The sequence below is a fragment of the Lepidochelys kempii genome, chromosome 1 (genome assembly GCF_965140265.1).
Source record: "Lepidochelys kempii isolate rLepKem1 chromosome 1, rLepKem1.hap2, whole genome shotgun sequence".
NCBI lineage: Eukaryota > Metazoa > Chordata > Testudines > Cheloniidae > Lepidochelys > Lepidochelys kempii.
This window is the reverse complement of record NC_133256.1, coordinates 323,323,896-323,381,346: the sequence shown is the minus strand read 5'-3', so window position 1 is coordinate 323,381,346 and position 57,451 is coordinate 323,323,896. Positions and strand designations below refer to the sequence as shown.

The 57,451-nt window shown below is 42.1% G+C and overlaps 2 protein-coding genes across 5 annotated transcripts; one reads left to right on the top strand and one right to left on the bottom strand.

The window, feature by feature from the left end:
* The first annotated feature begins 2,587 nt into the window (after nt 1-2,587).
* On the top strand, nt 2,588-21,772 carry CBLL1 (Cbl proto-oncogene like 1). 4 transcript variants are annotated; one of them, XM_073328448.1, is made up of 6 exons: nt 2,588-2,799; nt 8,842-9,009; nt 9,388-9,485; nt 9,768-9,851; nt 12,481-12,554; nt 15,235-21,772. In XM_073328448.1, the coding sequence occupies exons 1-6, from the start codon at nt 2,787-2,789 to the stop codon at nt 16,274-16,276; spliced, it is 1,479 nt and encodes a 492-aa protein (XP_073184549.1). In that variant the 5' UTR covers nt 2,588-2,786; the 3' UTR covers nt 16,277-21,772. The 4 variants fall into 4 exon arrangements, with proteins under 4 accessions (XP_073184549.1, XP_073184548.1, XP_073184547.1 ...); XM_073328447.1 differs by having other exon boundaries at nt 2,589-2,799; nt 9,385-9,485; XM_073328446.1 differs by lacking the exon at nt 2,588-2,799 and adding an exon at nt 2,813-3,402.
* Nucleotides 21,773-28,688: 6,916 nt separating this feature from the next.
* SLC26A3 (solute carrier family 26 member 3) lies at nt 28,689-48,741 on the bottom strand. The gene is made up of 20 exons (XM_073328444.1): nt 48,611-48,741; nt 47,738-47,877; nt 47,490-47,600; nt 47,118-47,266; nt 45,737-45,901; nt 44,316-44,468; nt 42,154-42,236; nt 40,251-40,398; nt 40,004-40,117; nt 39,823-39,900; nt 38,103-38,198; nt 36,871-36,977; nt 36,180-36,249; nt 35,998-36,090; nt 35,280-35,375; nt 34,247-34,480; nt 33,170-33,224; nt 31,791-31,936; nt 30,702-30,767; nt 28,689-29,507 (listed from the first exon to the last, which is right to left on the bottom strand). Exons 1-20 carry the CDS (start codon nt 48,739-48,741, stop codon nt 29,484-29,486), a joined length of 2,259 nt encoding a protein of 752 aa, XP_073184545.1. The 3' UTR covers nt 28,689-29,483.
* Between the last annotated feature and the right edge of the window lie 8,710 nt (nt 48,742-57,451).

Sequence of the window (57,451 nt, the reverse complement as noted above, 5' to 3'; positions counted from 1 at the left end):
CATTGGCCACCTGTGTAACAGAGGGCAAAATTTGCCCCCTAGATAGATCAAAACACAGGCAGCTCGTGAGCAGGTGACTGGAAACAGCATCAGCCATGAGCCCCCTAAAAGCTGCAAAACAGCTGCTGTGGATTTGTGGCTCTGCAGTTGTGGCAACTCTCTTTAGTACCATCTGTAGACCTTATGGTGATTTCTCAACGATCTTGTGCAGGAAATGTCTCCACACACTGAAACTCCTCCAAGGCCTGGCTGCGGGCCAGGATTCCCATCATGGACGGTGGGTATCAAAGGCCAGGGAAGTCTGAGTCTCCCCAAACAGCATGACCTCACCCACCCCCAGACCTTCTCCTGCTTTCTGCTAGCCCCTGCGGCTTTTACCCCATGGCTAGGGCTAGCAGGGGACTGGCCTGCAGCTAGGGACTCCGGGTGGCCAAAGCCGGTGCTTGTGCCGCCTGTCTGCCTGTCACTGGGGACTGTGCCACCCACCCAGAGCTGGGAGTGCTTGGGGAGGGGGCCCTCTGGGCTCTGTTGGGAGAATGGGGGGCAGGGCCCCAGGCAGAAGGATTGGGCCAGGGCTAGCCTCCCTGAGCCCAGTTCACCCGCTTCCCATGGCTCTTGGGAGAGATTTAAGCACTCCCTTCTTTCTCTTCCCCTGCACTTGCAAGAACTCATTCCTCCTGTTATGGCTGCAGAGGGTTTTTGAAAGCTCCACATCCTGCCTACTACCCATAACGGCAAAGCGTGGACAAATGACTGTATCCTACTGAATTTCTATACAAAATTAGACACTGCAAATATAAGTTAGGGTCAGAGAAATAATACAAGAGGGCCCAGAGGGACAAGAAATGTGGGAAGAAAAATAACAAAGTGAGACATTTGGAAAAAAAAGCCAGGCCAATGCAATACAAGGAAAAATAGTCCAACACACATATACGGGTGGGATAAAAATGGGAAGTATAAATGCTGAAAGACACCAAGTTGTGAGGACCAGACAGCAAGTTCAGACATGAGTGCAATGTGGCAGAACAAAAAAAAAGCCATTAATTCTAAGTAGGGCTGTCAAACAATTAAAAAAAATAATTGTGGTTAATCACAAGCTTAAAAAATAGTTGCAATTAATTACAGTTTTAATTGCACGGTTAATAGAATTTAAATGTATTATAAATATTTTTGGATGTTTTTCTATATTTTCATAAATATTGATTTCAATTACAACAAAAAATACAAAGCATAGCACACTCAGTTTATATTATTTTTAATTACAAATATTTGCACTGTAAAAAAGAAACAAAAGGTAGTGCAATCTACAAGTCGAAGCATGAATGGACATACAAATGCTTAGCATATCTGGCACATATATACCTTGGAACATATATACCTACAACAGTGCCATGCTAGCGCCTGTCCTCACCTTCAGGTGACATAAATAAACGAGCAGCATTATCTCCTGTACATGTAAACAAACTTACTTGTCTCAGTGATTGGATGAACAAGAAATAGGACTGAGTGGACCTGTAGGCTCTGTATAGTTTTACATTGTTTTATTTTTGAGTACAGTTAGTTATATGGAAAAAATAATTCTACATTTGTAAGTTGCACTTTCACAAAAACCAGATTGCACTACAGTACTTGTAGGAGGTAAACTGAAAAATACTATTTATTTTGTTTCTCTTTTTTACAGTGAAAATATTTGTAATAAAAATATAGAGTGTACAGTGCTCACTTTGTATTTGATGTTGTAACTGAAAACATTTGAAAAGAAAGAAAACATACAAAATATTATAATAAATTTTAATTAGTATTCCCTTATTGTTGAATAGCGCAATTATTTTTGAGTTAATTTCTTTGGCGTTATCGCCTGAGTTAACTGTGATTAATTGACAGCCCTAATTCTAGGCTGCAGATGCGCCACATAGCTAGGCTTGCTGGTGACATTCCCTTAGGTGACTCCTGCAAAGGAAATATCTGTGTGTGTACACCAGAAAGATGCTGACAAGCCACAGTGAGGTCAGAGAAGAGCTACAGGCCCCCTCAGGCCGGGGCTTGGTTCGGAAAGCAGATGTGGAGCCTGGGGAAGCGCTGCCTGTGAGCCTCGGGGGGCATGTTGCTCACTCATCGCCAGGCCTGCAACCTTTGGTGTTTTCCACAGTGCGCCAGGTGCCGGAGCCGCGCGACGCGGGGAGACGCTCCTCGCTCAGTCAGAACCCAGAGCCCGCGTCTAGAGCGCGTAGCTGCGGACAAACGCTCGAAAGAGCCACTGGAGGGACCCCGAAAGGCTCGCGCCGCCCAAGGCCACTGCAAAGCACCCAGCCTGGCGGCACCGCCGCCTCCGCCCGCCCGCCCGGGGCTGGGGTTTGATGAGCTCCCAGGCGGCCGAGTCTCGCAGGGCGGGGCCCTTCTCAGACGCTCCGCGGGCTCTGGGAACAGAGCACCTCCGGCACCGCGGGCCGCAGCGGAGACAATTCTTGAGGGGACTCCAGCTCCCGGCATGCCCTGGGCCACGACAGGGCCATGAAGAGCCAATGTCCCGACTTTGTGGGGCCCGCAAAGCATGCTGGTAGCGACAGTCCCCGGCCCTGCGCAGTGCACCCTGGGAGCTGTAGCTTGCATAGGGCCTATTCGTTTTGCCCACCGAAGCGCGGCCCTCCGGCCCCTGGGCACGCGCGGCTCACTGCGGTTCTCCCTTGACCAGACCCCCCGCGGCATTGACAGCACCGCTTCCGCTTCCGTTGTCCAGGCGCTTCCGGCGTGGTGACTTCCGCTCCCACAGTGCCCCGCGCCGAATCATGGACCACAATGGTGAGGAGGGGAGAGGGAGGGAGCCGCATTTATACCCGGGCGGGCCTGCCCCGAGTCACTGCGCGGAGCGGCCCGGGCAGCCGGCCGCGGGGAGACCCCCCCCGGGAGCGGGCCTGGGGAGCGGCCTGGCGGCCGGGGCCTAGCGCGGCCTGGACCCCAGCGCCGCCGGCCCACAGTGTGGCGGGGAGGGGACTCGGCCGGGCCTCGCAGCCCCCGCGCCCCCGCCAGCCCGCACCCTGACAGCGGGCCCTGGTCCCTTCCGGTCCCTGCCGAGGAGCAGGCCCCGATCCCCATTGGCTTCCTTCGGCGGGGCCCCGAGCGGACGGGGAAGGCCGCTGTGACTGTCCGCCCGGGGGAGCAGGGAAGTGGGAGCAGCCGTAGGCTGTGTGCGGTCCCCTCCGCCATGCGCTGGGGTCGGGGGTACTACAGCAGCGTTCGCCCAGACGTCACTGCCCGAGCAATGGCTGAGGCTCGTCATTTCGAGCTGAAGGATGGGTCCACCTTGTACTGACTTAGCAAGGGACTCTGGTTCCTGGTGTGTAGTTGGCAGATTCGCAGGTGGCCGAGGACGGGAAACACCTGGCTGTATCTGCTACGCTAGAAGTATGTACTGGTTGTATAACGCGCTGCACTTTTTGTAGCTGGTTCTCGTCCATTGGCCTAAGAAGCAGGCAAACCAGTAGGGATTGCAGGCTAACATAAAGGTTGCAGGTTCAAATCTGCAGTATATTAATGCTGCTCCTTTGGCAGCATATTCCATGCCTTTTATTGGTTGTGTGGGCCTGAGAGGAGCATTTAAAAATCAAGGTTTTGTCTAGGTAGAAAAATCCTGAGATTTTTACAAAACTTGAGATTTATCATAGTGGCATTGCTTAAAACTTTATTTTCTTATTCTGCTTGCAGTATGCTATGTTGATGTTCTCAAAGTTTCTGGCATAGAAATACCAGAATTGAACACTGTTCTTTACCTGGTTGCTGCAAATCGTCCCTGGATGCACACCTTTTGTTACTGCTATGTATATATAGCATGGGTTTGGGGATTACTTTGAATGTAGTCTAGAGTTCATCACTAAGGCTACGATTTAGTCACAGGTATTTTTAGTAAAAGTCATGGACAAGTCACAGGCAATAATGAAAAAGTCATCACCAGTGACCTATCAGTAACTTTTACTAAAAATATTGTTAACTAAATCTTACCTGCTGGGGTGGAGGGGAGGTGCTCCAACAGATGCTGCTGCTTCTGGGGATGGGGGGCAGCCCAGGGCCCTGCTGATGTTGCTGCTCCCCGGGAAGGTGTGGGGGGGGCCCCACCCCTCCAGGCCATAGGGTAGCCCTACTGCTGCCCCTCTGGGATTGCTGCTCTGGCACAGCACCCGGGATCAGTTGCCTGGGGTTGCTGGATTAGAGGCCACTGCGGGTCAGCTGCTGCAGCTGCGGAAGTCGTGGAGGTCCTGGAAAGTCACAGAATCTGTGACCTCCATGAAAGATTCACAGACTTATTCATCACGTACAGAAACAAGTGACTAAATAAGAAGCTACAATTCTATTAATTAACTGACAATTAATTAAAATGTGTTAGAATACAACTGAAAATTTAAATTTATAAAAACTCAAAAGCATAAGATTTCTCTTACATGAATTTGAGTGAGCTTTAGTAGTTTTTATTTGGGTCAGAACTGTGACAAGCGACTCAGACATTCATAGAGATGTGTTAATTTGTGGTGTGACTCCATTGACTTCTGAAGTCAATGTGGATTTACATCAGATGAATGTGACCCATAGAATTTAAGAGATAGAAAAGACTTATTAGATCAGTCAGTCTACTTCCTGGAAGTCACTACAGGTTTTTTCCTTACTGTAATTTTTTCAGTGTTTTATCCAGTCTAGTTTTAAATCCTCCAAGTGTTGGGGCTGTCACCTTTTCCCTAGTAATCTCTCTTAGGAAGTTGTTTTTCTAATATTTGGTCTATAGTTATTTTTGCTGTGCAATATTATTTGTGTAGTTAGCACAGTTAGTGCACATGGGGTAAATTGCCCAATAAATAACCAGAAGAGTTCTGTTGCCCAGAAGAGTTTCCTGTGTAAAAGCACGTGCAGGTACAGAGTAGGGGTACGTTTGCTCTTTTTATCCAGAATACTGTATTTCTCACACCAGATGGGTTTTCAGATGGAGGGAACTTAACTTACAGTGTCATCCCATTACTCTTGATTATAAATACATTCTCTACCATTCTAAGAGTTCTTACTTTTTCTCCTGATTTAGCCATACTGATACCTACTTGATTCTTTTATCCTTCTCTCAGAAAAATACCTCATTCAATCACTCAAGCCCTATAATCGTCTTTGTTAATCTTCTCAGAAGGTTCTGATCTTGAAGTACCAGAACGGAACTTTCTGTTGTAGGTATCTGCGCTGGCAATGAGATGGACTGGATTGCCTAAAACAGTGGTTCTCAAACTTTTGTACTGGTGACCCCTTTCACATAGCAAGCCTCTGAGTGTGACCCCCCCCCCATAAATTAAAAACATGTATTTATATATTTAACACCATTATAAATGCTGGAGGCAAAGCGGGGCTTGGGGTGGAGGCTGACAGCTTGCAGCCTCCCACATAATAACCTCATGACTCCCCTGAGGGGTCCCGACCCCCAGTTTGAGAACCCCTGGCCTAAAACGTATATCTGATCTCTATATTCCATGTGTGCAGACACATCAGTGTTCTGCAGACAGGGGCTATCCGCTTTTTTGCAGTGCCTCAGTATGCAATTCAGAATTGTTCCCCCTGTTGACCTCTGCTCTGAAATTGCAGTGTTCCTTTAAGTTGGCTGCCCAGGAATGCATGTGAGCATCATCATACATTTTATTATAAACGGAGTCATAATTTCCCAATATGAGGAACATCCACAAGCTTGATATATTGTCTGTGTGATGCACCAGTCCCGACTGCCTCTGTGTGTGTGTCGTTACTGCTTTGTACTCCTCCATATATTTTCTCAGATTGTAAACTGCTTGGGCAGGGACTGTCTTTTTCTTTGTTTGTACAGCACCTAGCACAGTGGGGTTCAGATCCATCACTAGGGTTCATAGGTGCTACAGTAATACCATTGCATAATATTTTCATGTAATGAGGGCCCTGTTTATTGCCTAGACATTGTCCTTGCCCATTGTCTTGGGAATTGACATGTGTCAGGGTGTCTCTTGCCTCCCTTGCACTGGAGTTTTAAGATTAAAACTGCTCTTAAGAGGGGTTTGTGTGTGTGTGTGTGTGTGTGTGAAGGCCAAGACTATAACAGGGTTCACAAAAGAACTAGATAAGTTCATGGAGGATAGGTCCATCAATGGCTATTAGCCAGGATGGGTAGGGATGATGTCCCTAGCCTCTGTTTGCCAGAAGGTGGGAATGGGCGATGGGATGGAAAACTTCATGATTACCTGTTCTGTTCATTCCCTCTGGGGCACCTGGCAATGGCCACTGTCGGAAGACAGGATACTGGGCTAGATGGACCTTTGGTCTGACCCAGTAAAGCCATTCTTATGTGTGTAGGGGGATTAGCCTTTGATTTTACATAAATATGTTATCAGATGTGCTGGTAAAGCCTTATTAATTCTCTGTTTGCTATATTTGGTCACTGATGTTCCAGTGATGTGTTAAATAAGATGTTGTAGATTCCAAGGCCAAAAGGGATCACTCTGATGCTCAAGTCTGACCTCCTTTATAGCCCAGGCCATAGAACTTCCCCAAAATAATTCTTAGGTCATATCTTTTAGTAAAATATCCCATCTTCATTTAGAAATGGTCAGTGATGGAGAATACACCGTGACTGTAGTGAATTATTCCCATGGTTAATTACCCTCACTCAAAAAAGTATGCCTTATTTCCAGTCTGGATTTGTCTAGCTCAGTGGTCTCCAACCTTTTTATGCCCAAGATCACTTTTTGAATTTAAGGGCAACCCAGGATCTGCCCCGCCCCTTCCCCCAAGGCCTGACCCCACTCACTCCCCCCCCCCAGGTCCCTGGGAGAGGGGGACAGCACATGACTCTGCGTGCTGCCCCTCTCTGCAAGCACTGCCCCCTCAGCTCCCATTGACCACAGGTTCCCGGCCAATGGGAGCTGCAGGAGCAGTGTTTGCAGGCAGGAGCAGCACGTGGAGGGAGACCCCCCCCCCGGCGCTGCGGGGTGCACTGGCCACTTCTGGGCCTAGCGTGAGGCCTGGGCAGTCAGGGAGCCTGTCTTAGCGGCAGCCCTGCTGTGCTGCCGGAGATCTTCTGGGATTGACCAGTCAGTCTAACTTCATCTTCTACCTGTTGGATTGTGTTATATCATTCCTGCTAGAATGAAGAGCCCATTATTAAATATTTTTTCTATGTAGACTGTAATCAACTCATCCCATAACCTTCTCTTTGTTATACTAAATCAGTGGTTCTCAAACTTTTGTACTAGTGACCCCTTTCACATAGCTAGCCCCTTATAAATTAAGAACACTTTTTTTTTATATATTTAATACCATTATAAATGCTGGCGGCAAAGTGGGGTTTGGGGTGGAGGCTGACAGCTTGTGACTCCCCCATGTAGTAATCTTGTGACCCCCTGAGGGGTCCTGACCCCCAGTTTGAGAACCCGTGTACTAAATAGATGAGCTCTCTGTGTCTGTCACTGTAAGGCATGTTTTCTGATCCTTTAATCGTTCTCATGGCTGTTCTCTGAACCCTCTCCATTTTATCAACATCCTTCTTGAATTGTGGGCACTAGAAATGGACACAGTATTCCAGCAGCAGTTTAACCAGCACTAAGTACACTGAGGTAAAACAGCCTCCTACTCAAGATTCCCCTGTTTATGCATCCCAGGATTACATTAGTTCTTTTGGTCACAGCATCACATTGGGAGCTCACATTCAGCTGATTATCCACTATAACCTCCAAATCTTTTTCAGTCACTACTTCCCAGGATAGAGTTCCCCATTCTGTAAGTATGGCCTACTTTTTTTGTTCCTAGGTGTATACATTTACCTTTAGCGTATTAAAACACACATTGTTTGCTTGTGCCCAGATTACCAAGCAATCCAGATTGCTCTGAATCTGTGAACTACCCTCTTTATTGATTACCATTCCCCCAATTTTTGTGTCATCTGCAAACTTTATCAGAGATGATTTTATTTTCTTTCAGGTCATTGATAAAAATGTTAAATAGCATAGGGCCAAAAGCTGATCTCTGTGGGACCCTACTAGAAACATACTTGCTTAGTGGCGATTTTCCCATTTACAGTTACATTTTGAGGCCTATCAGTTTTAATCCATTTAACATTTACTATGTCAATTTTATATTGGTCTAGATTTTAATGAAAATATCATGTGATACCAAGTGAAATGCTTTACAGAAGTCTAACTATATTACATCAACACTATTACCTTTATTAACCAAACTTGTAATCTCATAAATAAAAGATATCAAGTTAGTTTGATAAGATCTATTTTCTGGAAATGGTTGTTGATTTGCGTTAATAATAGTACCCTTCTTTATTAATTGAGCCCCATCTCAGCTGTTCCATTATTTTGCCCAAGATCATAAATGGAATATGTTTGTCTTTTGGTTTCCCTTGTAAACAGTATATACGAAACCGTTCCTGAGGGAAGATCCGTGTTCATTAGTTGTACAGTGTTTATTCCAAGGAGCCCTAATCATGAATTAGGGTACTTCTGTGCAAGATGCTGTACAAACACACAATAAAAAGACAGTCTGCCCCAAAGAAGTTACAGTTTGAGAAAGAGAGAGACTGATTCACTCCAAAACTGATTTCATTATAAATGTCATATTACTGCATAATTTCATTTATGACCAATACTGTTGGCATGACCTGACAGTTTGAAGGTACCATGTGAGCAATAGATTAAGATTTTTTTCAAACAAGTAAATGAAGGCTTAAACTAGCTTTAATAAAATCAGTGTTTTCCTTAAAATGTCTCTGCTAATATCTAATCCTTTCAGAAACTAACGTATAAAATAACTGGAAAATGACAGTAAACATATTTTTCTCTTATATAGACAATGATTTGCAAGGCACTAATAGTTCTGGATCGTTGGGTGGTCTTGATGTTCGCAGACGAATCCCTATAAAGCTCATCTCCAAACAGCCCAACAAAACCAAACCTGCACCACGCGCTCCAAGAATTATGAACAGGATGCCTTCAAAGGCACAGGCTGGTGATGAAGGTAAACTAATTTAAATAGTTTAATGCTATAGAAGGAAAGGGTATTAATTTATTATTATTTATATTGCAGTGGTGCTCGGGGGCCATACTCAGTATTGGAGAACTAATATGTTAGATGCCGTCCAAACTTATAAGAATACAGGTTAGAGGCCTCTAGGTGCTTCTGCAATATAAAAAAATAAATGGTCTCTGTCTTCAGAGTGTAGCACTACTTCTGTTACTTTTCCTTGCGGAATGGAATTAAGGCAGGCTGCAGACATTGGAAATGCTGTAGCATTTCTTGATGATTGTAATGTAGAATGGCATGTGTTTTTAATAGCAACTTGGGTCAATTAGAAAAATTGTTTTTTTTCTTCCCCCCTCCCATTCCCCCCAGAAGAATTTGATTATAATGAAGAGGAGCGGTATGAGTGCAAAGGAGCGGACATGTTTGGGAATCCAAGAAGATTCCATGGACACATATTTTGGGACTTTAAGGTACACTCATGAATGCAATAGTTCTGATGATACTATACGTTAAATTTGAAATCCTTAGGACGTAAGCTAATTCTTAATATTCTCAGAGTGCAGAGCATCCTACTTATCTTTAGAGAAATCAAATAAAAAATAAGTGCTACCACTGCTTTCTGAAACTATATTCTGTGCTGTGTTCTCAGATTGTATGTAGTTCTCTGTTCCTTATTAAATATTTATGAACTTTCAAGCATATTGGTAATACCCTAACGAAATAAGGAGCCCTAATGAATGCTATTTTGACAGATAAACTTGCTGGGAGAAAAGGATGATACCCCAGTCCATTTCTGTGACAAGTGTGGATTGCCTATCAAATTGTATGGGCGCATGGTGAGTAGAGCTGTATTGATAGAAAAGCTACCCTGCTGTGAACTAACATGAAGTCTATACCTGTTCTTGGAAAAGTGCTCTGTGCTCCCATTGGCATATGGGTAGTTAGCTAGTGCAAGTGTAACGTCATACAAAACAGCTACTTAACTTTTTTTTTTTTTTTTTAAAATAGGAGTCACAGCTTCCCACTAAGTAGAATTATTGTAAAGTTAGGCCCTGATCCTGCATTGAGATGCACATAGATGCATACCTATCCCATGCAGAGCTCATTGACTTCAGGCTCTGCATGAGCAAAAGGGTATATACCAATGCGTCTCAGTATAAAATCAAGGCCTTAATTTGTACAAGAACTCCAAGCTGTTCTTGTTGCAGATATCTTCTGCTGATGTCTCCTTGCTTGGTTAAGGGATAAAATCGCTTTGGAAGAGTGGCTGACATGGTGCTTGATCCTGCTGCCATTGTAGTCCATTTAAAAATATCTATTGACTTCAGTGGAAGCATAATAGGCATAATAAGCATAATTATTTAAGCTCAGTACCAATGTGGACAGAAGAACAAATGGATATAAACTGGCCACTAGGAAATTTAGACTAGAAATTAGACGAAGGTTTTTAATCATCAGAGGAGTGACGTTTTGGAATAGCCTTCCAAGGAAAGCAGTGGGGGCAAAAGATCTATCTGGCTTTAAGATTAAACTCGATAAGTTTATGGAGGAGATGGTATGATGGGATAACATGGTTTTGGTAATTAAATATTCATGGTAAATAGGCCCAATGGCCTGTGATGGGCTATTAGATGGGGTGAGATCTGAGTTACCCAGGAAAGAATTTTCTGTAGTATCTGGCTGATCAATCTTGCCCATATGCTCAGGGTTTAGCTGATCGCCATATTTGGGGTCGGGAAGGAATTTTCCTCCAGGGCAGATTGGAAGAGGCCCTGGAGGTTTTTCGCCTTCCTCTGTAGCATGGGGCACGGGTCACTTGCTGGAGGATTCTCTGCTCCTTGAAGTCTTTAAACTACGATTTGAGGACTTTGATATCACAGATATAGGTGTGAGTTGTTTTTTTTTGTAGGAGTGGTGGGTGAAATTCTGTGGCCTGCGTTGTGCAGGAGGTCAGACTAGATGATCATAATGGTCCCTTCTGACCTAAATATCTATGAATAGGCCCATTTAGCCTTAAAGCAACTTATTTTTTTAAGCTAAGCATTGTATATTACTTGATGACTTTAACTGAGTTAGTAAATACTAGATGTTACTCATTTCTGTGCTCCTTTAAAGCAGTGATATAACAGAATGCAAAGAATAAAGTTAAAATATTGACTAAAAGTTAATAGATGCTGAGGGATTTAACTTTGGCTTAATTTTTTAAAAATTAGCATTGCATTTTGAGTCACTAACCTTTATAGTCCTAATTCAGGCCAACCAACCTTTATTATTAAGATGCTTAGGGGAGCATTTTTATTTATTTATTTTATAGACCGTGAAGACATTTGTGGTGTTAAGTTGTAATCTTTCCTTTTACTCACTTGCTCCTTGTAGCATCTGGGGTGTGCTGAAAAGCATTTCAGGAATGTAGTTTGATTCATTAGGTCTTGCCTACACAATGGTTATGACCAAGTCAGGAGGAATTGTTACACCAGTTTGGCCGTTGACCATTTAAAAGTTGTTTTGCAGACTGGTCCTATGTCTCTGTAATGGGGTTTGTAATATAAGTGGATTGTCCAGAGTTTTAACTTGCCTGTGACGACGTTAAAAACACACCTACACTACATCGTGGAACCATGTTTTTACTAGTTTGGGAAGAACAATGTGGTAACTTGATTCCTTGAGTCACTTATAGTTGTAGTAGAGATGCCAAGGCTCAGATATGCCAGTTAAGAACTTTACAGGCTGCACTATGAATCCAGTTCTGCTGTGTAGTCTCTTCCTTATTTTAAAGCCTGGGTGAATACCAGTCTATTTGGAGAACTGTACCAATTAGCGAGACATGGACCTTAGGCACTGGCCGTCAAAGCCACTGTGTCCTGTTCAGTTGTGCCTTCGCTGACCTGTCACAGAACTTGAACTATTCCAACTGCCAGGATGGAAATTTTCAACTTGATTTGGAGAAGTGCAAGCTCCATCCAAGTTAATGTGTGCACAGTTACATGGGAGACTGGCAGAAGCAGAGCACTGAGTCCTGCTAAAAGAACTGTGATTAGCAAGGGGGAGCCTAGAATACCAGTTGCTAAACCATGAAGTACCGGTACTGGTGTTACTAAGTCCCCATAGCAGGGACAGCTGAAATATATGGCTGTAGTTTCCATAAACAGCCTTGCCTCGCTGCCATAGGAAGAGCTCGTGGTGCATTCTTTGCATTTTCTTTTTAATGGAATGTACCTTATTCAAGCTATTTTTGAAAATGTCCCATCAAAGGTACTGCATACTTTGTTACGTATAGGTGTATCTTGTCCATTTCCCAGCATGCATTTCAGACAACTTAAATATAAGAATTTTATTTTCAAGAAGATACACACTGAGAAAGCATGTTCGTGAGGGAGGAATGTATCAAAACTTATTTAATTTTTCAAAAATACATTCTATAAATGACATAATGGTTTAATGAAGCGATTGTTTGTGTGTCTCTAGATACCTTGCAAGCATGTTTTCTGCTATGACTGTGCTATATTACATGAGAAGAAGGGCGACAAGATGTGCCCAGGGTAAGTTCACTAGTGATTGCTTATTAAAAAGGGAGAATATACTGGAATAATTTAAACTGCTTATTTTCACATATGTCTTAATTTTTGTTTGTTGAAAAAACAGCTCAGTAGGAAGAAGCAAAGAATGCTTTTGCTGTACCAGAGGGGTTGTAGTTGACACTACATTGTCATCCAGATATTGAGAGATTCAGTTTAACTGTTGATGTTTAAATTAGGGCTGTCAAGCAGTTAAAAAAAATAAACGATTAAAAAGATAATTGCGATTAATCACACAATTTAAAAAAAACCCAAACATTTATTTAAATATATTTGAAAATGTAGAAAACACAAAAATATTGATTTCAGTTACAACCCAGAATACAAAGTGTACAGTGCTCACTTTATATTATTATTTTTAATTACAAATACACTGGCCCCTCACTAGAACGCGGGGTTCGGGATCCATGCGCGGTACCGTGTTAATGAGGGGACCGCGTTACCATGGATCCCAATTTAAATATTTAAATTTGGGATCCACCACCACAACCGTGCTATATGGGAATCCGCGCTCTAGCTATGCATGCTCTAGCGAGAGTCCGCTGTATTTGCACTGTAAAAAAGAAAAGATAGTATTTTTCAGTTCACCTTATACAAGTACAGTAGTGTAATCTCTTTATCATGAAAGTTGAACTTACCAAGGTAGAATTATGTACAAAAAATAACTTCATTTTTTTTTTAAAAAAGTAAAACTTTAGAGCCTACAAGTCCACTCAGTCCTACTTCTTGTTCAGCCAATTGCTCAGACAAACAAGTTTGTTTACATTTGCAGGAGATAGTGCTGCCTGCTTCTTGTTTACAATATCGCCTGAAAGTGAGAACAAGCATTCACATGACACTGTTGTAGCCGACCACAAGATATTTATGTGCTAGATAAATTTTAAGATTCATATGTCCCTTCATGCTTCAGCCACCATTCCAGAAGACATGCGTCCATGCTGATAATGGGTTCTGCTCAATAACCATCCAGAGCAGGGCAGACCAAAGCAAGTTCATTTTCATCCTCGGAGTCAGATGCCACCAGGAGAAGGTTGATTTTCTTTTTTGGTGGTTTGGGTTCTGTGGTTTCTGCATTGGAGTGTTGCTCTTTTAAAACTTCTGAAAGTATGCTCTACACCTAGTACCTCTCAGATTCTGGAAGGCTCTTCAGATTCTTAAACCTTGGGTCGAGTGATTTAGCTGTCTTTAGAAATCTCACATTGGTATCTTCTTTGCGTTTTGTCAAATCTGCAGTGAAAGTGTTCTTCAAACAAACAGCATGTGCTGGGTTATCATCCGAGACTGCTATAACATGAAATATATGGCAGAATGCGGGTAAAACGGAGTAGGAGACATACAATTCTTCCCCCAAAGAGTTCAGTCACAAATTTAATTAATGCATTATTTTTTTAACAAGCGTCATCAGCACGGAAGCATATCCTCTGGAATGGCATGAAGGGGCATATTAATGTTTAGCATAAATGGCATTTAAACACTTTGCAATGCCAGCTACAAAAGTGCAGTGCGAACGCCTGTTCTCACTTTCAGGTAACGTTGTAAATAAGAAGCGGGCAGCATTATCTCCCGTAAATGTAAACAAATTGTTTGTCTTAGTGATTGACTGAACAAGAAGTAGGACTGAGTGGACTTGTAGGCTCTAAAGTCTTACATTCTTTTGGTTTTGAGTGTAGTTATGTAACAAAAAAAAAAATCTACATTTGTAAGTTGTACGTACACGATGAAGAGATTGCACTACAGTACTTGTATTTTTAAATTCACCTCATACTACACCGGACCCTCGCTAGAACGCGGGTTTTGGGATCCATTCGTGGTACTGTGTTAACACGGGGACCACATTAAAATGAATTGCAATTAAAGTAATTAAATTTGGGATCCATGGCCACGACCGTGTTATATGTGAATTCGCGCTATATAGACGCGCATTCTAGTGAGGGTCCAGTATATTTCTTTTGTTTGCCATTTTTACAGTGCTAATATTTTGTAATATAAAGTGAGTACTGTTAACTTTGTATACTGTTGTAACTGAAATAATATATTTGAAAATGTAGAAAAACATCCAAAAATATTTAATAATTTTAAATTGATATTCTATTGTTTAACTTAAAAACATTAATAGCAATTAAAAATATTGTGACTAATTGCAGTTTTAATCGCACTGTTAATCACGTGAGTTAACTGATTAATCGACAGCCCTAGTTTAAATGGTAAATAGAAGATATTTAAAATAAGTAGTTGACATATTTGTGTTCAGTCTTGCCGTTATTACCTGCAATAGCGTAAATGACAGTTCACTAGTAGTTAAGGCTCACTTACTAATTGTATACCCTCATCTCAAGAACCCCTTCTCTTTTGTGCTTTTTGACACATCTTAGAATATGATACAGATTATGGGACGTCAGTTCTAAATGTCTCCTCAGGAAATGTTGATGTACTTTGTAGCTGTGCTTCTATAGGAGAATGTCTGTCTAATTTTGAAATATTGTAATTTAATTTGAATTAAGGAAATACAAGCTTTTTGTGTTGCGTTGGCACTAAAAAATGTTACTTCTAATATGTAGAATTGTGGAATGATCATTTAGCCTAAATATTTCTAGATTCACAGCTGTTGGTGATGATAATAAACTGATCTTTTTTTCTAATTTAGCTGTAATGATCCCGTGCAGCGAATTGAGCAATGTGTGCGAGGGTCTCTCTTCATGTGTAGCATTGTTCAAGGGTGCAAGAGAACATATTTGTCTCAGAGAGACTTACAAGCTCACATCAACCATCGTCATATGAGAGCTGGAAAACCTGTTACCCGTCCTCCACTTGAACCTGTTCATCCTCCTATTGCCCCACCTCCTGCTGAAATTCCTGAGCGTTTCATAATGCCACCTGATAAGCATCATATGAGCCATATCCCACCAAAGCAGCACCTCATGATGCCGCCACCTCCTTTACAGCATGTGCAGCACGAGCATTATAACCAACCACATGAGGACATTCGTGCACCCCCTTCAGAGATGTCAATGGCTCCACCACCACCTCGCTCGGTCAGTCAGGATACTTTTCGTATTTCCACGAGAAAACACAGCAATTTAATAACTGTCCCTATTCAGGATGATTCAAATTCAGGTGCTCGAGAACCACCTCCACCAGCCCCAGCACCTGCTCATCATCATCCTGAATATCAGGGTCAACCAGTGGTATCCCATCCTCATCATATTATGCCTCCACAGCAACATTATGCACCACCCCCGCCACCACCACCACCAATAAGCCATCCAATGCAACATCCTCCCCAGGGAGCAGGTACTCCTCATATGGTTTATAGCCAAGCTCCACCACCACCGATGACCTCTGCTCCACCACCAATAACCCCTCCCCCTGGACACATAATTGCCCAAATGCCACCATATATGAATCACCCTCCTCCAGGACCTCCCCCTCCTCAACATGGTGGCCCACCTGTAAATGTAAATGCACCCCCTCCCCATCACTATAATCCTAACTCTTTGCCGCAGTTCAGTGAAGATCAAGGAACTCTCAGCCCTCCTTTTACACAGCCTGGGGGAATGAGTCCGGGGATGTGGCCCGCTCCAAGAGGGCCTCCTCCACCCCCAAGAATGCAAGGTCCACCTTCTCAAGCCCCACTTCCTGGACCACATCACCCAGATCAAACCAGATATAGACCATACTACCAATGATATTAACAATAATTTGAACTGAGTATGCTATGGGAAGGATAAACTATATACAGCAGCCTTTTAATGAATCTGTTTTTGGGGTCTCTCTTTTTTTTTTTTTTTTTTCCCTCCTTTTCCCCCCTTCCCCTTTCAAAGAAATACAATGGTTGTGACTAACACACTCTGGGGACTAGACTCTTGATTGATTTTTATACCTCGACCGTAGGACTCTGACTTCAAATATACTGTAGTGCTAAGATAAGTGGCTCAGTAGATAACAGCTACATTTTTAACAAACTGTGTCCCTAGTGAGGTTAAAGTCTCTGAGAGATGGTTATTTGTAATATTATTTCCTGAAAAATTGAACACCCATTGTACCACTCTATTGTTTTTGTTAAATCCAATGTTTAGTTTTACTTGTGATACTTTTTTGTTAACCTGTGTACAATAATTAAATTTAAATATGGTTGTAAAAATGCTGGGTTTTTATGTGAATTTGAGCACAGACACAATTTCTGAAAAAACATTTCATGTTTTGACACTAATACTTTTCCATATGGCATTATAATATAATGTTCGGTGTAAGAGACGTTCAAGTTTTCCTTAGCAGTAACATTGTAGTAAAGTCTGACGATCCAAGTTTCAGGAGCTGTAAATCTGAAGTGCAGAATCTTGCATTTCACACAGATTTTTAAATTTTGAGGCAACTTTGGGCGCACAGGGTGAATGGTACATGAAAGACACAGTTTTGGTGATAACATGAAGCCATGTTGTCTTAACATTTTAAAATCTTCTTTTCTTAGCTCACTTCTTGTTTGGAAAATTCTGGTTAACTTGAGATCTCATACACTCCCTACTGGTGTTGAATTCATGTCTTGTGCATTTACTCAATGGATGTTTTCACATAAAAGGTACCATGTATTGACTCACCACGTTCCTGATATGAAGGAATATGATTTTTTGGGACTTGTTTTTTGCTTTTTCTATATAAATGGTAATGTAGAGTAGGAGTATTCTACTTTGATAACCTGGAGTTAGGGATCTGACATCTCTTATGCAGATTAAAAATACATGTGTATAAATCATGTCAAATTTTTTTGCCAGATTTGATGACATGGCTAATGGTTTACAGGATTTAATAATATGTTTTAACCATGGTCTTAAGTAGATTTGATACTGTCGGGTCCCTTTGGGCCCCAAATTTAGGTTTTTGTAAAACTATTTTTTTTTTTTTTAATCCATTGAAAACAGGTGTAAGAAATAAATATCCTATTTAACACTAGTTGTGTTAGTGCAGGAGAGCCAGAGAATCCAACTGTTTACACTGCTCTCATTGTCCAAGCAGAGTGCTCACTTTTTACATTGCAGCCAACATTAGTGTTGAAAAATCAACATTTAAAAAAAAACCAAAACTTTTAAAAATTAAGGGGGTTTAGAGATAACTAATCTATTTTTGACCTAGGTGTCTAGTCTCACATTGTTTTAGAGGCACGATGTAGGAAACCATCTGCTTGTTAGAATTTTCTCAAAGGCTTAATTTATTTACTTCCGTAAGTTCTGTTTTTGCCTCTAACCTAATATAAGTTGTTCGCATTGAGCCTGTCAGAGCACCTTTTGGCAGAACATTCCAGACTTTCTAATGTTGCATATAAAATGAATGTTGTCTGGCCGTCACGTCAAGGACTCTGTTAGGCTTGTGTTCTGTTCCTGAATCTGCCATTGATGTGCTGGGTGATGTTGGGACCTGAGTTAGGACCTGAGTTTTGAATTTAGGTGCATGCAAACTCCATAAATGGGTGTGAAAATCAAATACTTATTTTGCACAAATAGCTATTATGTGTCGGATTGTCCCATTGCCTGTGCGGTTGTAATGTGACTGACTTAAAAAAAAAATCAGGCTTCTTTGCCTTGGTTTCCCTATCTGCAAAATAGGAATAATACCCACCATTGTTAAACTATGGCAGAGACCAATCCAATACACAGGATTTCTGCAACTTTTATTATATTGCTTTTAGGGGTGACAAGTTCATTCTGAGAAACACTGAAGAGGAAGTACTTGCATGTGTTTTGCATTACTTGGCTATTTACAAATGTAGCAATACAGGAAACTATTTCTCTGTTCTCTGGTGCATACTTCAGGTCCTTCCAAAGGACAAATTCAGCAACGTTTGTATCTAGTTCAAGTACAGCCTTTCTAGATTTACTTATATCCATGGGTAAATTCTAAATTCATGGGTTATGTCTGGTTTTGTGCTAATTCTCAAGTAAGTTTCGCTGTCTTTTTCTCTTTGGACACATCTTGGTGGCAGAATAGGTACAATTTCCCGTCAGAAGAAGAGCGATGGAGTATAAGCTCAAATAAGTATCTAATGCATGGGAAATATGATTTGAACTTCTAAGTTTCTAAATGTATTACATTGTCAGGAACAATGTACTATGCAAGACTTGTGTTCATTTTCATTTGATTTCTATGTCAGATTAGGATATTAAAGTGTGTTATGAATTGCATTTCCATTTTGGCAGATTTAGTTCTATGAGTTAAAACAATTCTTGCTCAGTTGGTATTAATCATCTCTGTCTAGTAATGATACACTGATAACTGATTTTGCAGGTAAATTATATACACATTGTGCTTTTAGGCTATTTTGTCTATAGCAAAATTGAAGTTGAAATAATGCATTAGCTTTTATTATTATTGGGAACAATAAATGAAAATCGTGAGGTTTAATGCTCCAATTTTATTCTTAAAATAATAAGTTAGTCACTAAAACACAGTTTTGGAAATTGTGACTTGAATCTTACTACCTCCCCAAAACTCATGGGTATTAATTTTGAATTTAGTTTTTTGTTTTTATGCTAATAGCATCAACCAGGATTGGAGCCCAGTTTTGCTAAGCACTTTCAGACTCAGTATCAGGCAGTCCTTGACCAGAAGACTTTACAATCTAAAAATATTCTTTGGTATGTCACTTTCACACCACATTACTACATATCACTCTTTGGGATGTAAGATCAGTCAAGATGGCTTTAAGGGTTGAGTGATGGTCTTGTGGGTAATGTCTGGAGTGAGACTCTAAAGATCTGGGCTCAATTCCTGGCTCTGCCACTAACTTCTTGTGTGACATTTAGTTATACTATTGATTACAAAGCCAGAAGGGTCCATTGTGATCTTCTAGAGTGACCTTGGGCAAGTCACTTAATCTCTCCATGCCTCAGCTCCCCATCTGTTAAATGGGGATAATAATTCCTTGGTCTGTTTAGGCTGAAATTCAGAAAAGCACTTAAGAATATTCTTAAAGTTGTGTGTGCTTAAGTGTTTTCCTGAATAGGGATGCTTTTCTGAATCAGAATCTTAGATTGCAAACTTTTTGGGCAAGGATTATCTGTTACTATGTGTGTTTACAGTGGCAACTCCAAAGTAGGCCTGATCTTGGTGGAGGCCTCTAGGTACTAATGTAATAAAAAACCCAAAATAATCAGCAGCAGCAACATATATTTGCATAATTTAATTTTTCAGTTTAAAGTGCAGTTCTGTTTTGAAAAATCTAACAATTCTCTTTAGATTCCTAATCTCCATCACTGTCATATTTCTCGTGTAGTTTCAAGTTTGTCTCTCTGACTCCCAAGTCCAATCTGCTCAATTTACAAATAGGAAGATGTTTTCTCCCTTTCTGCTTGCCCTGCAAATTTAGCCTGGAACTTGAAAGTCAAGCTGGGTCTTTTCAAGCATAAACATCACCATTTTCAGCTGCAGGGGCTTAGTAAACAATTTGTTTGATATGGGAACTGTAATAGAATGCACTTGACTCTCTCCTACCTTTGTTAACTCTGCAGTGCTAGTGGGAATGATTGGTAATGAATATTTTATTTTGATCTGGAAAGCAGCAATGACTGAATATACAAAGGCAGTGAGGCAATAGGAGGGTTTGAGTAAAAAGTTTATATTTTTAGGTAGTCACTCTTCAGATTAGAACCACAACTCTATAATTTAGGTGGGGGAAGTGTGATTTAGTGTATTTAAGTGTTTCAAAGTGTGTTTTAGACATTCTTGATTGGGCTGTTTTTTTATCCATCAATAAAAATCTGCGCTAGATCATAGAATTAACTATTCAAAAATATTTCAAAACTAGCCTTCATCTTAGAGCTGGGTGAGTCCCAAGGCAATGCTCTCACCAAACTAATAATAAAATCACTTTTACTATTACTAGTGACTCCATGTATGCATGCACTTAGCATTTAAAGACAGCATGAGCAAGAAATGGGTAACAGCCCATTTTGGGAGGGCACAGGAGTAGGGAGGGGAGCAATAAGACTTGTGGCGAAGTGTGCTCTGTGTGGGAAAGGAAAACTCCTATCTAGATTTAAGATGAGGATAGGGAACAGACTATATAATCATAGATTCTAAAGCCAGAAGGAATCATAGTGACCATCTGGTCTGACCACTTGCATAACACAGGCCATAGAACTTCCCTGAATTATTTCCTAGAGCAGGTCTCTTTAAAAAAAAAAAATAAATAAATAAAAAATCCAGCCTTGATTTAAAAATTGCCAGTGATGGAGAATTCATCTCAACTCTTAGTAAATTGTTCCAATGGGTAATTAACCTCACTGTTAAAAATGTGTGCCTTATTTCCAGTCTGAATTTTTCTAGCTTCAGCTTCCAGCCATTGGATCTTGTTAGACTTCTGTCTGATAGACTGAAAGGCCTTCTAGTATAAAATTGTTGTTCCTCATTTGTAGGTAAAGATATCAGAGACTATGATCAAGTCATCTCTTAACTTTTTCTTGAAGCTAGATAGATATTTGTTCCTGGAGTCTGTCATTATAAGGCATGCTTTCTAATCTTTTAGTCATTCTTATGGCTCTAATCTGAACCACAAATTCAAATCTGTTCAAATTTATCAACATCCTTCTTTAGATGGGGACACAGTACTTCAGTAGTGGTCACACCAGTGCAAGACACAAAAGGTAATATAACATCCCTACTCCTGCTCAAGATTCCCTGGTTTATATATTCAAGGAATGCATTAGCTCTTTTGTCCACAGCACCACAAGCTTACCAAGTGATTCATATTGCTCTGTATCAGTGACCTGTCCTCTTCATTATTTACCACTCCTGCAACCTGAGTCATTAGCAAACTTTATCAGTGATGATTGTTAATGGTTTTTTCTGGGTCACTGATAAACATGTCATAAATATAAAGGGAAGGGTAACCACCATTCTGTATATGGTGCTATAAAATCCCTCCTGGCCAGAGGCAAAACCCATTCACCTGTAAAGGGTTAAGAAGCTAAGGTAATCTCGCTGACTCCTGATCCAAATGACCAATGAGAGGACAAGATACTTTCAAATCTGGAGGGGGGAGGGGAATAAAGGTTTTTTTTCTCTCTGTGATGCTTTTGTCGGGAACAGATCAGGAAGGCAGCCTCAGAACTTCTGTTAAGTTAGTAAGTAATCTAGCTAGAAATGCATTAGATTTCCTTTTGTTTTAATGGCTGGTAAAATAAGCTGTGCTGGATGGAATGTATATTCCTGTTTTTGTGTCTTTGTAATTTAAGCTTTTGCCTAGAGGGATTCTCTATGCTTTGAATCTGATTCCCCTGTAAGGTATTGACCATCCTGATTTTACAGAGGTGATTCTTTTACCTTTTCTGTATTTAAAATTCTTCTTTTAAGAACCTGATTGATTTTTCATTGTTCTTAAGATCCAAGGGTTTGGGTCATGTTCACCTGTACCAATTGGTGAGGATTCTTATCAAGCCTTCCCCAGGAAAGGGGGTGTAGGGCTTGCGGGGGATTTTGGGAGAAGACATCTCCAAGTGGGCTCTTTCCCTGTTCTTTGTTTAAAATGCTTGGTAGTGGCAGCATACGGTTCAAGGACAAAGCAAAGTTTGTACCTTGGGAAAGTTTTAACCTAGGCTGGTAAGAATAAGCTTAGGGGGTCTTGCGTGCAGGTCCCTACATCTGTACCCTAGAGTTCAGAGTGGGGAAGGAAACTTGACACATGTTAAATAGGATAGGACAAGAACCAGTCTCTGAGGACCCCACTAAAACACACCTGCTTGATGATGATTCCCCATTTACAATTACATTTTGAGACTTTGTCAGTAAACCAGTTTTTATGTGTACCATGTTAATTTGGTATCCTTCTATTTTTAATCAAAATGTCTTACCATGTCAGCTGCCTTACACAGAAGTCTATTACATCAACACTATTACTGTTATCAGATAAATTTGTAATCTCATTAAAACAAGATATCAAGTTAGTCTGACAGGATTTATTTTCCATTAACCTATGTTGATTAGTATTAATTATGTTACACTCCTTTTATTTATTAATAGAGTCCCATATCAGGTGCTCCATTATTTTGCCTGGGATCAATGTCATGCTGACAGACATATAATTGACTCTGTTCACCGTAAATATTAGTACATTAGCTTCCTTCCAGTCTTCTGAACTTCCAGCACTATGATCCAGGTCCTATTCTTAATAAACAAGGCTTTAAATAACTTTTTTTTAAAACAGTTACAGAATTATGTTGTCATAGGCCTTGTCTACATGGGAAAGTTACTGTGCAGTAAGTAACCACTGTGAATTCACATGCACTAGCTACTCCACACACTCCCTGTGTGGACACTCTTTCTGAGCATTAGAATTATCTTTGGCTATCTTTACACTACAAATAAACACTGGCAGCTGTGCCAGTTGACTTGGGCTTGTGGTGCTTGGGCTAAGGGGCTGTTGAAGTGTAGTATAGACATTTGGGCTTGGGCTGCAGTCCAAACTCTGGGACCCTCCCACCTTGCAGGGTCCTAGAGCCCAGGCTCCAGTGCAAGCCTGAATGTCTACATGGCCATCAAACAGCCCCTTAGCCCAAGCCAGCTGTCATGGGCTAGCCGTGGGTTTTTAATTGCAGTGTTGACATATCCTTTGTGTGCGTGTGTTAGCTTAATGCACTCTAATACTCCCGAATACTCCTGGTGCTCAGTAAGAGTGTCCACACAGAAAGTTTGTGTGGAGTAACTAGTGTGCTGTGAATTCACACTGTTACTTGCTGAGCACTTGCTTTCCCATGTAGACAAACCCTTACAGACACAAATATAACCTATGGAGTTGCAAATGAACCAGAGGGCTGGCTACGAGACATGAGTGATGCACAAACGTTAAGACACTTTGAAAAGGAATTACCTTTATAAAGATCTGACAGCTCTCCAAGAAGGTAAAAAGCCACTAGGTTGGCTTTGTAGCTTATTAAATGGAGAAATAAAGAGCAGAACATCATGTTGGTCCAAGCAATGCTGACTTCAGAGGCAGCTCAATATTTAGTTTCTAGGAGGCCCCTCTTTGAAGACTATGCCACAAGGCTGCTTCCTCAAGTGAACCACGTAAATGGCAATAAAACAAGGCTGTGACCATACACAACAAGAAGTGGGAGACCTACACAAGGAAACAATAGAATGAAATGGGTAATAGAAGGATGAATGGAGAAATAGCAGAAGCCTGGAACTGGGAATTCATATAAAAGGTAAAGGTACATGATGTTGCTATTGTCTATGCCAAAACCGGGAGTAAAGTGATAAGGAGTCAGAGTGGAGAAGTAGGGAAACATGACACTGAAGCACAAGGCTGTGAGATTTAAATGGACTTGTGCCAAGTTGGACAATGGTGAACAGTTTTAGGATGGATCTTTATGCTCGCTTAATTTCCAGTGAACATGTTCACATGGCTGGAAAGGAAAAGGGTTGAAATAACACCACTTGGATCCTTGGGTGGATGGAGGCGGGAGGGTCATGGGTCAGGCTTCTTCTGGTTGTGTTTCATTCATGGCATGTTATAGTTATTGGGCATTGTGAGATGAGCACTAAAGCTGATTCTGTCTGGGATGAAGCTCTGAAAAGGACTCATTTTTCTTTACGTGACCAAAACCAGCCAACATTAGGTGTTCAGACCTTTTTGAAAGGAAAGAATTAGGGCCTGCTTCTCTTGTCAGTTACACTAGTGTAACTCCAAGTACTTCAGTGGTGTTACTCGTGACTTTGAGGTAAATGAAAGGAAAATTAAGTCCAAAGTACCTGTTTTCAGTATCTGACACCTTGTCCGTCACATCTGTGCACAGTGCTTGGATAATGCTACCACCTTGACTTTGCCAATATTTTATACCTGCTGTGTAAACGCTTACACAAAAGGCAAGGCAGAGCAGGGCTCAGCTCAGGCCAAAACAGAGAGCTTTAGCGTAAGATCTCTGAAGGTACTTATGCACCTAAAAACCACTGTAATTCACAAAACTCCTCCTTGGCTACTACCTAACCCTGTGGGTGCCTAAACTCACTCAGTGCCGAAGTTTTTGCCTTGGCACATGCCCCGCGCTGCCTCACTGTATGTGCTCAGGCACCTTTCTCCCATCTAAGCACTGCATGTGACTTCAGGTGACTGACTGCCTATTTCCTGGTGTGTAAAGCACGAGCAGAGGTAGGCACTTCCCTGTAGCCCAGACTTACAGGCCTATCTTTGTGAGAGGGGTGGGGCTTTTGCACTCATGACTCTTGTCCAGCTAGCTTAGGAGGCTCCCCACCTAGCATGCTCACTTAATGGTTTGCTGTCTATAGCACCTCTCTCTCCCTGTTCATTGTATAGGAACCTGCTTGCCTAACTCAGGCTTTGTGGATTGTAGTGCTGTTCCTTTGATTGTCTAGGCACCTAAAAGTTAGGCACCTTGGTGCTCAGTGTTGCAACACCTAGGTCCCTTTGCGCATCCCACCCCTAGCTCATAGTTCCCTGAGTTGACTCCAACAGCAGAAATCAGGAGTGAATTTTAAAAAAGCAACTTAAATTTTAAGACAACTTAAAGCAACAGAAGAGAGTTCTAGCAGTGAATTCTGGGCAGCTGCAATGAGCTGGCTGCTACAGTATTTGCAATACATTAATTTAACTGGGTGGGTGGTGTCCAGTTACACGATAATTACATCTATAGTTTAACTGCTACTTGCTGGTGTGTTTTGGTATACCTTCAACAGTACAAATAAAGATCATAAAGAGAACAGCCTAGGTAGGTGGCAAATGCCTCACTTGGATTTCATGTAGGCAGGCCCTCTGAAGATAGCAGGTGTGGCTAGAACAAAACCCAGTGAGTTCTGAAATCGGTGTTAATATGCAGACCTAACACCATTTCAACGGTATGCTGAAAAATGTTTGAACTATGTATACTACTAGCCCAATTCAGTTCACTAAACGCAGCGGAATTATACTAATTTTGTTTACACTGTTAAGGATAAATATAAAACTTACTTTTTTTTAGATTTAAGATCTATGAAAGAAAGAGGAGGGCTGTGAAAGTGTAACCAGTTTTACAAATAATTGCAGTGCTGCTGTGGGTGGTTCCTTGTCCAAACTTGTGCTCTCGAAGTCTGTTCACGCACGGGTCATTCCATATTCTTCCAGATAACTCAGATGCCTGGTGGTGGTCTGTGCCAGGGGGGTGCAGCAGAAAGCAGGGGCCAGTTGGTCAGGATTTGCAATGTCTGCTTCCCCACACCTCGCTCATGCCTGTTGAAAGGTTTTACCATGCAATGAGTCAGTCGTGCTTGATATCCATGAGTGAATTTGCCTTCCAGGGGTGGAGTTGGAGCAGCACACTACAAACCTGCATCTCCACAAGGTCTTGGCTCCTTGCAGGGGGGGGGGGGGATGGATGGGTGCATAATTTTTCTTCTATTCCCCTCCCTGACTCTTTTTGGCTGTTGCTCCAATCACAAGCACAAGAGCCTGTGCCTTTCCTTCTTTTCTCTCCTCATCACTTAGATAGTTGAGGGTTTGTTTGGTGAGAGTGTACATGGGGGGTGGGGGGTTGAGAATGGTTTTACCAAGCTAGACAAACTGGTGACTTGATCACCGTCTAGAAGTACCTATCTGGGGAACAGAAATCTGATAATAGAGGGGTTTTCAGTTTGACAGAGAAAGGTACAACCAGATCCACTGGCTGGAAGTTGAAGCTAGAAAAATTCAGACTAGAAATAAGTGCCCATTTTTAATAGTGAGAGTAATTGCCATTGGAACAATTGACCAAGGACTGTGGTGGATTTTCCATCACTGGACGTCTTTAAATTAAGATTCTATGATTTTCTAAAAGACCTGCTGCTGTTCAGTCACAGCTATTGGACCAGAAGCAAGAATTAATTCAGGAAAGTTCTATGGTCTGTGGATAGAGGGGGTCTGACTAGAGGCTCACAATTGCCCTTTCTGGCCTTAAAGTCTAGGACTATACAAGTCCACATGGCATGGGAAATGCAGTTTTGCTTTCTAGCAACTCTGAGCTGGGTCCTGGGCCAATATGTTTTTTGCAGGAGAGTGATACATCCATCAGCATACATCCAATTAGAATTGGAAAATGTGTAGAGGAGAGCAACAAAAATGATTAAGAGTATGGAGCAGCTTCCGTAGGAGGAGAGAGATTAAAAAGACTGAGATTTTTCAGCTTGGAGAAGAGACGACTAAAGGGGGGAGGATATGATAGAGAGCTATACAATCATGAATGGTGTGGAGAAAGTGAATAAGAAAATGTAGTTTTCCCTTCACATAATACAAGAATCAGAGGTCACCCAATGAAATGAATAGGCAGCAGGTTTAAAACACAGAAGAGGAAGTACTTCACACGATGTGGAATCAACCTGTGGAACTCATTGCCAGGGGATGTTGTGAAAGCCAAAACGATCATGGGTCTAAAAAAAATGAATAAGTTAATGGAGGATAGGTCCATCAATGTTAGCCAAGATGACCAGGGATGCATCCCCATGCTTTGGGTGGCTCTAGCTTCTGACTGCCAGAAGCTGGGTGTGGATGATGGGGGATGGATCGCTTGATGATTGCCTGTTCATTCCCTCTGAAGCACCTGGCATTGGCCACTGTTGGAAGACAGGATACGGAGCTAGATGGACAATTGGTCTGACCCAGTCTGGCTGTTCTTATGGCTTCGGTACAGAACAAGGCAAAATTAAAGAACAATGTCAGGTTAGCAGGGAAGTGAAAAGCTATCATCAAGAAATCAACTAGTGCTCCCTGTTGGCCCATATTTGGGCTCTTGCTTTTGTGTTTATCAGTAAATATGTGTGTCTCAGTCTTTGCATTGCTGTCAGCTAATGTGATGCAATGGAACTGTAATGCCATTATATAAGTAGGCTTGGGAGGATTAGATTTTTATTGGTAAATGTTGGTTGGTAAATGTCAATTTCACCATACACATACAAACCACAGAAAAAAATAACATCAGCCACACTATCAGAGGCTCGTTCACCTGCACATCCACCAATGTGATATATGCCATCATGTGCCAGCAATGCCCCTCTGCCATGTACATTGGTCAAACTGGACAGTCTCTATGTAAAAGAATAAATGGACACAAATCAGATGTCAAGAATTATAACATTCATAAACCAGTCAGAGAACACTTCAATCTCTCTGGTCACGTGATTACAGATATGAAAGTTGTGATATTAGAACAAAAAAACTTCAAAACCAGACTCCAGCGAGAGACTGTTGAATTGGAATTCATTTGCAAATTGGATACAATTAACTTTAGGCTTGAATAGAGACTGGGAGTGGATGGGTCATTATGCAAGATAACCTATTTCCCCTTGTTTTTTCCTACCCCCCCTCCCCTCAGAGGTTCTTGTTAAATCCTGGATTTGTGCTGGAAATGGCCCACCTTGATTATCATACACATTGTAAGGAGAGTGATCACTTTAGATAAGCTATTACTGGCAGGAGAGTGGGGTGGGGAGAGAGGAAAACCTTTTGTAGTGGTAAACACCCATTTTTTCATGTTTTGTGTGTATAAAAGATCTTCTATACTTTCCACAGTATGCATCCGATGAAGTGAGCTGTAGCTCACGAAAGCTTATGCTCAAATAAATTGGTTAGTCTCTAAGGTGCCACAAGTACTCCTTTTCTTTTTGAGAAAAAAATATTTCCATTGATGATAACTGAAATGTACAGATAGGCAAAGTAAGAAAAATGCTGCTTAAAAACTTTTTAGAGGTGACGTAACAAAATATCAACATCTCATGTCAAAATATATAGTTTTATAAAGGTTTAACTTTTTGAATGCCAAAGTCTGTTGTCATTAAATAATTATCGTCTGTCTCCCCGTAATTTCCCTCAACTCTGAAAAATTTAAATAGGTAAAAAAGGCTTAAACCCCATAACTCTGTGCAACTGGGAAAATTTTATTTGATAAAAATCAAAAAAGATGCTTAAACATCAGTATTATCTGCTGAAGTTATAACAAAATATAGAAATTAATTCTGCCAAGCCTATTATATAGGTAAGACTACTATCTAGCACCTGGCTGGGTGAAGCTATTTGTGGCATCTGGTGGAGCCAAATAAAGTGGAATTTTCACAATCCTAGGATGTAGTTCTAGCAAAGTATAGCCGCAGTTTACTATTTTCAATCCTCTGTAAACTTTTGGATAACAATAAACCAGTGTGCCACCCTGTTTGTGTCTACGCCGATCTGCGTACACACAGAGCTATTAAAATAATTATTTAACCATTCACTATAAATGTTCTCTCTTATCCTGTGTTTTGTCTTGTGCATTTTATATCAGCTTGAGCCAAATAAAGGTATCTTTGCTGAGTTTGTAAATGGCTGTGTACATTTGCTGCACTATATAAATATTTCATAATAACCATGTGAATCACTTTACAGACATTTGTGGCATAAAATATTGGGCTGGTCAATTTAAAGATAATTCAGTCTAGAAGGATATCTCATAGGACCCGAAAGGAACTTTAAATAAATTATGTACAAGTTGAAGATACAATGTGACAGTCAACTATTAGAATATACTATATACATTACAAGATTTCAAACAGTTATAAGAACACAGTATATACTCTCGTTATTATACCAGTTGTCTATAAACTGTTTGACTAATATACACGTATATACACACATATGTACAAGTGGTGTTAACATTGCTTAAACCACTTTTTCTCCTTTGAAAGAAGAGAAGTCAGAGTATAAAATCAGAAAAACTACATAACTTTAGCCTAAATATATATATATGTAGTGTATAACAAGCCTGTTCCAAAACTTGAAACATAATCACATGTAATAAAGTCCCTTATACAATGTATCAGCATATCTACAACTGTCTTCGTATGCTGTACATCTGCCTTCATCTTCTGTAGCTGAAAATCTGGTTGTTGGATGATGTAATTCGGGTAGAATTAGAATTTTGTTTCTGTTGGCATCTGTGGGAAAGAAACAAAGAAATAAATATCACTTTCGGATAAAGATGTTTTTATGTATCTACCTTTCACTAAGCTATGCAGGAGGATTTTCCAGTCTAAGAGCATGCATGGAAAGATGGGGTTTAACATTTCCAATCTCAATCATATTACCCTAAGTGGCAATTCTGCTGCCCACTATTTTGGGGATATTTCCCTCTCACTCCTTTACAGACTATCTTTCTTGAGGCCGACCCTCCAACCGCAATTACAGTCAGACGCCTGGCCATCAAATCCAGCAGCTGTATATGGCATTTGGGTAAGTGAGAATAATACTGTGTGGAAGAAGAGGAGCTCACTAAGCACGTCTCCTGACATCCTTGTTTGGGGCTCGTTTACAGAAAAATTTTTAAGGGCAGGTGCAACCTGAAACCATCTGTCTTTGGCTGAGCCTGGATGTGGAGCTGTCAGCCAAGGTACAGCAGCGGATTTGATCTCCATCCCCTCCCTATACAGGCTCCGAGAGTGGACCTGCTCCAGCCACAGGATTGTAGGAATATTCAAGGGCTGGGAACCCTTGGGAAGAGTGTTGTAGTGAGGAGGGAGTTGGACAGATTCAGCATTGATAAGCAGAGCTTATCACATCAGCAGACCTCTCCCTGTCTCCCAATGTGGAAGCACATCCACCTGTTGCTAACCCAGAAAGCCATGGATAATTTGTCCTGGCTGGGCCATAAACCTCCTACTATAGCTGTGGTTTGCCTTAAATAAAATGCCAGCTACCAATCAGTGAAAAAGTTAAACAAACTGGATGGCTCATGGGGATGGAGCCTTTTACCCTGAGGGGTCACTTTTTGAGTCTGACCAGGTGGTCTGTGATTGGAAATTATCATCCTCTGTTGGTGGCTCATGGGAGCAAGTTGGCCATCTCAGTCCCTATGGCAGTGCTGAAGCCATAGCCAGAACTGGCACCTTTGAGCATGAAGAGTGAGTGGGCTTGGAGTCTGAGCTGCTTTCAGACCCCTAGGGGTGGGTACAGGACACAAGGCAGAACACGGTGCGGCTAGTGCCTATGCTTTCTCTTCTCTCTGTTGAGTCCTGGGAGCTGGTGAGGCGGCACCTTTCACAAGTGCTTGACTTCAGCCTAAATGTGTTTGAAAGTGCCGTTGATCTTCTGTTGCTGCTGACATGCAGGGGGGAGCGAGGGGGCGGCCTTACCGTGTACGCCCGGTTGCGTAAATCGCCGTTTGTATTGATAATATAATGATCACTGCTTTCCATCTCCTGCAGTGAACAGAGGGGCTCAGGGTTAGGAAATGCTCTCCACTTCCCTCTCGTTTTAGCTAATTTCACAGGTAATATTGCGCTAAAGACTCAGAAAATGTTACTCTTGAGACTCTTGGCCGTCGTGTTCCCTCTGTCTGTGGCGCTGGAGCGGACAGACTCCTGCTGGAGCAGGGGTTGGTGGGGTGGAAGTGCGTTCTCTGCGACACTCTTCCTGCCCCTCCTTCCAGCCTACTCTGCTGGAGCTTGCTTTGCTCCACCGCACTGTGGAAGCAGGATTGGGAGAGGGGGTGGTGCTGCTCCCTGTGGCCTCATCCCTTGCTTGCCCTGCAGCATCCCATTCAGAAATCTAAGTGGAAATGAGGTCTTGTCTACACACAAAAGTTGCACCAATTTAACTGACTCACTTTAGAAGCTATTTAAATTGGTACCTTGGTGTGAACACCCTTCAGTTGGTTTAAGAGTGCCTTATATGGATTTAATTTGAGCTGATTCCTTACTGAATGAAGCTAAATTTATATTAGCTACTTTTAATCTAATGTAAAAGAGGTCACACATGGGGCTTGTACCAATTTAATTACATCAGTTTCTAAACCAATTTAATTAAATCAATGCAACTCTTGAGTGTAGACAAGGCCAGAATCCAAATCAAAGCATCATCTCCTCCCCTAAGTCCCTCCTGCAATTGCTGCTGTAGGTCAACCATGCAGACCCCTCTCTGCAACCCTGGAGGAGCCAAGTTGCCAGCAGGGAGGGGAGATAGGCTGGTTCTCCAAGGACCTGGGAATTCCCTTTACTGTGGCTCCATCAGAGTGAAAGGCCACACCCCTGCCTTTATTGCAGGCCTCCTAGTCCTGTCCTCTCAAGGTGACAGTTTCAGGGGAACTCCACTGCATGCAATTTCCTGGGCGGTGTCCCAGTAGGAGGGGACGACGCAGTCCCTTGAGACTATGTAAACAACTGGACTGTGAGCAATTTAAGGTGTCACTCCAGAGAAGAATGAACACATAGCACAGTGGTTACCTTTATGGGTTTCACCGTTGGTGAGTAGACTTCATTCTTTTTTACCAAAATGTGTAAAACAGCATCATGAATGCTGATGAAAAACATGGAGGACTTAATCTCCTCATCAAAAAATGCACATCTTTCCAGCTTGTCCAGGAAGCCATCTGCAGAGAAACAGAATCAAACCACAAACCAGTGACTGATAGGCATGCAGTCATCAAGACAAAAATGGATCCTCTGTGTATCCTTTGAATGAGCACACACAATTTTCTATCAAAGTGGGTTAGTTTGGCTGCCACAAGGCCTGATTCTCCACTGCCTTGACCCTTAGGCATTTGCTATGCTAAGTGGGCACCAGATAGTACCATTCTCATCTGGTACCATTTCATATCCATCCTTTGTGCACTTTGCACAGAAGAGACAATACAAGGTGCATGGGAGAGGAGAACTGGCCCTTGTTGTTTTGTCTCCTCATTTAGGCCCCATCCTGTGGTGCCTTATGCTAACTTGTAAGGACCAAAAAGTTTACAAGCAATGTGCTGGGGGGTTGGAGAAACCCCACCTATGGGCTCTATGCAATCTTTGCATCGTGCATGAGACCTTCATGGCAGGTCTCCACAGCACACTGGGGATGGGGCATGGGCAGTGTGTCCATGTACAGTCTGGCTCCATATGGCTGTAATTCTGCATACCCTGTGTCCGCTATGGCCTGCAATACTGGGACACGGTTGGTCTGTGTGGGTTCCTGAGGCTTCACTCTTAGTTTGAGTTCCCCAGCTACCTGTATAGCACATGTGAGCCCAGCCCTTTTACGTAGGCTCCCTTTGCTGTCCCAGGACTGGGCGCTCACTAGCTTTCAGGAGGAAACGCAGAGAGAGCATAGGCAGAGGAGATATTTTTTATCCCTCTAAGTCTGAATATTCACAAGTGGCCTGAACCTCACTCTGGTGGGGTGAGGGAAATGGATGGATGGGGAGATCTAAGATGGAGGAAACTGTGACGGTACAAAACCCCGAGAGGGGAAAAATGAACCCATGGGTATTTAAGGTGGCTGCAGATATTTTTATGCATCTGGGTCCCATTTCCTCTTATCCACCGTAGGTTGCAGTTACATGAAAGGCTGACGTTAGCCAGTAAAAGTTGTATCTCATTTCAAGTCTGTTTAGTTTGGCTTGTTAGTTTTAATCAGTTAAAGTCAGTACTGCTGATTCCTGCAAGACTCTTTTAATTTGAGTCTGACTAGATGCTTTTAAAGATTCTTTTAATATAAACATTTGGTTTGCCCCTTCTAACTATGCGGGGAAAGCAGCGAGCTGACAGAAGAGGCATAACTGATACATGTCCATCGAGCAATTTGGTTGCTTAAAAACAAGATTGACAGAAGTGGAAGAACTTACCTTGTGCTCCCACAATATACACATCCACATCAACCCGGACAAAGTCTTTTAAAGTCTGTTAAACAGAAAGCAGGCGTTGCTTAGAGACTAATTGTTTTGCCATGAACTCAACAGCAATGACAGTGATTGTCTATAGTAAAATAGCGTTTGTATTTTGAGCACAAATAAATGGATTTAGGCTGCCATTGGAGTTAGTGACAAAATTTCCATTAACTTGAATGGGTGCAAAATAGGTTCTTTAGATTGATGCTGGACTTCGAAGCCAACCTTCTTTTGTAAGATAAATTAAAAAAGAATTTATAATAATATATTTTAAGAAAAGGATCAGTATGAAATAATATTGATAAGAGCTGAAAATGAAAATCTTTGATGGAAAGACAATGCCGCAGAGTGGTAAAGCATCATTGCTCCTATTTTATAGATGAAAAAACTGAGATTCCAAGAGTTAAAGGACAGAATTTTCAGACATAAAGCTCAAACAGAGCTGCAATTACTACTAAAGTTAATGGAAGCTGTGGGTGCTCAGTTCAAAAGAAAATAAGGCTACTTTATAGGTGCTTATATCTGAAATTTTTGACTGTGGAAGTTGATGGCAGAAACAGGAACAGAATCTAGGTGTTCCAATTCCCCATCCTATGTTTAAAACCCGAGTCCATGATTCATACCTTATTACTGTAAAACTTCCAGAACTGTTATCAGTTCAAGAAAGGAGTGTGTAGCCATTGATATAACTGATTGGAAAATTTAGATGAAAATGAAAAAAAATAGTTTTCATCAAAGTTTTCCATGGAAAATTTAAACTTTTTGTCCAAAAAATGAACACTGATAAGTTTTTGATGAAAACTCAACATTTTCCATGGAAACCAGACACTTTTTGTGAAAAATTTCAGATAGTAGCAAACCCAATTTTCTGTGGAAAAATGGTTTTGATGGAAAATTTTCAACAAGCTCCAACCATTGAGTCTTTATGCAATCTATTACTGATCTCCTATGCACATAGAGGCGTTTCTTTAAGAAACATAGTACATTTTTTCTACTTGTAAGCCCTGACTAGTTGTTTCATGAAAGGTAATTTACCGCTTTGAGGACTCTCAAGGCAGAAACATCAAAAAATGATACTGCTGAGAAATCAAGAATGAGGCTGTGGATGTCAATTCTGGGCACAGTGATGTTGGGAGGAAGTTCTGCATTCCAGTCAATTTGAAATGGTAAGTCTGCCATGTTAGTAGGCTGATCCAGCTCCTCTATTTTATTGTTGTCCAATTCTTCATCAGATTCATTCAGACCATTAACAGTGCAAATAAAGGATTTCTGTATTAAAGAGAAGAAATGGCCACAGTAAACATTACAGCCTCAGGTGTTGTCCAGTGATAAGAGAACACACTGATGTGTACACTTGAATAGCATACTGAGGCACTGGAGAGCTGAAGCACTGATTGAATGCATCATGATTCGCTATTTGTGCTTCACACTGGAAGGAATTCTATCTCCCTGTAGTTAGGAGCCATTTTGAAATTTCTGTTTTGTTCTAATTAATCAAGGATTTAGAGCATGCTCCAGAGACCACTGAATGGTAAGACTCCTCTGACTTCAGTGGGCTTTGGGTTAGGCCCATAGAAAGTGTGAAGGATTTTTCCTCAGAGAAAACCAAGTACCAGCTGTGAGTCAACATTAACTATAGGTCAAAACTTTTTCTCTTTGGGATCTGGTTCTACAGTCTGAGGGCAAACAAAGCTCCTTCTGAAGACAAGAGAACTTTGCCTAACATTAATGCTGCAGACTGGGGACCAGGGTATTTATATTTAACAAGCTTATTTTTTAAGTCTGTATTTAATTTAACAAATGGTAATATGTGGTAATACTTATCCACCCTTACATTATATTGACATGGGGAGAGTCTCAAAGGCACAGTGGGCAGTTAGGTACCGACGCCCAGATCCTCAAAGCTATTTAGGGGCCTAATTCTGCCCTTTGAGGATTTGGGCCTCAGCTCCCCCTGAAAGTCCATGAAAATAAGATTCCCAAACCTCCCATGTGCCTTTGAAAATATTTTCCCTAATTTATACCTCTCATCTCTGCTAGATAATAAGCTACATAATATAATACTTACAGGTGTCATTTGCAGCTCTCCTTTCTTCAGCATCTTTCTGATTTTCTTCAGAGCTTTATTGCGTTTGCGCAACACCCGCAATGGATTAAAACCAACCTGCAAAATAACATCTTGATTAACATTCCAGATTTCTTTTTATACAAACAAAAAAAATCCCAGTATCCTTGGATCTGAGAGAGGACTTGATATTATTCTAAAAAGTGATTAGTACTAGTAAATTCTTGGAGAGTGACCAAGTTAAAAAAAAACTCCAAACAAACCTTACATGAATTTACTATTGTGAATTAAAGTCAAGTACAGAACTGTCTTAAGAAAGATAGTTTGTTGCAAATGATTTGAATCTCCAAACCAGATTCTCATCTCACTTACACTGTGGTAAATCTGAAGTTATTCTTCTGGACACAGTGGTTCCATTGTTTAAAATGGATTAACATGGTGCAACTGAGATTAGTGTTGGGAATGGGCCACATCCACCCTGACTGAATTGAATTGGCCTCGTTAGCACTAACCCCCCACTTGGTAAGGCAACTCCCATCTTTTCATGTGCTGTATATTTATACCTGCCTACTGTATTTTTCACTCCATGCATCTGATGAAGTGGGTTTTAGCCCACGAAAGCTTATGCCCAAGTAAATTTGTTAGTCTATAAGGTGCCACAAGGACTCCCCATTGTTTTTCAAAGGAATTCATTTAAAGTGATTGCCAAGAAAAAACTTACAGCGGTGATAAGTTTGTCCTGAAAGAAGTCAATATTAGCAAAGAAGATCGGGGCCGGGCAGCTGAAAATCTTCACTCCCTCTGGCTCATATATCTACACAACAAAGTGAGGGCATTACATACAGGTGTCTATTGCACAGAAATGCATGCAACAGATGATGTAAATAATATACAGGCTCTTACATCTACATAATCCTTTCTGTTTTTGTAGATGTTGCTTCTTCCAACATTTGCCAAAAGAGTGCACTTTGGACTGCAAACAAATGCAAATCAAGTTATTTATAAACCATGCTGGAACATAATGGACTGAACAATTGCTGTTGTCTTAAAAGTCTTATCTTGCTGTTGGAAAGCTGTACTGCCTTAATGGCTGATCAAATAAAATGATCTCAGCATTATAATAATTGTACTGGTCATGGAATCAATCTAAGAGCCTTTCACTCTAAGAAAGAAAATTAACTATGAAAAGTAAATTCAAATGGGAGAAGAGTATCTATATTGACAGAGTGCTGTAGCTTATTATGGGCCAGACTGTGAACCCTTTACTCTTATTGGCAAGCGTTATGCACATAATTAGAATAATACTTAGCTATATAAGAGCTAGGTATAATTATTATTATCTAGATTATATAGTCCCATTGAAGTGTGATTCACATGCCTTTTCTCATTACCAGGGAGCAGAACACAACATTCCCATTGCTTCCCCTTGACTTTTATAATATTTAGTGTCCAGAATTATCTCCAAGAATTGATTTTGAGTCCAAAGTTGCAGGCCAGATATAGGCCTGGAAAATTTGGTCCTCTATGTCTTAAATGAGTTTATTTTCAACATGCAGTCTTGATAGGGTTTACGTTATATTTAACATTTACTTACAACTGTGTGCGGAACACTATGGTCAGGAGTTCAAACCCTATTGAGACTCCTAGTCCAATAGCAAGCCCCAGTATTACAGTACATAGGAAAGTCACAATCCATATCATCTGTAAAAAATATACACAATTTCAGATGTTATAGTTTCACTAGGAAGCAAGAGTATAAACCCAGATAGGGAACCCAGAAACTCCGGGTCTGATCTGGACTGTGCCTATGCTCTTGGGTAAAAATCTTTCTTAATTAACAGAACTGAGAGAGTGAGATTTACCAGTCTCATGGGAGTGCTGGAAGGATAACTTAGTTCGTTAATGCTGGAAAGTCTTTTTGAAGCTGAATTCTGTATAACAGATGTGAAGTGCTGATATATTAAAAAAGCATGACTTTGTATACAAAGCTAGTTGAATGCTCTTAAAAATATCTGGCAAAAGGAAAAGGTAGAATGTAAATCATGATATAGGGAAAGGTAATATTTGTGAATATAATCTCGTTGCTAAACTTTACTGTTTCGACACTGTGAATGTATTTAATTGAAAACTGGAAGTATTTAAATAATAATTATAATAACACTTGGCATTTTTTATCAGAGGCCTCAAAGTGTTTCATCGGGGGGGTAAAGATCCACATCCTCATTTTCGAGCTGGAAAACACTGAGGTCCACAGTAGCTAAGTAACACAAAAAGTGAGTGGCACTGTTAGACACTGAACCCAGATCTTCGGATTCTTAGAGGTATGCCTTGTCTACTGGCAATGCTGCCTTTCAGTCATTTCTATAGCTTTATCATTAGCAGTAATTGCCAAGCTACACTGTAAGCAATGTTCTCCACTTGTTTCATTTACATAGCTCTCATTGGCAGTAGTGGGAGCTACATACATGTATTGAAGTGAAAATAGGTCCAGAAATGTGTAGCCAACAGGCCAAATATTTATCAATCTTTCTGTCACTTCTTTATATAATTGATTTTGAATGGTGGGAATTTTTTTAATGAAGAAGACTGATGAAATGGGTGAATGTGAAGATTAAAGAGAGAGAACTGAGCTAAAAGAGATGAGACTGAGTGAAAAAACATTTGAAAAAAAATCATGTATAAAAATAAAAATGCAGGTCAGAGATATGTTCAATGCAGTAAAGCAAGGCAAGCTATTAAAAATAAACTGAATCTTTAAGAGAATTTGCAAAATAAATGCCTGCGCAATTGGATTTTATTTTTAAGTATAAATTGGCTGCTACTTACACAGTCGTATTTGTCCTTTTTCCATAAAACACCTATTTCTTTGAACTGCATAAGCATCCCCTTCAAATTGCCGAGAGCCAAAGCCGCAAGGACTGACTGTTAAAAACACAAAACAGAGCAAATGCCGAGTGTTATAATGACGAGATTCTAGTAATAGACCCAGAGCCTGGGCTGGAAGATAATGGGTTCTTCCTACTACATTGACGCTATGGGCCAGGATGTGCCATTAAGATAGAGCACTGTATTAGGTGGGGTGCAGATGCCTTCTGCACTTCCCTTTAAGATAGTGGAGCATGTGCTTCTATTTGTGGCTGGCCTGCTGCACTGGCCAGTGTAGAAGAGGGTGGGGCCACAGCAGTGGAGGTGCCAGTCTTTGTGAGCAGGGCAGTGGTCGGTCATTGGTGGCACTGACCACACAGAGCCGCACTCTCCATTCTGGCCTGGTGCAGAGGGGAGGCCCCCAGGGTGGGCTGGAAGATGGAGCATGAGCCCACCCTACATTCACCCAGCTGTGGTGACTCCTGTCCCGCAGGGTTGGACCTGGGTATTGTGGGTATTTGTGAGTACTGTGACCTGGCACACAAGGTCACAGTGCCATTCAGGTTTGGCCCAGCCACTCCTCTGTCATGATGGAGAGCTGGCTGGGCCAAGTTGGACTGAATAGCATTATGACATGGCACACAGGGTCACGGCTCCATGTTGACCCTGTGTGCTATGTCACAACATATGGAACAGGGAGTCTGGCCCAGCCCTGTGGGACAGGAGCCACTACTGCCAGGGGAGTGTGGGGTAGCCCCATGTGAAAATTTGTGTTGTAAACTTCTTTTGTCAGTTGCACAACGTTCTTGAAAAAGGTGCCACATATACACCTAAAGGCTACTGGGGGGGACGTAGGGGGCAGTTTCCTTCCATTAGCTCTGCCACCAGGTTTTTCATTGTCTCTTCTTCCTCCTTCTCCCTCCCCTATTTCCTTTAGGGCCCTAGCAAGGAGCAGTCCCGGGGCTCAGGAAAGACCAGGGGTTGCATCTGAGCATGGCCCCTTAGCTGGAGAAGCAAGTGGCCTGATTAATGAGAATCTGGTCTTAGCTATATGGGAGTTTATGTGTTCATTTCTGTGATGTTTGGGCGTCCATGCCAAAGTAGCGTATCAGTCTGTACTAACTTCTCTGCAGGTTCCCTAAGGGGCTGGGGAGAAAGGAGAGGAAAGTTGCATGTCCGTATCGGTCCCATCCCTTATGACAGATGTCCTATAGAATTTAACAGGCATAGGATTATGTGGAAACTTCACAGGCTTCTGCAAAATTACTCTAAAACTCTATAGCATTGACTAGAGAATGAGATCCATGCTATGGATTTTTGACCTTACTATAAATTTCTATATCATGGACATAATTTCCTATGTAATTATCAGAGGGCTCAAAACACCTCTTGAAGTGTTACCATTTTCTATTAAACTCTATTGGCTAGAAATCACTTCCGCCCCATACACTTGGGGTTCAGCGAAGGAGCAGCTGACCCTTCCCATCCGTCCATGCAGGCAGGGACAAATTCACATTTGGAAAGTTCCCTCCGTGCATTGAGCTGGGGAAAACAATCAGGCCCTGACATAATCCTGTCCTGCTCCCCCTGAAGTCAATAGCAAAACTCCTATTGACTCTAGCTGGAGCAGCATCAGGTCCTTGATGAGCAGGGATAAATCCTACGCAAAAGTAGAGAATACCTTCTGTAATGGTTCCAGGAGAAATCCAATGGCCAGGATGACAATCATGACAATGACAGCAGAGAGAAGACCAGCAACCTGTGGAAGAAAAGGACTTCACCATAAGTCTGTATCCTAGAGCACTTTGTGCAGCTAGTGTCATGTGGCATTCAGCTCTGTCAACATCTTGTATTTGCAATACCTGTGTTTTGCCTCCTGTGCTTTCCTGCACACCTGATCTTGACAGCGATGTACTTGCAGCAAATCCGCTGAATGCTCCGCAAAATATGTTACTCAGGCCAAAGGCAATTAATTCCTAACAGAATAATGAACACGAAGTTTTTGAAAGAAATAGTTCTGAAAAAATAGTTCATAAGCCAAAGCATTTCTAAAGCTATGTTCATTGGCAATGTATTATGGTCATATTGATTTAAATGTTTCTTGTTTACCTGGTTGCCATTTATGGGATAATCATACTTGACAGAATATACTTTAGCGACTGAAAAGGCTACGGCAAATCCAACAATCGCTATGGAAAAAGCCTCACCCACACAGCTTTGGAAAACCCTCATATCAAGTTGAACAGGAGGCTTAAATCTGTAAGAGAACCCAAAAGAGAGAACTGTCCCTTAACAGGGTGCTTAAGAAAACAGTACAGCAAGCAAAGCATTCAGTGAGCTTGGTGACAGTCCATCTCTTGTGCTATTTTAACTGTACACTTTTCTGTAGAGGTGGGACCAAAACATAATCTTGGATCTAAACACCAGTGAATTTCAGGGATGTTTGGCTCAGGATTGGGACTTTTCAGGTTGAGTCCCTTCCCTCCTAATCTGCAACCAGCTCAGTTTGGAATTCAATGACCAGGCTCTCTTTACTGGAAGTCAAATCCTGTGAGGTGTCAAGCACCTGTGATGAGAATTATTATTTGTAAGATACACACAAGGCCCTTCCTATGTCAAGGGCTGAATTGATGCTGAGGCTTTGCACAGGTCCTCTGCACTGGAGTGGATTTCGCTCTGTAGGGAAAACCTGCTGTGATTTGTTCTGGTTCTTTAGATAGTTAAATAAATATGTGCTAAGGAAGGCCAGTCACTAAATTTAGATCTCTTCCTTATTTCCTGCTCCCTGGCTTTTTGGACTGGAGCTTTTGCAGTCCAAGGGCAATAAAAAGACATTCTTCAATGAGCTGGTTTTTCAGTGCCCTTAAATTGATCAGTCTGAAATCTGAGGGTCAGGGCCTATTGAGCAGAAGTAGCTGTTCCTCTGCTGGCTTCATCCACTGAAGCATCAGTGACTGTGAGCACTGCCCTGCAGGGGCAGTCAGCAACATTTCTGTCATCAACAAAGGTTGCAGCAGTGTATTGTCATGTTTTGTTTCTTTCTCATTACACACTACTGTGCTTATATTCTAAATGTAGGTATTTATGCCCTACTTGTCATGAGGGATTTAGAGATGTTATAGTAATCTAAGCAAACTGAGTCATAATAATTTAAGGAATGCTGTATGTGACCTGATCAGTGGGGTGAAGTCATTATATATTTAGTTACAAGACTTTTTTACATGAATGTATTGTTCTAGTTTAATAAGGGGTTGTGGGGAAAGCAAGCAGGAGGTCAACACAATAATTACAGATAGGCAACCTCTCAAGAAACACATTAGACAACTACAGGACAATGGTCTACTTCTAGGCTGTTTTGTCAGGCTGAAAACTAATAGATCAAAGGGTTATAAATAGGTAACAAGCTCTCTTTGGAGAGCAAGACTGAGCTCAATTGTCAGGCACTATTGAGGGGGACAGGATTGCTTTAAGCAGACTATTTGGCTACTGGATGCCACTGTTATTGCTGCTGGAAGGAGCAGAACCACAGGCACTGAAGACAGGTCAGGCCTCTTGAGATAATCATAGTTGATCATAGGGGACTGCAGCTCAAGGACTGGTCTGAGAGTACGAGAATTGCACAATTCCACTCTGAGATAGCTGACAGCCTGAGACCTGAGTCGGTGTTTGCTCAAATACCAGGATGGGGCAGAAGAGCAGTTAGGCAGGTAACTCTGACACCCCTTCTCCTTGTATTCATTTCACGCAACAAGGAATGAATGAATTAATTCTCAGTTTCTTGGAAGAAAAAATGCTTTTCATTACTGAATAGCTCTTATCTACTGAAAATTAGTCTATTGAAAGCTGTGATATTGTTGAATGCAAAAAGTTTACTTAACTGCTCAGAAGAAGTAAGTTTTTTATTAATGCAGAGTATTTAATTAGAAGGCAGAGATGGGTGAATTCTGTGCCTAAGTACTTGTTTAGAAAGAATATTGTGCTCCAGTGGAAAGTTTAAGAATTATACACTTACCCTTCTTCTAGTTGTCCTATTACATCAACTTGAAACTTCTCTTTGAAATTGAAGGCATAGGATATACCTGTTGCTATGACTGTCTGTAAGGTAGCAAAATTACCTACATTAGGAATTTGCAAATAAGACCACAAAAAAGTCACTATTTCAAACTATCCTTTCGCTTCTTCCTAGCAAACATTGCCTCTTTGATGTGCTTTCTAGTGGTAGATTAGGCCTCCAAAATTAGACATTTTCCTGCTATTCAGAGCCGAGGCGTAGCCAGCACAGGACATTTGGGTCGGCCCTGACTTCGGGTGGGCAATGACAGGGAGCGGGGGTGGGGGTAGGAGGAATCAGGGATCCAGGAGGGATTGGGGGAGCTCGCCTCCCCTCTATCCCTCCAGCCAGCCTTGTGGGGGGGCGATAAACACTCTGGCCAGGGGTTCCTCGGGGCCCTCGCATGCACCCAACTCCGGGAGGAGATGCCGCTCTCTAGCACATACGGCTCCTGGCACCCATCCTGGTCTCACCTCCCCACACCAGGCCCAGTTCTCCAAGGCAGCAGGCCTGTCTTTTTTGAGGATCTCCTCTGCCCCTGCCTCCAGGTCACCTGCTCGCCTGCCCTCCTCCTGCTGCAGCGTGCATGTGTGGCGCACTCGTCTGATCTCCGCTGCTGCTGTCCCTCCCCTTCTGGTTGGGCTGGGGGCACCCAGTGTGCAGTGTCCTCCAGGTCTGGGCAGGGCTAGCACTGGGGCTGGACCAGAGCTGGGGGTGGGCCTGGATGCTACGTGGGTGGGCTACGGCCCACCTGTGGCTACGGCCCTGATTCAGAGGTAAGTTTTAGGTGTTACAGGTGTGTCCGTGTTCATAACCCACCCCGAGATTCCAGCAGATGTTCTCATTAGTGGTGGAATAAATCCCTACAAAATGGACATTTTCTGCTCTCCTTAAGTAAAAAAAGTACAACAATGGTCTATAGTACAACAGCAGTGTTTCTCAACCCTTTCCAGTTGGGGACCTCTTATTCAACATTTTGTGACCCCATTACATTTACTATGAAAGCAAGAGTAAACACTGTAGCCATGATATGGGCTACATACTTTATTTGTGTGTGTGTTTTAAGAAGCTGATGGAGAATAATGGACCTTGAAGAATATAGGATTGGGGGAGTGTAACCATGGGATAGGGTCAACTGCATGGACATGAAAGGGGCAGAGCTACTGTAACTAACAGATCAAAGGGTTATAAATAGTTTGGTCTCAAAACCACTGAAAGTTTTGGCCACCTGTGGCAGGGTCTGCTCAGGCTTCCCTTCCCTCGCAGCTGCATCCTGCGCTTAGGCTGGTCAAATAAAGAGTCTCAATGCCCTCCTGTGCTGATTCACCTTCGTGTCTTTATTTACAGTGCTCCCATTAGCCCCCAATCGCTATCCCTCAACAGATCCATCCTGGGGCCTTCTAGCCCTTGAGCCTTCCTTCAGTTGGCACAGAGGCAGAAATGCAGCCCTCCTCTCCCCCTACTAGGCTAGCCCTGACTGAGCTTTTCTCAGGACTTATGTAATCGTCCCAGTACTCAGCACAGCTGTCTCCACTTGGCTCAGCCTATTCCTCTGGGCCAGCCCTCTTTAGGGCCTGCAGCTGAGCCCCCTGCTGAGTGCCTGGGCCCCTGTACTTGGCCACCCTGCCAGGAAGCAGGGTGTGGCCAGCCCCTTTTAGCAGGGCATTCACGGGGCTTACCTCTGCCCTGCCACATCCCCAAAGTTATTCTGGAAATCTTATTTATTGATTTTGCTTTAGCTTGTAATAACATTTTCAAGCCCCGTGGCCCCCCTGGCAGTCGCGACCCACCAGTTGAGGAATAGTGCTCTGCAGTAGGCTTCCAGTAGAATGCAGTAGTACTTGATTTTAAGGGAAGTGTCTGATTTTACAGATAAATCAGACATAAAACATTTCACAAATAATACTTTTCTCTCTAAAGTTATGTTAAATTATAAAACAGTGAAAGAAATGTGAAGCACATAATGATATCTCTGTCAGGATATCTGAAACCCACAATGGTTTTTGTCAAAGGCAGAAAGAAGACAGTAGTTGAGAAGAAGACTTTAGTACATAGAAACAGGTTTAAAACTCTGCTTTGGGTGGCACTATACACTTGAAATAAGGAAGTGGAATAATCCTTACCACAAAGAGTTCAATTGGGATGGGCACTGGTAGTTTGGCTTTGAATCGCTCATTAACTTCTTTCACCACAAACACAATGAGCAAGATAATGAGTGCTGTGACAAGATCTGCAATGTTTGTGTTCGTGATCTGCCCACCAATCTTTCCCAGAGTCTACAGAATTAAAAAGAAAGAGTGCTTTGAAATAGGCTGCCTTTGCTTGATGCAGTGGGCATCACTTTTCAAAAAAAGAAAACATTTATTTTTCTTTAATTATTATTTTAGTTAGGATTTAGTTCTGGTGGAATGGTCTGGACTGAGACTCCTGGCGAGCAAAAAATGATATTTATCCACAGATAGACAACAGCAATGCTAGCTTCTCCACAATGACCCTCAAACCTGACTTCCTGGTCTCATCTCTAGGGGTGAGATGGTATATCTGTTTCCATGCCCTCTACTTAGGTTATCTGCTGAGACTGCTCAGCGTGTGTGAGGAATTGTGATACATATACTTGCCAGCCAGGAACTGGATTGAGAACAACAAACAGCTTATTACATTTAGGTAGGGTGACCAGATGTCCTGTTTTTAAAGGGACAGTCCCGTTTTTTGGGACTTTTTCTTATATGGGTGCTTATTACCCCCCCACCCCCCGTCCCATTTTTTTACAGTTGCTATCTGGTCACCCTTCATTCAGGACACCAGCCAGCCATCTGGTGATAACAACTGTTGGCCACCACAAACCTGAGTCAGAGTGATACAGATAACATACAGGTGAAAGGCTCTATTTCCCAAATCCCAGGAAGTCAGACATTTTTGGGAAAAAAATAACTGAACGCATAAAAAAAATCTTCAGCAAGTCAGTTATTTCTTTCTTTGTTTCTTTTGATTTTTAATCATGCAACCAGACTCCGGGAGCTATACCCAAATGAAAGACATCTACAGTATTTTATTTATTTAGATTCCAGTCCAATAAGAATTGGTAGATATAAGTAAATGCCTGAGACAAAGCTGCCTGGGCTCTTAAGGACATGCTAACATATTGTAGAAAAGATCATAGAATTAGCCTATTTGTGCACCCAATACAATAGCTAAATATTTTGTGATAATAACACATCTTTTTGCAAATTGCTTCCTTTTTTTTTTACTCTGAAGATTCGGTTGGTGTAACTACTTGGTGATATAGAGTCTGATGTACTCTACTTGTCTATGTAACCCACACACCTCCTGGGTGTGTGGCTCTGTCCCATCTAGTGGCACTGAGACTATTTAGAGAGAGAGTAATGAGGTCGCTTTAAAGCCCTAGCAAAAGGCCAAGTGGCTTTTAGCTCATGCAGTAGAGGCTCATGCATTTAGCGCTAGAGGTCCCAGGTTTGATCCCACCTGCCGACGACCAGGGTCTGTGGGTGTTGCATCATGTTGTTAGCAACTGAGGAATACTTACACAGAAAATTGAAAATGGCTCCTTACATCCAGTAACCGGGAGCTGGAGTATGAATTTCAGCTGAGACACCACAACATGGATAGCTGCAGCAGTAGTGAAACCACTGATTAATGACTGAGATAAATAAATAATTACGAATCCAATCTGTAGTGCTCCCAAAAGCAACTGTAACACAAAATAACCAATCATTTGTTAGATGTAGTTAGAAGAGACGCACCATATTGCTCACCCCAAACATTCAAAAATCATGATTGGGATTGGTTTATGAATCATGAGATTTTTTTTAAAAAATAATACATTTTTAAAAAATTTTGCATTCTGGATTCTGAGCCTTTAGGGTTCACTTGGTTCATGTTTTCAAGCTTTTCTCTGCAACCAAGAGGATTAGAAACTTACTTTTTAAAAAAATGAAAGCTGAGATTGTCACCTAATCTCATGACTCCAAGAGCTGGGGCTTTAAGAAACACCCAAATATTGTGAGACTTGCATGACAGTGGGCAACAATGGAAGCATAAGTAACAACAGTCATTGCTACAGAAATCCTAACCCTCTGAGTTATACTTTGGATCCAAAGTAAGGGTATATCTACACAGCAAAGAAAAGCCTGCGGCTTGCCTGAGCCATCTGATTTGTGCTTGTGGGGCTTGGGCTGCGGGGCTGTTTCATTGCTTTGTAGAATTCTGGGCTCAGGCTGCAGCCCCAGCTCAGGGACCCTCCCACCTCACGCCAAGTCAGCGGGCATGTGCCAGCCATGGGATTTCTTGCTCTGTAGACATAACCTAAATGTCCTTGCTGTTAAGATTTTCAGTGTATCCATATGTCTTACACATTGTAAATCTTTCATGATGTGGACATATATATAAGCGTTCACTACACAAGGATGTGTTCTACCGTATTATTTCCAGAACAAAATGGAACTAAATATATTTGTCTTCCTCTCTGACTTCATCCTTAAACTGTATTACTGTAATATGGAGCTTCCTTCAATATGACTGTTCACCTCACCAATATCATGGCTCCATTCTGTTCTCAGACATAAGGATATATATCACTGCCCCTCTAGGAAAAATCTGGGTAATGATTTTGCAATAAGTGGGGCATTCTGTGCTTGGATAGCCTGTGGGATTGGGCCCATGCACAATAATTGTTTTTAACAGAAATGTAGCAGCATATGAAAGGTGGGGCCATCCTTAATGCCCTTGTCAATAGCCTGCACGTCAATATCCGTAGAAGCTTCCAAATAGCTCACCCAGATGGCTCCTGGTCAATGGGACAGAATCACCCAGTCGGGACGATGATGGTGGTGATGGTTTAATTTATAATTTGGGGCTGGCAGTACAGAGGAAGGATAGATAGATAGATATCATCATGAGGTACCAACCTGAAAAATTCCAGCAAGGAGTGATACAGTTGCTGCCACCTGTATCTTCTCATCATCTAGTGCCGTTGAAGTGCTGTTTCCAAAACTCTCCTCATCGACTAACTTCGTCACTACTTCTCCCACCATTATGCTCAGAACAGGGAACGGACCTAATTGACACAAAGCCATGCATTAAAGCTGGACGGGCAAAATATAAGTTTCCATCAACCACGATTTTATTTCACGTTTGAAAAAAGCTACAAAGCTTCCTCCAATGGCACGGTGTGTAATCAATTACATCTGGGGATTTTTATTTATCTTCAGCATGGAATTAAGAAGACGAAAGCTGTGACAGAGAGTGGAACAAACAATGTGCACTATGACTTAACTTACCAACAGAGATATGTCTGGAAGTGCCAAAAAAGAAGTAGCCTATGACTGGGAAAAAGGCGGCATAGAGTCCGTACCCTGGGCGAACGTACACTAGTAAAGCAAATGCTAGACCTGTAATGATAGAAAACACAGGGAAAGTTAAGCCCATGTTACAGGTGCAAGTCTACAGGGTCTCTCAGCATGGACTTACGTGGTAGTTTGATCTTAGAAAAAACAAAAACAAAGCAAAAGTGTTTCCCAAAGATTACCTTGCAGGACAGCCACCAGCCCTGTGCTGATCCCAGAGACAAAGTCACTCAGGAGCCATTCCTTAACGCGATATGCTGGCAACCAGGAAGTTATAGGTAACAAACCAGTGGCAATATTCTTGGCCTTTTGTGGGGAACATCTGAAAATATGTGATAAGCCACAGTGCAGTCAGCTAACATCTTTGAGTCAGTCAATATCGAAACCTAATCTTGATAGCTGAAACTAATGGATAAGAATTTAGATTTCAGCCTGTCAGAGGTACCCAGCATGGAACAACCTGCCTGGGCCATAGCCTCACTGTTCCAGGAATATTTTTCGGCAAAAGAGTGTTTTCAATTTATTTTGGAACATTTGATGTTGAGTTTGAATAATGAGTTTTCATTTGTTTTGCTGTGATCACTCAGACATAATCGTGTAGTCATGTAGTCTGCCTCTTTTGCCCATTAATTATGAAGTCAGTCATTGTATATTCCACTACTTTCACTTTCATCCATTATCATTGTTCTTGGATATGACACTGTAGGGGGAACAAACATTTGACTCTCAACACTGGGATGACACATTCCTCCCTGGTGGGACTCCATCTACAAGAGTTACACTGGGGTCAGCTGAGTTAAATGGATGGAGTTACCTCAGTACTGAACTGAACAGAGTTAAGGGATGAATTTGTCCCTCAGTGTTGAGAGTTAATGTTTGTTTTCTTCAGAATGGGAGAAGTGGATGTTGAAGAAACCACCACAAAAGCTGGGTGAAAGTCTTTACGAGACCAGCTGGAAGGAAGATTGTAAGGATGTAGTTCAGAATATTTGAGAGTTAGGAGGTAGCTCAGAGGATCTATTTCTAACATCAATATTTACAAAAAAGTTTCTTACCTAAAACATACCCTCAGATGATCCAAAAAGGTTTTATGGTATCTGTGCACTTTCTTATGTTCTTCACCAAACGAGTTCTCCGAGTATACTGGTCTGGACACAACATACTGGTTGCCTACAGATTCAACCATTCTTCCTGAAGTGCTGGGTTAGGATGGAAGATTCTTATATATAGCTCTTTGACACTAGTCACTTAAAAACCTGAAAATAAATAACAGAATGTGCTTCTTAAACAACTCAGGGGGAGCATCATGAAGTGCACAGATGAGTGGACTCCAAACTGAGCATTACCACCTTTGAAGATCAAAAGAAACAGGATTAAGAAAGAGAAATTTTGCTTTGTCAGAGTGACCTCCTTCCCTCCCCCTCACATTGCTAGGGAACATGTCACTGGGGCGAGAAAACTATTTTTCCAAAAGAGACAGTCAGAATGTTGAGATTGGGTCAGGGTTTGCTTATCTCCCAGTCAATAGTTTAACAATAAAATCTACCTCAATCAAGGGAAACTGATTGTTTTAAAGACAATTTCCTGTTGTGACACTGAGTGTGAGGAACACTATGGGCTGCCAGGAAGTTCGGGAGCTCACCGAATATGACCTAGCAACCTAAGGAGTAAAGATGTGTCCAAGCCCTTGGAGTTTGTGAAAGTTTGGAACTGGAGTCAAACTTTTTGGCTTGGATCCACAGGTACTAATGAACGGCTGTACCCAATAATAAGGATAACTTCCTATATTATTTACTTCTAAGTAGATGTTTCCTTTACAGCTTCTTGCATGCTTCTTCCCCATGCACCTGCACAAATCTTCATCATAGTCAGCCCCTCAGTGCTATTTTCTATCCTGTTCCTCATGCATACTAATATTTAATTTGTCTACACTGAGCAGAAGTTTTTACTGAGCTGTCTGTCCACTATAATCCCTGGTCTTTTTCCTCAGTGGCTACAGGGAATTTAAAATGCAGCATTGTGAATGAGTAGATTATTATCATTCTTCCTAGAGGGGAATTACCTCAATCTTTTCAACAATTAATTTAATCTGCCATTGAGCTTGGGTAGGCTCCTCTGAAATTCTTCAAAGTTTTCCTAGTTCTGATTTGCCTAAATACGTTTGTGTTGTCTGAAAAATGTTTCCCCCTCGCTGTTCATCCCCTGTTCCAATAATTAATAAATCTATTAAACAGCATCAATCCTAGAACAGAACCTTGTAGCATCAGCTGTATCATCTTTCACCATGTTAAAAACAGACTGTTTATTCCTACAACTTGGTTTTCTGTCTCTGAGCACAGAAGTTTCCAAACTGTGTTCTGTGGATCATGGTGGAGAGGAGAGGTGGCTGACCACTTAGTGCTCGTTCCCCCTTGTTTCCAACTGCTGAACTGCATTACAATACATTAAATAAATATCTAACATTTTGCTTCCATGTATGCAATTGTTGAAGTTGTCAGAGGTATGTTATATATTTGCAAATGGGAAGAAGTGGTCTGCATGATTGTGACTGCGAGGACAGGTTGCATAGTCATGAAACAATCTCTGCATCAAAATCTGGTTCCCACCATGAAAAAGTTTGAAAAGTTTGTTTATCCCCTTTCTCATCCATGACAGAATGCTACATGTTACCCCATGACTATTTAGTTTCTTAATAGCCTCTTGAGGGAGACTTTGTCAATGGCTATTTCAAAGTCCAAATAAATTATGTCAACTAATTCTCCTAAAACCACTCTTTTGTTGATATGCTGGTTTTCAACTTTGGCAATGGCTTGAGAAAATATTTTCTTAGATGATATAACAGTTGAAAAAACTTTTTACTACAAAAAATCAGACCTAAAAGGTTCTCCAAAATTTGAAACTAAGCCATTGCGCACTCCACCAGACAAAAATCATTAAAACCTAGGTCCAGCCATAGCTGATTTATTCGTCCAGATCCTGACCCAAATTCCACTGAAGTCAACAGGAGTCTTTCCATTGACTTCAATGCCTATCTATCTTTAGTTTTATACTCCTGCCCATCACCGTAGTATCTGAGCAGTTGGATCAGGGCCCCAGACCTGAGGCTGATGGTGTTTAAATAGATGTGGTGTTTTATTTTATTCTTTCTTTATTGATCCTTAATCTGCATGTCCTAGACATGTTTCCAGATCAGAATTTTCCTCATTGGAGATTTGAGGGTTGTTATATATCCTAATATATGAGAATCTGTGTATGAATCTTTTAAGCTTCATGTTGCAAGATCTAGTGCTATTGGAATTCCTTCTTCAACAGTTCTGTGCTTTGTATGTCACACCTGATCCACTGTATTAATGCTCTGAAACACTCACAGAAAATAAATATTAAAACATTGGCTGTACTTATACATCTCTCACACATTTTCCCCCGATGCTGCAACATTTATGATTTTCTTAGTGAGCACTTTGGTTTTATTGCCCTTCTTTTATCTTCCAGAGTGGTAAATTAATTTACTGAGCTTAGAGTACACTGAGTATGTTTCTTCAGGACTCTCCAGGTGCTCAGTTCCACTTCACTATTCCAGTTGATTCTTTACAATGGCACAGTTGTTTTCTTAAAGTTTGTCTTGTTCAAGATCAGAGGCTCTCCCTCATAGAAACCCAAATATGTTAAGCCTCATTCTTAGTAGATTTTGAAAAGTGTCCCTTACATTTTCAACTACAGTCCCGGTGCTTTAAAATTCTTCCATCTTGAAGGGGATTTCTTGTTCCTCGAGGTGAATGTCACTGAATAACATTGAGTTCTACATTACTACATCTGAGCTTCCTTCTCCTATATGTTGTGTCAGGAATCTACCCGGTACCCCACACAGTGCTGTTCTTCTACTGCTTCCTCTGATTTTTATCCTTGTGTACGTTCAAGAAGATAAAATCCCAGAATCGCTTGCATTTTGCTTAGGAATTAATTATTTTAAGCTTCATTTTCCAACCCTCTTTATCATTAATTACTTTAAATATTTGAAAGAAAATGTAATGCTGGATAGTCCTGGAGACTGATGTCCTCTGCATAGCCACAGCAGAGATGCAGCATGAAGAAGTAGCCTAATGTCAGTTTCCTACGCTACCTTGCCAAAGTGTTTCTGTCATTTAATCTTCCCACTGAGACTGCCATCTAGTTCCAATTCTGTTAGTGGCTTTTGTAATGTGGAGGCCTGTCCACTGGGAAGTCGACTGAGATTACAGCAGTCACAGAACAGCCATCAAACGATAACAACTTTCACTCATTGTTAGCCAAGGTTGGATTTGAACAGGCAACCTAGAAATAATAGTCTATTCTACGTAAGTTCTTGTATTGACCAAATCACTGTGGTATCTGAACACTTTCTAATAGTGCATTAAGCAATATGGCTAACATCTGTCACCTATACAAGACTCTATCTCAGTACTAATCCCCTAAAATATCTAAGAAGTCTTTGATAAAGCACATCTTATTGTATGCATGCTGTTATTTGAAACTGTTAAATACATAGCTGTTTGAAGTTTCTGTAGGATTTTTCCCCTCACTGTATTACAAATATAATACATATGTATATAATACAAAAACCAGAAACAAATAAACAAATTCTGTAAAGAAGGCTTTTTTTCTTTCTCAAGAAATTATATAATGTAAAGCATTTTGTTTGTATGTCATGGTCTTAGAACTAATTTATGCATCATGCTCACAGATTGGTAGTTCTGAATCCTACCTGATGTGTTTTCTGTGAAGCCCTTTAGAAGAAGGTATCCAAGAAATTCAAGGCAGAAAGCAACCCCAAAGTTTCTCTGAGGCAGTGCAAGCAGCTATTGCTGTTCTTCATTTCAAAATTTCCCTATATACTGGTGGAAGATGTAGTTATATGGGGAGCTTTAATAACTAACTTCCATTAACTTTTACAAGAATATGAAGATTTCACTGTAGCCTTGACCATTGAGCCTGTCCTCAAGCAGGATGATAAGAGTGGTTTCGTTAAGTTCTCTGTGAGATTGTGTAATGATGTTTGGGGAATTGCTTTTAGTGGTTTGCAGAGGTTAATATAGACGAATACACGTGAATAAAAACCCAGAGAAATTGCTTGTTGCAATCTTGTGCCCTTGTCCTGCCACATCTCCTTAACAGAGACAAGCCAGGTCAGTACTTGGATGGGAGATCTCAAGGAAACTTCTGAGGTCTGGTCTACTCCTGAACCATATGTTTTAGGCTGTTCTGGGGTGTGTGAAAAATTCATCCCCCCGAGAAACAAAGTTACGTTGACCTAAGTCCTGGTATAGACACTGCTAGGTCAACAGAAGAATTCTTTTCAGAGTAGCAGCCGTGTTAATCTGTATTCGCAAAAAGAAAAGGAGTACTTGTGGTACCTTAAAGACTAATCAATTTATTTGAGCATAAGCTTCCGTGAGCTACTGCTCACTTCATTGGATTTGAGCTGCATGTCCCGGCACAGTTTGGAGACCCCATTCTACACAGTGGGTGAATCACACAAACAGTAACATTGTTCTTTGGAGTAAAAAAAACAGCATAAGCTTTCGTGAGCTACAGCTCACTTCATCGGATGTGAGCTTCATGGTTCCGGCACAGTTTGGAGACCCCATTCTCTCAAAGCCAGTGATTACTTCAGGAACATCTTTGATGCCCGCTACTTTGGGGTAAACCACACACCTAATTGCCTCAGAAGCCTCAAGAGCCATTTATTCAAGGGCTCTTGCTGCCATGTAAAGAAAGCATGCCAAGCACAATCTATGCCCCGTGCAGTTTTGCTGGTTCACAGTAAGGAGGAAGTGGTAATTTCCAGTAACTAACTAGTACTGAGAGCCATCCCAGTCCCGGTCATTTTTAATTCAGATTTCTTTTATTGTAAGCTGGCATTTCAAGTCATTTTATGACATGCTGAGGGTTGTAAAGTTTAGTAAGGCAGCAATTTTGGGCTGATGATTAAAATGTATATATTTACATGATACCACCAGTGCCTCAAAAGCAACGTGCAGCACTTTGTCTTTCATAATGCAGAGTTTTGCAATCCTTCACTGCCAGTATTACAAATGATGCCTGGTTATTCTGAGTACAAACCGCAGAACGTTTAATAAAATATTTCAATGATTTTACTTTTTTAAAATTGACCAATTTTTTCTTAAAATGTGAAGTTTCTTCACTTTCATTGGAAGCTTGCTTCTTGCCAACTTCACAGTGTGAGTTTCTCAGCAATAAAAGATCTGTAACAATGGTCAAAAAATTGACTAGAATTGTTGCGTCACGGCATCATTTTAACCACGTTTGTACTCAGAGTCTAGATACAGCAACGTGCACAATCTGCACTACGGCAGGCGCTAGTGGCATGCGAAATCACCATGGATTGAGAATCATGGCAGTGCGTGGAAGCCAAATTATGAAGTACCCCAGGTCTGGTTTTGATGGTCCCTGGGGAATCAGGGAGGGCAAAACACTGGAGCTTGGCTTGCTCTGTGCTTTGGTACAGAACTGGTCACTCTAATGCTGTATGCAAACTCATAGACTGGGAGGCTGAAGGGACCATCACAGCCATCTAGTCTGACCTCCTGCACATCGCAGGCCACAGAACTTCACCCACCCACTCTTACAATAGGCCAGTAACCTCTGGCTGAGTTACTGGAGTTCTCAAATCGTGATTTAAAGACTTCAAGTTACAGAGACTCCACCATTTACTCTAGTTCAAACCAGCAAGTGATTCATGCCCCACATTGCAGAGTAATGGGGAAACCCCCAAGGTCTCTGCCAATCTGACCAGGGGGAAAAGTCCTTCCCGACCCCAAATATGGTGATCAGTTAGACCCTGAGTATGTGGGCAAGACTCACCAGCCAGACACCTGGGAAAGATTTCTCTGTAGTAGCTCAGAGCCCTCCCCATCTAGTGTCTCATTGCCAGCTGTTAGGGATATTTGCTAAAAGCAGTAGCGGATGGGCCATATGCCATTGTAGGCAACCTCATCATCCCCTTCCCTCTATAAACTTATCAAGCTCAGTCTTGAAATAAGTTTGGTTTTTTGCCCCCACTGCTCCCCTTGGAAAGCTGGTCCAGAACATCACTCCTTTGATGGTTAGAAACCTTCATCTAATTTCAAGCCTAAACTTGTTGATGGTCAGTTTATATCGATTTGTTCTTGTACCAACACTGGCCCTTAACTCCTCTCCCTCCCTTGGTGTTTATCCCTTTGATGTATTCATAGACAACAGTCAGATCTCTCCTCAGCCTTAGTTTTGTTAGGCTAAACGAGCTAAGCTCCTTAAGTCTCCTCTCATAAAGCAGGTTCTCCACTCCACTGATCATTCCAATAGCCCCTCCCTGAATCTGTTCCCGTTTGAATTCGTCTTTCTTAAACATGGGAGACTAGAACTGCTCAGACTATTCCAGATATGCTATCACCAGTGCCTTGTACAATGGTAATAACACTTCCTCTCCACGCCATTTTAACACAGGCTAAGTCCCGGGAGGAATAAATCGCTCCAATACAGAAAAAAAAATAGGTCTGGATTTGCCTTACCTCTGGAAATGGTTGGAAGACAGGGCTCTGGGGTGTAAAACTTCACAGAATTCCCCCGGCAGAGCTTTCCTTGTATTGGTTCACCTAAGGGGCAGGGTTTGTACCCTTGAGGAATAGCCAGTGGCTTTGGTCCCAACACCCACAGATAGCCCAGAATCTAGGCAGACTCTGTGGGATCTGCAAGAGGCTAGGGCTATTCACCCTTGGGCCCTGTATTCCAGCACCTGTTGCAGCATCCCTCTGGTTCCTTCGCGGCACTGCTCTGTTCAAGTCATACTGTTAGGGAAACTCCTCCAACAGCTGCTCCAAGGATATCCCTTTAATGGTGGGTTTGTCTAGCGTGGAGTGGGGTTGTGGGAGAGATAATGCACTCTGAGACATATGCAGGGCTGGAGGAAGATGCTGCACAACCTTCAGCAAAGGCTCTGACCTATCACATCACACATACTTGGATATAGCAGCGTGCTCATATTGTGTAGAAAATATGAATGTCTTCAATTGTTAGCAGGAATATTTCCATTGCGTTCCTGGAGCTGGCTGCTTTCAGTCAATCATTTTTGTTGCCATTGTGTTTTTGTTGATAATTCTATTTACATTTCTCCATGAATGTGGACCCAGCACTGTGGCTTCTGATCACTCTCCTGGAAGAACAAAGAAAACCCATCATCTCTCACACATCTCACATGTACAATAAAGCCAAAGCAAAAAAAAGAAGACTTCAGCAGTATGAGGATGTGCTGGGTTCAGCAGGCGTAGTTACCAGCTGAGGGCCTGCAGATAGATAGTGTGAGAGATGGTGGGCAGAGACACTTACTGCAATCAGCCTCTTTGGGGGAGGGACCGAGAGAGGTTATCAGAGCCCCTACAGGCTATATGGCCAAGGTGACTATGGAATGCACATGTAACACCAACAAATCCCGGTTGTTGGTGGGCGTGACTGGCCCTGGGACCTCTGGAGCTTAGTGCATGAGCCTCTACTGCAGGGGTGGGCAAACTACGGCCTGCAGGCTGGATCTGACCCCTCGGGGCTTTGGATCTGGCCTGCAGGAGTGCCACCCCCATGCTGGTGTGGGCCCCGTGCCATCAGCACCACGTCCCTGTGGCCCCGGGGTGGGGGGGCAGAGGGCTCTGCGTGCTGCCCTCACCTATGTGTTCCACATCCGAAGCTCCCATTGGCCACGGTTCCCCATTTCCGGCCAATGGGAGCTGTGGGAGACAGTGCCTGCAGGCAAGGGCAGCGCATGGAGCCCTCTGCCCCCACCCCAGGGGTTGCAGGGACGTGGTGCCGGCCACTTCTGGGAGTGGCACAGGGTCAGGGCAGGCAGGGAGCCTGCCTTAGCCCTGCAGCGCTGTTGCCACCCCAGAGCCGGTCCAGGTAAGCGATGCCGGGCTGGACCCCACACCCCAAACACCTCCTGCACCCCACACCCCAACCCCCTGCCCGGAGCCCCCTGCTGCACCCCACATCCCTCCTGCACCCCAACCCCCTGCCCTGAGTGCCCTTCTGCACCCTGCACCCCTGCTGCACCCAACCCCCTGCCCTGAGCCCCCTCGTACTCCCCTCACCCTTTCTCTGCCCCAACCCTTTGCCCTGAGCCCCTTCCTGCCCACCGCATCCCCTCCCACACCCTGCACTCTCTCCTGCACTCCAACCCCCTGCCCCAGCCCTACATTCATGGCCCTGCATGCAATTTCCCCTCCCAGATATGGCCCTCGGACCAAAAAGTTTGCCCACCCCGCTCTACTGCATGAGCTAAAAGCCATATGCTTGCTAGCTAAGGCTGTAGAGCAGACTCATAATCTCTCTCTAAGTGGTCTCAGTCCCACTAGATGGGACAGAGCACCACCCCCAGGAGGTTGTAGGTTACACACAGATTTGCATTTTCCCCTCAGCAGCTTCTTTCATCAGCAGGGCTTCTGTATTACCCCAAAGCTGCTCCCACCTGACTGAAACCCCCAGAGACGGTGATAGTGGTGTCACTGCAGGTCTTCCCTCAGTGTGAATAACCCTTCTAGAACAGGGGAAAGGATGGCAGAAAAAGGTGTAATTTACTCTTTTTTGAACCTGACCCTTGCTATCTATACTAACATCTTTGTTAGCTATTTGTAACAGGCACCTGGAACTTGGGCCTAGCACACTCCTGTTACTTGGCTCTGCCCCATCCACTTTGGGCCATGCCAGGTTCCTTGCAGCACCACTGAGGAAGGGAATCACAAGCCCTTTTGCCCTTGACTGAATTCTCACACCATTACCTAATTCCTGTTTGCACCTCTCTTGTGGTTAGCTTCCTTTCTCTCTGAGGCTTCCAACAATTTAAGTCACTATGTGCCAGGCTTTTAAAGGTATCT

What these genes read in the sequence shown, in the direction of transcription:
- CBLL1 (XM_073328445.1), top strand. Translation starts at nt 3,291, where the DNA reads ATGGGTCCACCTTGTACTGACTTAGCAAGGGACTCTGGTTCCTGGTGT. An exon ending in ACATATTTTGGGACTTTAAG is followed by an intron (nt 9,486 to 9,767) that starts GTACACTCATGA and finishes CTATTTTGACAG; the next exon opens with ATAAACTTGCTGGGAGAAAA. An exon ending in TCAAATTGTATGGGCGCATG is followed by an intron (nt 9,852 to 12,480) that starts GTGAGTAGAGCT and finishes GTGTGTCTCTAG; the next exon opens with ATACCTTGCAAGCATGTTTT.
- SLC26A3 (XM_073328444.1), bottom strand. Translation starts at nt 48,741, where the DNA reads ATGGTTGAATCTGTAGGCAACCAGTATGTTGTGTCCAGACCAGTATAC. An exon ending in TTCCAGACATATCTCTGTTG is followed by an intron (nt 47,267 to 47,489) that starts GTAAGTTAAGTC and finishes TGTGTCAATTAG; the next exon opens with GTCCGTTCCCTGTTCTGAGC. An exon ending in CAACGGTGAAACCCATAAAG is followed by an intron (nt 30,768 to 31,790) that starts GTAACCACTGTG and finishes TGTTCACTGCAG; the next exon opens with GAGATGGAAAGCAGTGATCA.